Source organism: Camelus dromedarius, chromosome X (assembly GCF_036321535.1).
Source record: "Camelus dromedarius isolate mCamDro1 chromosome X, mCamDro1.pat, whole genome shotgun sequence".
Lineage (NCBI taxonomy): Eukaryota > Metazoa > Chordata > Mammalia > Artiodactyla > Camelidae > Camelus > Camelus dromedarius.
The window spans coordinates 24,792,377-24,864,465 of NC_087472.1; the positions used below are offsets into that span (position 1 = coordinate 24,792,377).

General features: G+C 35.8%; 1 protein-coding gene across 3 annotated transcripts; it reads left to right on the top strand.

The window, feature by feature from the left end:
• The first annotated feature begins 21,490 nt into the window (after nt 1-21,490).
• Nucleotides 21,491-52,047, top strand: CUL4B (cullin 4B). Of its 3 annotated transcripts, none has more exons than XM_064482792.1 (21): nt 21,491-21,592; nt 22,339-22,887; nt 25,019-25,134; nt 33,163-33,266; nt 33,795-33,864; nt 34,677-34,750; nt 35,561-35,723; nt 35,873-35,962; nt 36,245-36,327; nt 36,954-37,021; nt 38,011-38,129; nt 38,883-39,075; nt 40,155-40,259; nt 40,744-40,854; nt 41,289-41,380; nt 42,486-42,593; nt 43,460-43,573; nt 44,292-44,397; nt 45,501-45,673; nt 47,354-47,506; nt 49,394-52,047. In XM_064482792.1, the coding sequence occupies exons 1-21, from the start codon at nt 21,565-21,567 to the stop codon at nt 49,487-49,489; spliced, it is 2,715 nt and encodes a 904-aa protein (XP_064338862.1). In that variant the 5' UTR covers nt 21,491-21,564; the 3' UTR covers nt 49,490-52,047. The 3 variants fall into 3 exon arrangements, with proteins under 3 accessions (XP_064338862.1, XP_031301518.2, XP_064338863.1); XM_031445658.2 differs by having other exon boundaries at nt 21,493-21,592; nt 41,289-41,374; XM_064482793.1 differs by lacking the exon at nt 21,491-21,592 and adding an exon at nt 21,708-21,741.
• The last annotated feature ends 20,042 nt before the right edge of the window (nt 52,048-72,089 follow it).

The following is a 72,089-nucleotide window of genomic DNA, read 5'->3' on the forward strand; positions in this document are numbered from 1 at the left end:
CTACTACTACCAGACTAGGAATATATTCACAGCCATCCTTCTACTGTTAAAATGAGAAGAAGCCCTCTTCCAATCTAGGTCTAAGTCCTCCACCTGTGTTCCAGATCCCTTTCGTGTATGGGTCCTCAATAACCTTAATCTATCATTAACTCTCTCCTATATCTTCAACGTCTCCCTCTCCACTGGCTTCTTCCTCTCAGCTTTTTCAAAGGAAATACATGAATATGCCCACATCATATAACATTCAAGCGACATGGAAGTATAATGACAGTAATCATAGCCAGCGTCCACTGACTACATACTCTATGCCAGGCACTGTTGCAAGTGCTTTCATGTACTAAGTCATTTAATTCTCAGAGTGACTTTATGAAGCAGATATTTTTATTATTTCCATTTTGTAGATGAAGAAACTGAGGGAAAAGGAGGTGAAATAACTTGCCCAAGATTACCAAGCTATGAAGTACCAGACTTTGGATCTGAACGCAAGTATTCACAACTCTGCTCTCTAAATCACAGCACTTAAAAGCTCCCCTGTCCTTCCCTGCCCAGGCCTGCCCTGCTTTCCTCAGTGCCTCCCTTTCTTCCTTCCCTTCCGCCTCATAGGTAGTAACTGGTGATAATTTTTGTGTGAATTCTTACAGAAATTTTTTGGTATGTTTGCATATATATTGTATCTGACTCCAATTTTCCTTCACCCCAACTCGAACCTCCAATCTATTGATCTTACCAACTGCTCCCTGTCCCTCAGCCTCTGACTTTCCACCTTACCCAGCTTACAGTCCCTGGTCAATCATTATAAACCACTCCATTCCATATACCCTCAAGTCTCTTTCCTCCTCTCACCTTGATATACCTATTTGGCAAAAACTGACCCAGGTTAAATCTAACTCTGTCCCTAGATCCAGACAGTTGAATGTGGCTGGAGAAAAACATGCAACCACACGCTACTGGCTTCGTTTTAAATTCATGATCACTAATCTTAAGTGGGCCCTTAATGCTGCCTGACAATCATATTATATATTCCTAGACCAGTGCTGTCCAACAGAACTTTCTGCAATGATGGAAATAGTCTATAATCTGTGCTGTCCAAAACAGCAGCCATTAGCACATATGGATACTTATATTCACCATCCTGGTTCAAGCTATCATTATCCACACTGGTAGAAATAGACTCATGGACATAAGAAACAAACTGTGGTTACTAGCTGGGGGAAGGCAGAGGGAGGAATAGATTAAGACTTTGAGATTAATAGATACACTTTACTGTATATAAAATAGATAACAAGGACCTACTGTATAGCACAGGGAACTATATTCAATTTCTTGTAATGAGCTGGAATGGAAAAGAATCTGAAAAATATATATGTATGTATGTATATGTATAACTGAATTGCTTTGCTGTACACCTGAAACTAACATTGTAAATCGACTACACCTCAATAAAAATAAGAATTAATTAAATCGAAACAAAATTCTTGATTTCAGCCCCTTCCTCAACATGCAGTCTTCCTCATCTCACTAAATGGAAATTCCATCCACCTATTTTCTTGGATCGAATATCCTTGAAGCCCTCTCTTCCTCTCTCTTCTTCTCACATCCTTTGTCTAGTCCATCAGCAAATACTATCACCTTTACTTTCAAAATACATCCAAATCTGATCACTTCTCACAACACCTCCAGCAGTATGACTCTAGTTAAATTCACTATCATCTCTCACCTTGACTACCAAGCTCTCCTCTTACTTAATTGCCTTCTTGCTTTCACTCTCATGCCTGCCCCCTTACAGTCTATTTTTTACACAGCAGGTAGGATGAACCTTTTAAAACATAAGTCAGATCATGTAACTCCCCTGCTCAAAACCCCCAGTGGTTTCCCATCTCAGTTATAATAAGATACAAGGTCCTCACCCTGTCCTAAAGGCCCTACACGGTCTGGCCCCCATCCACCCCTCCACCTCATCTCCTATTACTGTCCTTTTCCCTCACTGTCCTCCAGCCACATTGGCCTTCCTACTATTCCACAAGCATGCCAAGCATTGCTTCTCAGAGTCTTTTTTTTTTTATTAGTCCTGGATGAATAGAATTAAATTAATCATAATCTTTGACTCATGGCAGACTAATAAATGAGTCATTTTTAAAATGTTCTATGGGTATTTGCAAAGAAAATACATTCTATGTTCATACAGAGTGATCTCATATATATATACAACCTTAAGTAGTGTTATGAACTTCTCTATATCCTTACTTATCCACATGATCTGTTGATTTCTGAGAGTAATATTTTACTTCAAATATGCCGGAAAGTAGGTGCAGCAATCCCAATACTTATCTCTTGTCAAGTTATTCTGAACTATTTCAAACTTTCTCCACTTTTTTCAAATTTTTGCCACCCCTCCCCCAACCATAACATCCTACTTTACACATGAAATGGAAAGGAAGGTGGGATTGCCTTTATCTGCCTGGTACCAAACCTATATCTTCCAACTGTCTACCCCCATCCCATTCCATTTAACTTTTCTCATTCCTATAGCAATAGAAGAGCTATCCCACCTTCCGAGACTCATCTCTCCACCTGCGCTTGGAATTTCAGACCTTTCAATTTTCTCAGAAACCTTGCCTTATCAATTATTCCTTTCCTTTCTTGATTTTTCAGCACCCCTCCTCTCTCTCTGGAGTTTAATTCTCCTCTCCTTGAATCTGGGCTGGTCTTCATGACTTCCTTAACCAAAAGAATGCAGCAGAAATGATGTAGTGATGGGCTTCACAAGGCTAAGACATAAGAAGCCTCGCAGATTCCACCTGGGCCTCTTGGAACACTTACTTCTGGACCATTGAGGCACCATGTAACGTCTGCCTACCCTGAGTCTGTCTCTGGGAGAAGACCCAAGCTAGCCATGTGGAGAGGCTGTCTGAAGAAAAGGATGCCCAGCCCACCCCCAAATATTCTAGATTTTAGCCATTCAAGTCATCCCAGGTGAGGCCCCAAACATCCTGAAGTCAAAATGAGCCAACCCTGATGTGTCTTGTCTGAACTCCTGATCCAAATAATCATGAGATATAATTATTATTATTATTATTATTATTATTATTATTATTATTATTATTATTATTATTATTATACATTTCTGTTTTAAGCCACTGAATTTTGGGATTGTGTGCTGTGCAGAAATGGATAACTGGAACGTTCAAAACTGACCTTCATGTTGCAAAATGTAATAACCATGTTTTCATTCTCAGTTATTTGACCTTTCAGCAGCAATTCTTGCAGGTGACCGTTCCCTCTTTTTTAAATATTCTCTTCCCTTGATTTATCTGATACACTCTCTTGACTTTCCTCATACCTCTCTAGTTTCTCCTTACCCTCCTTTACTCCACCACTAAATGTTAGTATTTGACTCAGTTATAGCCCCGCTTCTCACTTTATGTCTCTTTAAGTGATCACATTCATACCTGGGGCTTTCATTACCCCCTGTTCATATACCTCACTAATTCATGTCTCCAGTTTTCTTCTCTACTCCAAACATTTTTATGCCTACTACACATCTCCTCTTACATGTCTCAAAAGCACCTCAAATTCAACTTATTCAACACCAAAACCGAAAGCAATTACCTGGTCCTCTTGCAGTGTTCCCTATCTCTGTGAGTGGTACCATCATCTATCCACTTGCCTTTTGCAAAGTCAGAAACCAGGAGTCATCCCTGCTTTGTCCTCCCTCTCATCTTCATGTGCGACTCACCCTGAAGCTCCATCAGTTTTGCCTGTAAAATATCTCTTAAAGCTCTCTTCTTCTCTCTCGATGTTCTCTACTTTCACCACCTCTAAGACGTCTTCTTTTCTCACCAGGCATGTAGTTGGAGCCTTCTAACTGATCTCTCTGTTTTGACTTTTGCCCCTCATCCAATACCTTTTCCAGTCAGAATGATCTTTTTCACTTTGAATCTTTTCAATGATTCCTATTGTGCTTAGAATAAGGGCACAAATCATTAATACAGTGCCTGAGGCCCTGAATGGCCTAGTCAATATTTACTTCTTCAGCCTCATCTTATAAAATTCCCCACTCGCTGACTGAGCTACAACCGCACCAGCTCTCTTTCGTCCCTCATACACACTGGGCTTTCTCCTGTCACAGGGCCTTTGCACATGTGTTCCCTTCTGCTTGGAATGCTTTTTGCCCCTCTCACCCAGTTAACTCCAATGCACTCTTCAGATCTCTGAGGAGGTTTTGCTTGCTCAGAGAACTTTCCCTGACCTCTCATACCTCTGCGTACCTCTCCTCCAGAGCACTCATCGCTGTTGTAATTTCACATGTACTTGAATTAATATTTGAATAATGTCTGTCTCCCTGACTAGAGTGAAAGCTTTGTGTGGCAGGCACCAAAGCTGCTTTGCTTGCTACGACGCCCACAGTACACAATGCCTGGCACATGTCAGGTGCTAAATGTATATTTTTGGAGGAAAGTAGGGGAGAAAGCAGGAAAGGGATAAGAAAGGAAGGGGAAAAGAAGGAAAGGGAGAGCAAGAAAGGAGACTCTGCCCCCTGTGATTGGTTATTTGTAAATTTGTGTTCTGTTTGTATTTCTAACAGACTTTATATGTCTCTAATTCACGTTGTTATGTGCATGAAAGTCCATGATTGTCACATGTTCTTAGTGAAGGGTACCTTTTATCAATATTAAATATCCCTTTGTCTCTTTTGATGTTGGCTCTGAATTCTATGTTTGTCTGATTCAAATAGTTTTCTTTTTTTGCTAGCATTCAGACGACTCAAAGTTTTGCTGTTTCTTTGCTCACCGCTATTTCTTATATTCCATGTGATCCTCTTTTTGGGATTCAGTTTTTCATTTTTCTGTAATGCCTACCTGAGTAATTTATAGAGGCTCAGAATATGCCTGCAATGTGTTCTGAATATGTCAGAAAATTAAAATCTGAAAATTGGAGTTTTGTTGCTTGTATTATTTCATTATTTCACTCCTCCCCCTTCCCCATCAGGGCCAGTTGTTCTATTTACAGTCCTCCCTTGGTCTCCTCTACCTCCATATACCCTACAACGTGCTCACCACTAAAAATTTAGTTTCCATCCCCATCACTTTACAGTTGATCCCCTTTACCCATTTCGCCCTCCCTGCCCCCCTCTGGTAACCACTACCCTGTTCTCTGTATCTACCAGTTAGTTTTTGTTTGGTTTGGTTTGTTCACTCATTTTGTTACAATGGAATACTTCTCAGCCATAAAAAGAGATGAAATCTTGTCATTTGTGACAACATGGATGGAACTTGAAGGCATTATGCTAAGTGAAATTACTCAGAGAAAGACAAATACCGTATACATTTTACTCATATGTAGAATATAAAAAAGAGTAAACAAAAATCAAAACAAAACAAGATAAATGAACTCTCATATAGTTTAAATCATCTCTAGATTATTCATAATACCTAATACATGTCAATGTTATGTAAATAGTGTAAATACAGTGTAAATGCTATGTAAATAGTTGCCAGAGCTCTGCAAATTTTAAGTTTTGCTTTTTTGAGCTTTCTGCAATTTTTTTAAAAAAATATTTTTGAACTACAGTTGGCTGAATCTGCAAATGTGGAACCCTTGGCTATGGGAGCTGACTCCATTCATTTTGGTTTTTCTCTTTTATGTTGCAGGTTTTGTCCAATTATTTCTGGCACTCCTTTGTTGTCTATGTTAGTGAATAAGGGACAAATTGATTAGCAATGATAGCTTGCCTGGGTTCCCTTTGCAGTTACGTGTCTGCTGAGCAGGACTTTGTGTAAGTGGCTGTGTGTGTTGACCTGTCAGGCTTCACTTTAAGGTAGGTGGGTGTGGAGGCAGGAAGGCCATTCTCCCCTACTCCCTGCAAACTGCCACAACAGTTTTATTCTGGCAGTGGAGAACTTTAGTGTATTTCTCTCCTATCCAAAGCTGCTTTTCTTTTTTTGATTTTCCATATGTTTTGTGGAAGTCCAGATTACACCAAGATCTGCTCTGTTTTTTTCTAGGATCCTACACTCACACTAGCAAACTTTTGGAAGCAAATAGCTCATTTTCTTTAGCGCGGAATTTCAGGCTTTAACCTTGGAATGAGTTGGGGGAAGGAGGAGCGGGGCTGATCACAGAGGGGCCTGACTGATCCTTCTTTCCTGAATACCATTCTTTAATTGACCAGAGAGCCTCTTCTGCTCTTTGCATGTGTTCATTCTGAGATTTGATTTCCTCTGGATTTGCTCCAGTAATTTTCTCTTGCAGGCTTTAGATTGGGCTTCTGCTCCTCTCTTATCAATCTGATCATATCTGGTTTCTATTCTAAAAGGATTCTTCACAATTTCTGAATTGCTGATGGTACATATTCCTTTAATTATACCACTATTGGTCCTTTTGCTATTCTCATGTTTTAAGAGATATGGGGAGGGGGGAGGGGGACAAAGTTACAAGCGCTTAGGCCGCCATCTTGATCTAATCTGACCAAAGTCATTTTCTTATGTCAATTTGACTGAGGCAAGGAGAGTGGCCAGGGCTCACTCTGAGAAGTCAGGGGAAAGAGCCTCTTCCAGCATTGGCTTCTGATTACTCAGGACTTTTAATAAAGGTCCATTAGGATTGAGAAATCTAGTATCTGCATATCAGTGCTTCTGAGAGAGCCAAGACGACAACTAGCAGGCACAACCATCAAAGCAGGAAGATTGTACACACAAAAGTGCCCCCTCGGGGTGAATTGATTAGAAAAAGGCTCTCCTTTGGGTAGGTCAATTATTAAAATGCTTGCCTTTTTCTGCTGACAGAGGCATCCCTGCATTAGGGCACAAGGCTTGTTGACCAGCAGAGTGTGGGCTAGATTTCATCCTCCTCCACCCCCAACACACATACCCTTCAGTACACCCTTGTGCAGTGCATATCCTGCAGAACCACAGATAGGTAAACAAGAACCTCTGTCAGTGCCATTTACACTACCCAGAGACAAGGCCTTCACCCTCTGGGGCTCCTCCCAAATCCACGCATAGGGCTGAGAGGTCAGGTTCAAGTTCAGGGAGACTTCACTCAAGTGGGCCTCCTCTGACAGCAGATTTTACTTCACACAATCCACTGTCTCAAGAGACAGGCCTCTGACCTTCCTGAGCCCTTGCAGAGGCAACATTTCAGAGCAGCCCAGAGATCCTGCCTCCAGCAATCAGGAAGCTCTGGTTTTAAAGTCTAGGCCCTCCTCCCTAAAGATAAAGCCACCCTCAGCACCAAGAGGAAGGTCTTTAATGCAAATGCCAGCAACAGCTCTCAGAGACCATCAAGCACAACTAGACCTCTCCAGGAGGTTCCTCAGGAACTAGGGACAAGGCGTCTACTGACCATGCTAGAGTGCCCCTCCCCACAACCTACCCCACCCATCCAACCTGGGCCACCCACTCACCTACCAGAAGTAATTCACTTGGCAACCCTGAGGAGATAGATAGATATATATATATATATATATATATATATATATATATATATATATGACTCATATGTATATATGACAGTGCCCTTCTGCCTTTCTAATATCATCTCTCAGAAATTAACTTATCAACAGCTTGCTGTATTATCTTCTTGACTTGTTACTATGCTTATACAAATATATAAGGCAAATATATCTATTTATGTTTTTTAAACAAAAGTGGTATCCATCAATACACAGTGGGCTACAACTTATTTTATTTCCCACTTAAATCATCATAGATACTTTTCAGATGGGTACATCCAGTACCATAACTTCCTTTTAAAGGCTGCATAGTGTTCCTTTGCACAGATGTACCATAATTTATTTATCTCTCCCATCCAAGTACTAACTAGCCTCCACCCCACTTAGCTTCATGAGATCAGGTGCATTCAGGGTGGTATGGCCATAGACTATTTAGCTCTCTTTCCCACTATTCTCTCCTCTTCATCTTCTCAATAGAGTTACAGCAAATTTTGGATAAACTATTATGTTTAATCATTATGATTATATACAAAGAATTAACTAATGAGTCTGATAGTATATTATGATTCCATTCCCTTTCTTAAACAACTTTTTCTTTTCCTGGATTTCATAATTGCTTAGTTTTCTATGGTGCTCCATGGTGTTGTGCAGTGCATGGCCCATGCAGTTATGTATGGCAGCCCTGCTTGTACCTATGACAAAGTCTTCCCAGACTATCAAACTTGCAATATAATTTTCAATGTAGTTAAATTAATAGATAAGCTATCCGTTCCAATTTTTTTCTTGCATCCCTCTCTTGAGACTTCAATTTCCTGTGTCAAGTCTTCTGTTTCCTGGATGTCATGTCTTTTTCCTTGGCTTACACTCTAGGTATAGTGAAGCATGTCTTCCAGTTGCTTCTTGAGAGAGCATGGATAGGAGGAAACTTTTTTGAGTACTGCATGTCTGAAAATGTATTTATTCTACTCGAACACTCGATTGGTATTTTGGTTGAATATAGAATTCTATGTTGGAAATTTCACTTACTAAGAATATTGAAGACTTTGTCTATTTCTGTTGAGAAGCCCAAAGTCCTTCTTACTCCTAATCTTTTGTAGGAGGCCTTTACTTTTTTCTATTTCTGGAAGCTCTTAAGGTCTGCTCTTTAACTCTGGTATTTTGGAATTTCACAATGGTATGTCTGTATGTGGGCCTTTTTTTCATTCACTCCTGTTTCATGTTTTATGATTATAACATTGTCTTTTATTTCTCTAAATATACTAAGTGGAATAGAAGCATACTGGTTGTTTTATGTTTTCCTCTGCTCAGTAGTCCTTTCTCTGGAGTGATTTCCTACTTGGGACATAAGCCTGGCTGCCTGTATTCTGGAAACTGGATGTGGAATGTACAATCTCTGACTTTCTCCTGTTTTCCCTATTCTTAGTCTAGCACACTCCATTACCCCGATTTGTCTTCAAGTCTATAATCTCTCTGTTTCATGTCCATTTCATTTGTTTTTTAATCTATTTTTTAACTTTTAACTGATAAATTACATACAGAAATGCATAAATGGTAAGTTTATAGTTCAATGAATTTTCACAAGCTGAGCCAGCTGTATCATGAACATTCAGATCTCTCTCACTCACTTTCCTGTGCTAACATACATGAAGCACTTAGAACAGTCCAGGACATATTGTGAGTGCTTCTGTTAGGGCTAGCTATCATCATTCAGCCTCCTGTCCATTCACTTTCCATCTTCATAAGTTATACTTTCATGTAACATTTATCTCCTAGTTTCATAGAAGGTGAAATCTACATTCCAGTTTTTTCTTTTCCTTTTTTTTTTTTTTTTTTTGGTGATTTCTGTACCTCTCTCTGCTCCTTAAAATTTTAAATTTTTATGTCATCTTATCTGTCAATGGATGGCCAAAAGGCACTGCATAAAAATCAGCAGCTATTCCTTATAAAAACTCTAAGTACAATGAAGTAGAAGAGAACTTTTTCAACATAGTAAAAAGTATCAAAAAGCCACGAGCAGACATCATACTTAAGTCATTTCCCTTATTCCTTATTCAGGAATAAGGTATGGATGTCCAATACAGTGTTTTGAAGGTTCTGAAATGTAATAAACCAAGAAAAATGATGTAAACTGTATAAAACTAAAAAGAAAATGGGAAAAAGAGAAAAAATTATAATTATTTGCAGATGATAAGATTATACGCATTGAGAATCCAAGAAATGCAATTTAAAAATGATTAAAAATAAGAAGTCTATGAAATGGACATCTGCTATTTTGGTTTGCCCAGCATTCCTTCTTCCCGGCTTCTGGTAATAGCAGTCTTCTTCCTTTGGAGATCTGCTCCTTCTTCACTGTCCTTTCAATTTAGTCCTGGTGGTACCAGCAACAATAGTACCTTGCCCCATCCCCCCCCCAACACACACAGCTGGGCACCTAACCCAGGATGGCTAATCACAATATCAAATCTGCTGGACACAGTGGCAGCTCCAAGGGGTGGGCACATGACGCAGGCCAGAGATATAATACTTTCCTTGGAATATTCCCAATCAGAGGCAGAGAGGTAGCTTTCTCTTTTCTTTGGATCTTGAACTGTAAAGATGTGGCCCCAGAGTAGTTGGTAGCTGTGTCTCTACCATGTGGACCAGTCTTAGAGAATGAGCCAATACAGAGAAGAAAGAGGCTGAGAAGAGAAATGAAGAGATGAGTGAGAACCTAGGCACTAGTTGAGTCTCTGGATCCAGGTTTGTCTGAGATCTGCCCTGTCCTTCCCAATTACATAAACCAATAAACTCCATTTTCCTCTTAAGCTTATTCAAGCTGGGTTTCTGTCACTTGGAAACAAGAGTCTGAACTAATACAAGCTGGATGTAAGATAAATGTACAGAGTCCCACAGCTTTCATTTTTTCCCCCACTTTTTTTGAAGTATTATAAAGTAGATTCCTTTTGTTTTATTTTCCAGCATTTATTATATAAAGTTTCAAAGTTTATAAAGAAAAGTTGAAAAAAATTCACAGTGAACATCAATATACCCACCACATAGATTTTAGAACTAACAATCTATTCTTCTACTCCAATAGCGTTCTTTTATCCTAGCAATACTAGAAACAGAAACAGGAAAAAGCAGCACCCCATTCACAATATTGGGAAAAGATATGTGTGAAACGCCAACCGGCACAGACAAATAAGGACCCTCAAAATTCTTCTCTCTCTAGACAAAGGATCAGGAAAGGGGCAACCTAGCACTACAGAACATTTTATGTAAGTGATACAGTCTAGCCAAATGCCACGGAAAAACTGCGCCCCACCCCTCATCCACATCAGCCTGGGCAGGCTACGTGGAGGCTGCCATCCCGCTTCTCCCACCTGTCCCCGCTCACGTGGGGAGCCCGGCGCCCCCCACCCTCCGCACTGGGATGGTGTTGAGGAGACCCCCAGGGAGAGTCAGAACTTTCACTACCACCCAGTGGTGTTAGCGCAGGAACTGTGCCAGTCTTGGCACAAAACAACCTTGCCACTGTCCCATAGAGAATTACCCAAACTTTGGGAAATGTATTGATCACAGATCATTTCGCGTGTTCGGTTTTCACTTTTGGCGCCAACTAGGCCCCAGTTAGGCAAGTGGGGTTCCCCTGGTGGGATTGGTCAGACCCGCTGTCAATCATCCTTGAACACTGTTAAAGCCACAAGAAATCCAGCTTCGGTGGGCGGGACTTAGCTCGACTGTCAGGTGCTAGTTGCTATCGTGTTTACCGTTCTGTTGTCTTCCGAGTCCTCAGGATTTCAGATCAATCTAGATAGAACCACAAACAACAACCAGTCCTCCTGATCCTCTTGGGATGGTGAGTTAAGCGGTCCCTTTGAGACTGATGCGCGCGTGGTGGGTATTCTTGTAAGAACTTAACATGGACCTGTTTTCGGGCTGAGAGACGGGCTAAGCAAGGCCACATCTTTAGACAGTTTTAAGTTATTCTTCATGTTGTTCTTCTTTTCGTTATTCCTAAACGTTTAGAAGAGGTATGTTAGAAGTTACAGACTTTACCCACCTGCGATGCAGAGAATTTAGGGGAAAGTATGTTAGAGCCGCGTTTATCTGCGGAGAAAACTGCCCTGAGCTAAGTGGTGACACCATAGGAGGACCCTCAACAACCAAAGCACTGTAGCCGGCTGAAGAGGCCCAAATAGAAGATAATTAGAGACCTGGTTCAGATCCCTTGTGAAATCTTACTTTGGCGAAGCCTCCGAAATAGCTACATGCCGGTTGGAGGGGAGTCTATTTCTTGGCATTCTAGCCAGCAGGGGCTCAAGCAGTCGTGATTTAAAAGGGTATGTCAGACTTCCAGTTTATGATGTTATCTGAACAAATGTGTTTTTCCTCCCACAAATCAGCTTTAAATGAAAGAACTAAAATAAATATGAGAATAGAGCGACAACCCGAAGAAATAACAGGGACCGGTATGATTATCAGCCCGAAATTGTGAGGATTTTCTTGAAAATATGAAACAAATAGGATAAAATTGGTTGGGAAACTCGAGTCAATGAATCCATACAGCATACAGATATGGGAGAGGGCAGCTGTAAAAATGAATTCTTCATTTTCTAATACAGCCCCCAAAGATACACCATGTCACAGTCATCTGGATCAGGGGGTGGGAGTGACGATGGAGCCATCTCAGAAGACACTGGTGAGTAAATGAACTCGTAAAACTTAGAGTTAAGTCCAAATAATTGTTAAGGACATGTCTAGGAAGCTTGAATAAATTATTAAATTATTCCTAAGAAGATCAAGCATATTGAAACCATTAATGAAAAATTAATAGCAAGGTGCAAATCAACTTTCTGAGGGATCAGGGGATCGTGGTCAAGTGGGCACTTCTACTTTTGCTTTGTTGTGGTTGTTTTACAGTGAGAATGAACTCATGCAATATTTTGGCTAAAACTTTATGTTTGATAATATTTGGTGTTGCTAATAATGTGGGTAGTCAGTGGTCATTCTGAAGATGGGTGTGTATGCACATTTCTTAAGGGTAATATGGCAATCTATTGAAATTTAAATATACCTTCCCCTTGACCCAATTCTATTTCTAATATATCCTCAGAAATACTTTTTTTAAATATATATTTTTATTGACGTATAGTCAGTTTACAATGTTGTGTCAATTTCTAGTGTACAGCACAATGCTTCAGTCATACATGAACATACATATATTCATTTTCATATTTTTTCACCATAAGTTACTACAAGATATTGAATATAGTTCCCTGCACTATACAGTATGAACTTGTTATTAGAAATACTTTTATACGTGCACAAAGATCTAAGTTACAGGATGTTCACTGCTGCATGTTTGTAGTAGCAAAAATTGGAAGTAACCAAGTGTCCCAAAATAGGAGAATGGTTAAATAAATGTGGTATGTCTTTATTATGAAATAGCATGCAGCCCTTAAAAAGAATTAGATAGATCTCTATGTACTGTCATGAAAAGATCTCCAATGCATATTACATTTAAAGAGCAAATTGTAGATCTACATGTACAGTAATGATACCTCCTATATATATAAATATGTATATATACATATATATGTATACATACACACACACACATAAACGCTGAAGAAGGCTATGCACCAAACTTAACAGGGAAGGTACACTTCCACTTTTTATCCCATATTCTTCTATATTGGTTTTTTTTTCAAAAATGTATTTGTGTGTCATTTGTATAAGTGAACAAAACTGAAAGATAATTATTAATAGAACATAAATAGTTCATATAACTTCCAAACCACTAATAGTTGAAAAAAGGAAATCCAGTCAGCCCAGCAAAAATAAGGAAAGAGAAAAAAGAAGCAACAATAAAGTGTGATAATTAGAATATTTTTTTAAGTGACAGGAATATGAACATCCATATGCAGTCATCCCTCTGTATCCTTGGGTGACTGATTCTGCCCCCTGCCCCACTCCCCCGCTCCTCCACTCCCCCTCCCCCAAATGCGTGAATATCAAGATCCCTGGATGTTCAAGTCCCTTACATAAAATGGTGGAGTACAGCCGTATCCATTGATGTGGAGGACTAAGCATATAGTATACTATGCTGCCCTTAAAAATGGTGAGGTAAATCTATGGATACTGACACGGAAAGATGTCCATGATATAATAATAAGTGAAACAAATAAAATAAAAGTCACAGAATAATTCATACAGCATGATCTTTTCTTTGTATAAGCAAAAACTGTAGGTTGCTAAATATATAGAAAAATATCTTTAATTAGCAAACCATTAACTGAGGTTCCCTTTGGGGATTGGGGGGAGGTGTCACCTTATTTTATAGTCAAAGTTTGTTGAGCCCTGGACATCTCTAATTGCAGAGCTGATCGTTTTACTCCCTTCTTTCATACTGGAAGCCCTTAGTGGATTACCCATGATCTAATGGATCCAATCCCAACTCTGGAGCATGCATACAATGTTCGCCATGATCTGAATCCTGCCTGTCTCTTGTCTTAATTTCCCACCCTCCGCCCTGCAGGCTTATTGCACGACAGTCACACAACATGGTAATGCCTGCATTTGCTTAAATGAGCCATCATTTTCCTCATACTTCCGTGTCTTTATACACACTGTTCCGCTTTTTCAGGTAACCCGTAAGTTTCCAGATCTCACCATTCTGACACTACAAATAAAGTTCAGATTTGTATAATTAATATTACAGATAACTATTCTGAGCCCCCATTTTGTGGACCATGGGCAATCTATTTCACCAGGTTGGAGGGTGATTCCCCCAGCCCCCGAGTAATTTCAGGGAATCCACAAGAAATGTTTCAAAATCGGTCCCAGTTGTCATTTGCTATTTCTGCCAGCTATTCATTCTTCAAATTGCTATGCTCTAGCATTCAATACATCGCCACTTGCTGTCTTTATACTTTCAAAAACTTTTTATTATATAGTTTCGATACACGCAAAAGCATATGTGTGACATGTACTTTATGGAGCATAATAATAAAACAGACATCTAAAAACCCATCATCAGCTAAAGAATTAGAACATTACCAATGCTTTTGAATCTACCTAAAGTCCTCTCCTTTCTTCCCCCAAAGCAATTCTCTATCCTGGATTTTGTGTTTATCATTTCCCTTCTACATTTAATAAATTTTATCACATTACATACCCATAAGTTTTCCTTAGTTTTGAGCTCTACAAAAAAATTATCAAACTGTATGTATTCTTCTGTGACCTTCTTTTTCATATAACATTATTTCTATGATTTATGCATGTAGCTGTAATTTATTTTTCAATGCTGTGTGGTATTTTCTCATGTGAATATCCACAATTTGTTTAGCCATTCTGTCAAAGAATATTCTCTTGACATTCTTTGAAGTCTGTGTCAAAGGTGATGCAGACTAGGAACAGAAAATCCTTAGCATGTTTTGAATTACTTCCTCCTTTGTGCCACCACTAAACATTCTCCATGTATCTCTTTTTAGCACTCAGTATATTCAAGGGCAAGGGTCAGCAATTTTTTTTCCTGTAAAGGACTAGATAGGAAATATTTTAGGTTCTATGGGCATGTGGTCCATTGTAACTACTGAACTCTGTTGTTTGGCACAAAAGCATCTACAGAAAATATGTAGATGAATGAGTAAGGCGGTGTGCCAATAAAACATTCTTTATAAAGACAAGCAGCCTGCTAGGTTTGGTCCACTGGCCATCATTTCCCAAACCCTGCTCTCATTCATCTGAATTCCTAGAGCATTGTTCAGTATTGTGGTCATACATACATTTGTATTATCTCATTTCTTTCTCAGTATCTTACTTCTCATGCCTCATCACCCCTTCCTCCTGCAACTTTGTGATTCTGAGCTCCTATATCTAAGGATGAGCCCAACTTTTAAGTCCAATTCCTGAACCAGTGTGACTCAGAGCAAGAATTATTATCACTAGCCACAGCTCCAACAGCAAGTAGGGTATAGGAGTAAGGCCTGGTGCTAAGAGGCCTAGGAATTGTTGTACCATATTTGAGACTGGGCTGCTGCCTTAATCTCTCTACTGCACTCCAGGGTTTCTGATTAGAGCTGAAACTATTCCTTGAGAACTAGTCTCCTTGCAATTTCTTGAATATGCCTTATTCTCTCTCACCTTTAGAATTTAAATGTGCTCCCTGTTTTCTTTGTACCCTCTGCTCTCTCCAGCTCCCCTTGCCTGGCTAATTCCCACTTATCCTCAGGGATTTAAATTTAATTACTTTCTTTGGAAGCTGTTCTTAACTCCTCACCCCTATCCTTTCTCCACCCCACCACCTTACCTTCCTAGGCTGTGCAAGTGTCTCTGTGTTCCTATAGCAGCCTTTATCCATTCTGTCTTCTAATTGTATGCCTCATCCACTAGGCCAATAGAGAACTGCTCAAGGGCAAGTGTTGTCTTTGTATACTTAGTGACTGGCTCGTAACAGGTCCTCGGGCAAGGCTTGTTCAGTGTTTGCCTGGATTTGGCTGGGAGGAGCTGGTTTTAACTTCAGTTGAAGATCAAACAGTGGTAAGGGCCCAGCCAGGGAACGGACTGATTCTCTAGAACCAAATTGCCACCGTTCTTCTTGAATGTGCATTGCTTGCTGCTGTGTCCTGCCTGCTTGACGATAGCCTGAACTAATTCAACCTTGGTCTCCTTCTGGGCACTGTGATTTGGCTCATCTCAATAAAGGTGTTATTTTATTATTCCTCATTTTTTTCTCCTGGTGACTGGGGCTCTGAACGTCTTTTCCTAACTTGTCTATTACTTGAAACAATTTTATGGCATGACTCCTTAGTCAACTGTAAACTATGGGAATTACTGTATTTGGAGTTAGAGAAAAGCTAGGTTTGGTTTAAGTCTGTGCTTTGTGACTTTGGCAAGTCATTTTAACCTCCTTCCCTGAGCCTGTTTCTCATCTGTAAAATGGAGATGGCACTTGACCTATCTCACAATGTGGTTATGAGGCTAAAATAAGATTGTGTGTGAAAGTACTTTGAAAAACTGTAAAATCAACTGCAAATGGAATTTTGTATCAGTTCTGTATTCCCTTATGACATCTAGCACCATGTCTTGCTCACAGTAGTTTGCTCAATACATTTTTGTTGAATGACCAAATGAATTGGCAAGAGAGATAATGCTATCTGTGGGAATAAAGGACATTTAATAGAATCAGGAAAAACAGATCATTTGGCAATAGAAACATCCATATGGTGAATGATAATTCAGAAGTTGGGCATTTATGGATAGCTCCAAACCTACATTCCCAACGTCTACTCTTTGTTTTGCTTATTTAAAAATATTTAAATTTTCTCTAAACTTGATTTTGGCAGCTAAGATAAGCTGTCAGATTTGACTAGATCCTAAATATGCAGTCCTCTCAAAGCAGGGTTGGCCCCAGGCAACACTGTGAGGTCAGCAAAATGTACTTTCAGAAATCTTTCCTCCCTTATGATAACTAACCACCCCCCAACCCCGCCACCCCCCCCCCCCCCCAGATGCCGCAGCCAGTGCCTACTCCTAGTTCTGTTTACCTCCAGGCACTTAGGGCTTTTGTATTATCCTTTGTTCCTAAGAAACATTCACCTTAAAGGGTCAGGAACTAAGTCTCCCTGGCTAATTTGCATTTGAAAAAAGGATTCCTAGAGAAGGAGGTTATTTTTATCAAAAGGAATGAATAAATAATTGTGAATTTTCAGACATTAAAGGGAATACAAAGACTTATCAGCCTAATTCAAATCACAGTGGTACTTACTTCACCTATAGCTGTGGTCTCAAGCCTGGAGTTCTGTAGGATCACCCAGAGAGCTTCTTAAAAATACTGATAATTGAGATCCTACTCACCAGGATTCTAATTCAGTTGAGCTAGATTCAGACCTGGGCAAAGGTGTTTTTAAAAAAACTCCCCAGGCAATTCTGTTGTGCAGCCAGAGTTGGGAACCTCTGATTTAAACCTAAATTGGCCTGCTGTTGAGTAAAAGAAAAGCTGAATGCCATTGGAAGATCAAACCTTAAAGTGGAGTCGGGGTGGAGGGATGAGAGTCATTGATAAAGTGAACAGAAGTCTAAAAATAGGCCCAGCAACTCCATAAAAAGTAAGTGCTTGGCAGCACCAAAGGAAGAAGTAGTCTGTGGTTGATCCAGTCCCCAACTCCCAAATCCCCAGGGCCTGGCCCTGTTAGTCCTTAAATCTATTTTCCAGTTGGTTCACAGGTATGATAGCAGATAAAATCTCTGAGATAAGGGAATATGTACTCAAATGGTTGAAATACTCAAGTAGTAAATGTTCAGTTGACATAACTTGACATAGAAGATAAATGATTCTGTTAAAAATATGAAATCTGTGTTATTTATTTACATTTTATTGAACACTGTAGGTTCAGCATTTGTTATTAAGTTCCTTGCTTTATAAAGCAACTCCAGGGTGGGCAAAGGGTCAATTCACATTTTGTAGTTGGATCATCTTTGTTTAAGCTTTGGCCTCCTCAGTCATCCCCTAGCAGCCCCTTGCTGCTGATGGCATAACAAAGCCCTCATTATGACAAAGTTTATCGTGTCACCACCGCTTGGTTTGACTCCTCTGTATGCCACCCGCCACTCCCACTTCAAAGATGGTCCTTCAGAAAAGTGGATAGAGAACATGGACCACCATTTACCCAGTAGTTGTCTTTTCTGAACACATTCTTAAGCAATGCTTGCTGCAGAAACATTTTCCCGAGCAAGCAGTATCTCCTATTTTTAAGGAAAATCTCACTCATGGATAACAAGGCTTCCAGGAGTGACTAGTCACTGACAAGCTCCTCCTCCGAGATGTCTGGAGAAGACCCCAAACCAAGCACCCTGGGAAATCCCCGTGATCAAAAAATGGAAACAGGTTACACTCTGTCTTTTTAGAGAGATGCCTACAGAAATAGGGGAATGGACATAAGATAGTCCTCTGTCTTTGTTTGTATTTCTTTCTTTATGCATATATTTACCTTTATAAATAGCTACAGATTTATTTATTTACTTGATTAAAATAAGGCCAATAATAACTATACCTGATCTGGCAGCATTGTAAAGTTTAATTAATATTTCTAAGGTATGAGTTGAACTCACAAGATGAAAGATTCTGTATATAGAATATGTGTTAAGTACCCAATCTGGTTTAGTCTGATAATGGCCATAATTGTATGGTGTCCTACGTGTCATGACTTAATTATTGTCGTTTCATTGAGTTAACCTTGAAAAATGTATTTTATTGTTGAGAGTGTCTTTAATTTTGGATGGCAAACATTTAGGTATATAGTATATAATGCTTATGTTTTAGCTAGCTCCAGTTAGTTGACTCTTGATGTAAAAGATGTTTTACAAAGTCGTATGGGTTTTTCTTCTTTTTAAATTGGTCCAAGTTTCCAAAAAGACACAAAGTTCTCGTCCTCATACATCATATATAGTAATACCTAAGTTGGTTTGTGCCACAAAATGTAAAAGTTAAATTTAAAACAATTCTTTAAATTACATATCCATATTAAGGTGTGCTAAACATGTGAGGATTGACCTGGCTCAAAATAAAATAAGGTTGTAAAATGTGAAGAGGAAAATTATTATTAATCACTAAGAAAAAAAAAGAAAAATATTTTCCCACAAAACTCACGTAAGGGTATTTCATGGAGAACTGAAATAGTAGGTTAGACTACTGGATCATTCAAAGTGAGCTAGAGTTCAAGAGCCAAGGATCTGTGCTTTTAGAACTAACATGTAATGCGGAAGACTAAAGGGCTTAGATAATCATGTCAGATTGGGAGCTATTATTACTAGTACGTAGTTGAATATTAACAGGACTCAGCTATCCTGTATGTTAGTATAAAAGTCTATCTTTGTATGGCACTAATATTTGTAATTTTTTAAATAGTTAGCACTTCCATACACCCTTCTAAGGAATAGAATTACATGAGTGAGAACAAGGCCCACTTTTTTTTTTCTTGGTCTTGAAAAGTCCTTGATTAAAATGCAGATCGTCCTTGAAAAATAACTCTTTGGGCCATTATCACCTGGCCCTTCCAAACATCCTTCTAAAGAATATAACCACAAGAATTAAAACAACCTTTATTATTAAATCCTGAAAAGTAGCCAGTTAATCCTCATTTATGAAGACATGCATTATTTTATTCTCATTCAATGAAATACTCAATTCACTAAGTATTTACTCTGCATTTACAAAGTTGTTCAGCACGGTGTGAAATGTGAGACACAATTAAGGAGGGTTTAGTATTTTAGGACACCTTCCCTGGCCTTAAGAGTCTACAGTATTATTTTGGGCAGGAAGAACAATATGGTACATTCAAAACAGACAGGAGCCCATCTTCCCCCTTTCAGGCCTCTATCTCTCTTCTCTGTGGCCCTGGGGCTTAAATTCCATTAGAACCTTGCTCTCAGCCTGTTGACATCAAACACCACAAAGCTGATAGTGGCCCAAGGTGGTAACTTTTCCAGGAGGATTTGCTTGAAAAACCAAGGACTTTTCAAGACGAAAAAAAAATTAAAAGTGTAAACAAAATTAGAAAACTGATTTATTCTTAGGGTTCTGATTTGTCTCTCTCAGACTATACAATTCAAACTGCTTTTACTCCACCCATAATCCTGCCACTACCCTGCCTTTAAAAACCCGGTTTGGTTTCCATACTGTCTACCCTAGCCTACAGGGTAGACTCCAAAATTTTTGGCTTCATGTGCCAGGCACCTTAGATCCTCATCTTTCTTACTTCCAACCAGACATATTAATTTCCAGCCTCACTGCACTTGCCATATCTCCATAAACAGCCCAGGCCCTTTCACAACTCCCTGCTTTCCCAGTTTCTACTGCCCAGAATGCCTTTCACCCTCTCCCCTCTTGTCTTTTTGGCACCTCCCTCTTTGAGACCCAGCATAAACGTCAATTCCTCTATGAAGCTCTTTCTATTCAAGTATTCCCCCAAATTCTTGTTTCCCCTGTTCCTACAGCACTTTGTACACTGGTCATAGTACTGTTATAGAAGTTAATTTTGAAATTCTTCCCCCACTGGCTTCTCAAATGCAGGAACTTCGTATAGTGTCAGGAATACAAACATTTTCAGTACATGCTCATTGAAATGTTTCTGCAGTTAGAAAGAGCAACAGGTTGGCATATGTTATTTACATTGTGTCCTCCTACCCCTCCCCCTATACCCTCGGATTAAATACTCTCAACAGGGAATTTACACGGTTTATTGTTGCTAATTTAACCAAATTTAGAGGTTTGTTCTTATGAGTAATGCATTTTAAAATTTGGGTTCATGGACTGTATTGGTAGAAAACATTGACTTCTGCCAGTACTGTTCTCCTAAAACGTCTTCTTTAAGGCAAAGTGTATGAACCGAGATTTAGGAAAAGAAGTGGCTTTGTTTAGTCTGTAAACTACCGGGTTAATCACTGATAGGGGTCGGGGTTGGGGTTGGTCCTGCGAATTGTGTTGGGGAGGGGGTGTTAGTTACCTTCCTGTTTCTTGGCTTTAGAATGCACCCTTAACTCTGGCAAGCCATCTTAGAAAATACTCCTGGTAGGAAGGTAAAAGGATTTGCAACTACATTACTGAGAAAGGTATCAAAACCCAGTATTGGGTCAGCGGTGGTTCTTGACATAAAAGAGAAAATTTATAGCTCAACCGAATCATAAACTCCTTTTTCTAAGCTCATTTTCTTTTCCTTTCCTATCTTAACATCACTACATTCCTCCCTAGCAGCAGGCATAATGGCATGATTATGTTTTCCTCCATTTCGGGTTACTCCTCTCGCCTTGCAACCCCTCCTTATTCCTTTATCTCTTTCAAAGTTTCCATTCTCCTTACTTTTTACTCCCTCCCTCCTCCTCTTTTTTCCCAGCCGGCTCACCCCGCCCCTCACCGTCACCATCTTCCCTCCCCTTCAGGCTCCTTCCCGCTCCTTCTCCCGGCACCACCCCCTCCCTGCCCGCCTCGCATTCAGGAAACGCCAATCAGGAGCTCCGAAGGTGTCTCGAAGGCCCGCCCCCTCCTCCCTTTCCACTTCTTCCCCCCCCTTCCCTTTTCTCCCCCCCCACCTCAAGTCCTGCGGACCTGGGGGCTTCGGGATCTGGGCGCTATGAAAAGTGTCTGCCCAGTCACTTCCGGTAAGGGCGTTGCGGCGCGGAGATTCCCGCGGGACTGTTCAGGAGGGGGTGGGAGTTACCGGTGCGCCGGGGGAGGGGAGTGCTGCTACGGAAGGGGAGCAGGAGAGGGAGGGAGAGCGAGTGCCAGCGAAGGAGCACGGACGTTTCGGGTACCACAGCCGCCCCTTTCCTGCCGCCTCCCCACAAGCCCGCACCCCCGCCCCTCGAGCGCCTGCAGTGCTTCTCTCCACCCCCCACTCCCGGGGACAGACACCGCCCCTCCCTTGCCTCCGCGTGACCGGAAGTGTCGCCATCTTTAGCCTCTTGTGCTATTGACAATAACAAGCTCCGGTCCTCCCCCCTCCCCCTCCCCCCAACCACGGCATCTCCCCTCCCAGAGAGAGGGAGAAAAGGAGGAGGAGCTGCAGCCTCACAGACTCTCTGAGTCGCTCCTGCAGAAAAGGGGGAGAGAGACCAAAAAGAAGGGGAGGGGGACGGCAAGGCCGTTTACCTGTCTGCCTCCTCATTCGCTCTCTCCCCTTGTTCTGCTCACTCCTGGTGTCAGCCTATCCGCCTTCCCAAACCCTCCCATTCCCCCGGTGGAGCCCCCCCCTTCACTTTCCTTCTCGTCCTCTGTGTTTCTCCTCTCTTTCTTCCCTTCCCCCTCTAGCATTGCCACCTTCTCTCCTACACGCACGCAGGCATATAAACGTAGGTTTTTGATGCTCGTCTGCCTGTTGACCCCGCTATTTTCATGTTTCCAACAGGTTTTTCTTCCCCCAATCCCTCAGCTGCTGCTGCTGCTCAGGAGGTCAGATCTGCCACTGATGGTAATACCAGCACCACTCCGCCCACCTCTGCCAAGAAGAGAAAGTTAAACAGCAGCAGCAGCAGTAGCGGCAGTAACAGTAGTAACGAGAGAGAAGACTTTGATTCCACCTCTTCCTCCTCTTCCACTCCTCCTTTACAACCCAGGGATTCGGCATCCCCTTCAACTTCGTCCTTCTCCTGCCTGGGGGTTTCAGTGGCTGCTCCCAGCTACGTACCGATACAGAAGAAGCTGCGTTTTGAAGACACCCTGGAGTTTGTAGGGTTTGATGCGAAGATGGCTGAGGAATCCTCCTCCTCCTCCTCCTCATCTTCACCAACTGCTGCAACATCTCAGCAGCAGCAACTTAAAAATAAGAGTATATTAATCTCTTCTGTGGCTTCGGTGCATCACGCAAACGGCCTAGCCAAATCTTCTACCACCGTCTCTAGCTTTGCTAACAGCAAGCCTGGCTCTGCTAAGAAGTTAGTGATCAAGAACTTTAAAGGTAACCAAGGCCAAAATCCATAATCACCTAAGGATTTGACACTTGAGTGGTCACGTGCTCTATTTATGTTAATATATTAAACAGTATCGAGGTGGCCTAATGTTTTATGCATAATCAGTGAGGTGGAGGGAGGTCCTTTTTGGGTGGAGGGTTCATTTTCCGAGGGTGGTTAGTATCCTTGTGCTGAAGCATACACTGGGTGTTTCTGTGCAGTATTTGGAGGTCTGTCTCAGCGTATTGTATCTAATCTGTTATTCCTTATAACATTCACAATCAATATGATTGACCCGGATTTTACAGGTGAGAAATTTGTATTCTAAAAAGATTTATTTCAGGTACATAGTGAGCCTTGGCACTATTGGGATTTTTATTTTTATGCTTCAATAGGCCACATTATCTAGTCCGTAGAAATGCAGATAGCAGTAGTGATCTTTTCATGTTCAAACATGATTTGTAGTTAGATTTATAATGTTGAATACTACATTCCTGAAATTCATTGTGGAAGCAGTTGCTGGAGAAAAATATTTATGATCTTTGCATTTCTTTCCAAAGGTAGAGGTTGGAAGTGAAAAATACTGTGTATACACAGAAGTAGTAACTCTGTGTACCACTAGTCTAAAGATAGGAACAATTACTACATCTTTTTTTTTTAATCACTGAAAATGGGTTTAAAAGTACTGACCTGGTGCTTTTAGGAAAATTTGTTCATTTTGTGTTTGAGATATGTGATTGGGAGTATTATAAATGCATTGATGCAAATATAAAATCAGCGATTTTTAAAAATGTAATTGAGCTGAATTACTTTTTAATCTGTTGGCTGTGTTTCTGTTTTTCTGACTTTTTCAACACCCTTAACTGGCAAGTAATAGATGCTAAAATGTTTATTAAATGGAGAAGTGAAATGAATGAACTAAAGTAATATTTACCAGAGCAGTGCCTTCTGACTAAATATTAGTATTGGGAAAATTAGGTTCTCCATGCTTGTATTTTCAACATTAGTGTAGAAATCAGGAATATTCTCTACTTTGTCTCAAGCCAGAGGGTTGTAGTGTTGTTTATTTTTAACCTTTTCTTTTTTCTATCCCTCTTATCCCACCCTCAGGCTCTCAAGAGTGTTGTAATCTTTCTGACTTAATAGTAGACCTTTCTCAAGTAAATATGATTTGTAATTAACTAATATGTTCACTGTTTAACTTAAAATATATCAATTTAATATCCAAGGATTTTTTTTTAAAGAGATGACCTATGACCTTAATTGTATTTGCATACTGGTTTCAGAGATTCTGTTTGGGTTTTTTTTTTCTCTCCCCCCTAAAATTAAAAACACATTATTAAGGTATTTGGATGTTTTAATTAAAAAAAATACTCACTGCTGGTCAATAAAGTTTAAATTAAAGCCTGGATTAAGATGTTCTTTTCCATTCTGAAAGTGTTACATAGGTTCTGGAGTCGTTTGGATGTTTTAATTTTTTTAAATTTCACTCTGCTCATAAATGTAGTTTAAATTAAAACTTGAGTTAAGATGTTTCTCTTCATTTCTGTAGGTGCTTCATAAATGTGGAGGGGGGAGTCAGACCTGGATTAGAATCCCAGTCTTGCCATTGACTAGCTATGGTGACCTTGGGCAAGCCTTATTAATAATGAGTCTTTCAGCCTCAGTTTCCTCAGTTGCAAAATAGGGATAATAATACCTTCCTTAGGGCGTTATTAGGAAGATTAAGATGTTTATGAAGTGTCTTGTACATAGTAGGCACTCAGTATTTTAAATCTCAGGTATAAAATTCATATTGACTTAGGTTTTACACATGATGGAATAGGGTCGAGATTGTTATTTTTTATCTGTCGTTCTTGAATGTTAATTTTTTGAAGCAATATAGTCAATAGGAGGAGAAAACCCTCACCTTCAATTTTAGTGGGTGAGTCAAAATGATTTACACGGTATTCTGGCACTTCAAATTTTATTCCTTAAACTAAGCCTAAATACAGTAGTTACTTTAATATTTAGGTGTAATCATTATAAAGATCACAATTTACCCTTAAAGAGCAATAATACTGTTGTTGTGTTTTATGGATCCTTTTCTTACTATAACCTACATATCATTCTAATAACAGCTTTTTACATATCATCTAGATAAGCCTAAATTGCCAGAAAACTACACAGATGAAACATGGCAGAAACTGAAAGAAGCGGTTGAAGCTATCCAGAATAGCACTTCGATTAAGTACAATTTAGAAGAACTCTATCAGGTATGTATTAATGTGGATTATCAGATTTGGTTAGTGTTAATTGAGGTTCAGTGTAAATGGGTTTTACTGTCTGAAATGAGTGCTTATGTAGACTTTTGGTTGCCTTCTAATTATAATTTCTCAATTAATATATACATTGTTTTATAGTTAGACCATGTATTCTGACATAAACTATGAGTACAGTCTTATTGGTATAAATTGGGCTTATCTTGGATCCTTCTTACTAGAATTTACAGTTAGGAGTACCTTGGTATAATAGAGGTTTTACCTATAATAGAATCCTATAACCTGGATCCCAAAGATGATTTCTGGTGATATGTCATTCGATTGTGATACTTCTTGCTAAGTGGTGTTACCTACAGGAAAGGCCTCAAGAAATGTAGAGAGTCTCAGTATACTTTATTCTACCTCTTCCTATTAGAATGCTTTTGCCATCTCATTTTCTTGCTCTTTATGTTTGTCTTATCTCCTGACCTACAAGATACACTTTAGCCCAAAAATGAGCAGCAGGTTGAAGTATAGCAACTTGGTCTGAGGTTCAGGATTGTCTCTTTTGCTTAACAAACGAATCTGTACTTGACGTTTTTAACTTAAATATATAAATATGGACAATTACTTATTTAGACTTCTTACTACCAAGATACTTTGCCCTACTCTGTTTTTGCCACAACCAATTTAAGAAGTTTACTTTCCATTATAATGCCATCAGTTTTGTATTTAAAAAAATGATTCAGAGCCCAATAGCTTGAGTTTCTGTATTGATGAATACCTTGTAAGAAATTATGTTAGTCCAGTTTATCAGAATTTGTAGTTTTCATCTATTCATTTTAGTTGTCCATGGTAATGGACAAACCTTGGATTAGGAGTCAGAAGGCAAAGAATTGGAGTCTGGTTTTGACTGCTTTCACCCTTGTGATCTCTGACAAGGTACTAAACTTCTAGCTTCTGTTTCCTCCTCTGTAAGTAAGGGGAAGAACACCTGCTCTGTCTACCTCACAGGGTTGCTTATAAGAATTAAATAAGATGTTTGTGAAAACAACCTTGAAGCACTATGATATAGAAAGATAAGTTGGTGTTATCACTAGTTTAACTTTTTCACTAGCCACAGTATGATTTTTTTTACTTGTAATATGTAAATTGGGATCACCAGTTTCTATTGCTGTTTACATTAAATGAATCAATGTATGCCAAACACTCAGAATGGTGCCCAATACATGTTAATAATGCTATGTAATATTATAAGCATTATAATACTATGTAAGTGTTAGATAGTAGTAGTACTAAAGTATTATTTAAGGTTAAGCCCACCTCATTTGGCTATGTTGGTTTATTACATACGTGGCTCCTGAGTTGTACAATAATAAAAGAATTAAAGAATTAGAGTTGAAAAGGCCTTAAGAAACCACGTGGTCCCGTATCTTTTCTTCGTAAAGGGTATGTGACAGCCTACAAAGTATGATTATCTCATTGAAGCAATATAGAAACCCTTTGTGAAGTAGGTAAGGTAGTAGTTATTTATCCTCACTCTACTGATGAGGAAACAGAAGTCTCAGGGAATAACAATATGCCCAAAGTGACATATTGGCAGAGCAAGGGACTTAAACCAAGATGCTCAAGTTTCTAGTCCAGTGCCCTTTCACTGATACACTATAGCACTTCGCATACCTCTGTAGTGCTGTGTTTGAAGCATATAAATGGTTTTACTTTAGGGAAAAAGTCTTTGTCATCAAAGAAGGTAATTTTTTTCATTCATGCATGTATATGGTGTTTATTTGGATATGTTGGCATATAGCATGTTTAATTTCAATAACGTGTTACTTTATATATTTCGTATTTATAACATTGATTGACTTTATATATTTTATATTTATAACATTGATTTATTTGTTAATGAACCCTTATTTTACCTTGAATATTTTTCTAGAGCTTTTGAGTTCACAAGCTATTTTTCCTGATAAATTAAGTTAAATTTCTTTGTTTCAAGAGCTTGTAGCTTACGTTTTGTGTTTTTCCTTCCTTGTGCTCCAGAATTTTACCTGCTATTGTTCAGTTTCATTTCTTTAGCCTAACATCAGTGTTATAACTTTTCACTCTTAGGGGTTTTCATAATGCTTTACTACTTCTGTTATAATAAAATCAAAAGCATTTGTTTCTAGTTCTTTTGTTGTTTTTGACGTTAACTTTAGAAATGCTTTTCCTTTGGATTGTTCTCAGAAAGATTATTTTGAGATGTTCAAGTTCAAAAAAGAGAATAAAAGTAAAATTATTTCATACCATCTGGATTTCAGGTGCTTGTTTGATTTTGACTGGTTGAAATGTAATTTAAAAATACTCTCCTAAAATTGAAACAGTATAGAAGTATGTAGTATACCAAACAAATGTAGTATACCTCATTCCCCCATCCCACTCTCTATCCCTAAAGTAAACACTTGGCATATATCTATGAATGCAAAGCCATTTTGCTTTAAAGCTTAAGCATGGAAGTCCCTAGTGTGGATTGCATATATTTCCTCCTCTAAGTTTTTAATTTCTAGAAAAGAACATGGTGTCTAAGTGTATTTGCAATAAGCAAACATTGTCTTTTAAAAGTGATTTTAAGTGAGGATTGTACCTGAGTTTAAAAATTGTCTTTCCTCCACAACCTTAAAATCTTGTAAGAGTGAAGCAGTGGTTCATGTTATTTTGGTTTGGGTTTTTTTGTTTGTTTGCTTGTTTTGTTTTTGATTGACTACAGATAGGAGTCTGGTTACATGCACTGACATTTGAGTTGATCAGCCTGCCTCAGATTAGACATCTGCCACTCACGATAACTTTGGGAGAGTTAGTTCTCTAAGCCTTGGCTTCCTCATTTGCAAAATAGGGAGAATAGCACTACCTATATGGCAGGTTTGTTCAGTTGTAAATAAAATACTGCAAAAAGTACTTACACACTGCCTGCTGTATGTCCATGTCACTGATGATGATGATAGGTATTTTAGTCTTTAAAAAAGATATCTGTAAGATTACATTTTATTATACAGCTCTAAAGCCACATATTTTAAAATTCTAAATCCACACTGGGCCAGAACAGCTGGCTGATAAATAGATTAAGTTCCAAATACGCATCAGAAAACACCACTAGCCAAATTGAAAAAATAATAGAAAAAGAGAATAACTCTCTAGGAACAGTGTTCCTATGTACCTCTCAAGAATGTGTCTTGTTTTTACGTGTGGTACCTTTATAGTTGGAATTTTGGAATAATGGGATTATTTTCCTCATGTTGACAGCCTTGTATGAGTAGCTGTGTAGTGTTTTAAAAATCAGCTACCTTTTTTGGAGCTGGCTGTTTTATATATGAAAGTGTAACATTTCTTTTTAGTATAAATTTCTAGCCATTATCTTTGAAGGCAAGCTTAGTCCATGTTTCAGTTCTGACGGAAATAATCTTATCTATCATTAAATAAATAAATAATGGGCGCTCTCGTTTGATTCGCTTTTTGTGAAATAAATCTTAAATAATGATCCTTTCAATTAAAGATTCATTCATTGAGACTGAATGCAAATAGTGCATCCATCTCAGTATAGGTTATTTTCCATTGTAAACTCTGGGTTCTTAAGCAGTCAGTAACTAGAGGAGAGCAGTTAACATTCCTTGCAGAGGTGACTAGCTATTGTATTCTGTGTTGATGACTAGCTGTTGTGTTCTGCAAGTTTAACTGTTGTCATTCTGTTGATGTTTTTAAATTTTTAAACCTGGTCACATTACTGTTGCTCTTCTTTTTACTAAATTAACACTGTCCCTGCAATTTAAGAAAATGTGCAACTACAAATTCTTAGTCCTTGATAATTTCAGTCTTGCTTAAGCTCTTTTTGGTAGCTGTAATAAGAAAAATAATTTAGGTTTCATTGTCTGGCTTTCTTTCTGTAAATTCTTAGTTTTTGATACATTTTGAGTATCTTATTTTAGCCATCTTTACTAGATTTAAAAAGACAGATAATTTGAGTTTTATTACTATATCAGTTGTTGAAAAGTTTTGTGGTGTGCTTTCTTTTCTTTAAACATATAGTTTGAAAAATAAGTGCCAACCCATTAGGCCACTGACCAGAGTTCAGCACCCTGGTGAGAAGTTAATATTTTTCTTAAGTGTCTGTTGTTGTTAAATCAAAAAAATTTCTATATTTCCTCCCTTACCATTAATTTTCACATTTTGTATTTTTTAATCCTTATTTTAATCCTCTTCATGTTTTTATTCTAGTCTTATTTCTCACCCTCATTTCTGCTTGTCCCAAATGCAACTTTATGTACCTTTGCTGTTTCTTAAATCTTGTATCCTGCAAAGCATCAGATTTCAGGAACTGTAGTTTTGCATTTCATTTGTGACACATACATATTTTCTTGTGAGTTTTTTTTGTTCTTCAGACATGTTTTTGATGTGACATGTATGGATTTTGGAAGGAAGGGGCTGGGATTTGGAGGATTAAAGTTTAAAACCTTATTAGAATGTTTTTATTTTACACCCAGCTACCTTCAAAACAGATTTAAGGCAGCATATTTAACAAGTAATGATTGGGAGCTTAAGTGAAAAGATAATTTTATTTAAGAGACTTGTAGAGTTATCTAATCTGTTTAATACAAATAGTTGCCTGTGAAACAGGATTATATTAGTAATAATTATACCAGATCAAACTTTCAGGAATTTCCAAAGTGTTTAGTGAAGTGTAAAATAATTAATACATTTCTAAAAGTGCATTTTAAAGGTCTGGAATAAAATAGGGTTTTTGTCAAACGCCTAAGTACTCATTTAACACTTTCTTATCCGTGTTTCTATCCCAACAGCTAACATATATAGAGTACTTAGTAAACATCCCATTCTTGCTGAATCAGTGGTTGCTCACTCTGCAAAGCTGGGCAGATGCCATAGGCATATAGAGATCACTTAGTCCTTGCCCCTGAGATGGTTTATAGTCTGGTAGGCTCATGAAATTGGTAGTTTGTGACCAACATTTTATTTTTAAGAAATAAAATAGAAAATGTCAGAATACATCACACATAGTAACGGTGAGTGTAGTTTCATGAAAATTTTGTTTAAATTACATAAATTTATGTACAATGGATTGTGACATAAAATGTATTTCTTACTGTCTTGTCAAAAAATTTTGGAAGCCACTGCTTTAGGAACACGTGACTGCTCCATACAGGCCTTGCTTGAAAGTGAGGAAAGCAGTGTTTAGATCACAGGGTGTATGGAAAGATTATAAACAGACATGAGATTAAAATGGTAATATTGAGCCTTGAATGCCATGCAAAAAAGTGTGGTGGTGAGGAAGATAGGGTTTTAGTGGGGAAGGCAAGTACTTAAGTTTTTTGAATACTTAATGTATTTATCTGGTTCAGAGCCCAGAAAGTATTGCAAAGCTTGTAGTAGAAAGTTTCACTTCCACTCCTACCTCCAACACCCCTCCCCCAGTTAATTCCCCGCTCGACAAACATTAGTTCGGTGAGTATAGTTCCAGAAATGTTTCATGTATGTACAAACAACTGTGTGGGTTTTTTAAAATTAATTTTCTCTACTTTTTTTCAAGTAAATGATGGTAGACCACACACAACACCATTCAGTCCTTTGTATTTTTTTATACCTATTATGAAATTTCTCCATACTAGTACCTGAAGAGCTTGATAGAAAAGTTCTTAAGGAAGGCAAGTCACTAAATCTGGTCTATATGTTAAGCAGTCAAGGCTAAATTAAGAGAAGCAAAGTGTTCTCTTCCAACTGGACCTTTAAAACTCACTTTAGATGCTCCTGCCTTTCTCTTTCCTTCTTTTCCTGCCTTTAACATCTTAAACCACCCTCCAACTAAACACAAGTATATACATAAAGCCCAGCTTAATTCTCTATTTCTCACTATTCCCATTAACTCTTACCTATTTTCCTTTGGGTCTTTGGGACTCCACCTCTTTATCTCTGCTCAGGAAGCCTTTCCTGACTTGCCCCTGCCCTAAAAATTGGGTTGGGCACCTTGCCTTTATGCTTATTCCCATCATAGCACCTAAGACAGTATATTGTAATTATATGTTTTCCAGCCAGCTTTCTCCTTAAACTCTAAGCCCCTTCTATGTTAGGGCACATTGCTAGTTGTAGGTACATTAGTTTTTTTATATTTATTCACCTGATTCAAAGCCCAAAAAGTATTAAGGAACATGTAGATACATGAGCATGTGGTCTCTTTCTGTTATTAAGGAGAGTTGGGGACAGGATATACACATAAAAAGATACAGTATTGACTCAGTGACAAGTCAGTGTGGTGTGATTGGTGATAGTGCCAAATGAGTCACTGGTAGCTGAGGCTATTAAGGAAAGCTCATTGGAAGAAATGGAACCTAGCTGAGTAGTAAGGGAATTACAGTATCTTGTTAGAGAAGATAAATAGACGCGATGAGAACTAACTATGGGAGAAAGAGGAACACAGCGGAAGGGAATGGTAGAAGTAGGACCTGGAAAAGTACTGAAAATGGGAAATGTGGAGAAAGTGAAATACAAAGACAGGACCTAAGCAGGGAAATTATAAAGGCTGAGAAAATGAGTCACTCAAAAAGAACACCAAGATACAATGAGAATACTAAAGGAGGAAGGGAAAGAATCTGCAGAGGACCAATGTGAACCAGTCAGGCACATGAAATAAATATAAATACACCCTTAGGCAAATACACCCTTAGACTCAGCCTTCTTATTCCTCTTTAGCTGCTGGATCAGTTGGCCAGCTGTTCCCTGGTAAGGTGTAGTGCCTTTTTTCCTTAGGCATAAGTGATTTCCTTTAAGCTTACTTTTCATTTGCTAGTTTATTTGCTGGACCTGCATACTGGGAATATGACTTCCAACTACATATTTATAAAATTCCACTCCAACCAGCAGAACTTGGATGCTCCCTTAGAGTCAATTTTAATGGAATTTTTGCCTTCTGTTGTGGTGAGAAAGAAATCTGGTGTTATACTTAAGTCAATTACTAGTTGGAATTGTAAATTGTATCAGAGTTCATCCAAAGAGTTTTACCATGCCTGTTGTATTAAGCTTGAAAGTATTTTGATACACATAACAAGAAGCACACTGAAATCTGAAGTTTATTCTTTTGGGATCTGAGTATGAAAGACCATTTCGATTATTAGAATGAAGTAAAAATACAGTATTTATCTAGTAATTAATGTTTATTCAGTTGTGCACATTTAAAAGCCTCTTTTTTTAAAATTGAAGTACAGTCAATTACAATGTATCTATCTCTGGTGTACAGCACAATATCCCAGTCATGCATATACATACATATATTCATTTTCATATTTTTTTCCATTAAAGGTTATTATAAGATATTGAACATAATTCCCTGTGCTATACAAAAGAAACTTTTCTAAAATTTATTTTTATATATAGTGGCAAACATTTGTAAATCTCAAACTCTCAAATTTATCCCTCCCTCTCCCTTTCCCCGGTAACCGTAAGATTGTTTACTAAGTCTTCGAGCCTGTTTCTTAAAAGCCTCTATTTAAATAAAGTAAAATGTTGGAGAAAAATCCTTGATGTATAATTGTATCACATTCATTGTAATACTGCTAGCAATAAACTCTGCATTGCTCTATTCAGGAAAACCAAAGAAAGTATAAAGAAATTTTAATTAAATATTGGTTGAATGGCCCAACCAACCCATCTAATAAACAAATTGGTGAAATTATTTTTCAAACTCAAAGTAGAATTCTGCTTATGAAAACAATTAACATTTTTAAAGAACAAGACAATTTATATGTAGCCGTTGTTATATGTTACAGGTACAGCCATAATAGATACATTAATTTGTGTGTGGGGGGGATTAGGATAGTACACTGGTTATGAAAAAAGTTCATTATCCACATTGATATTTTGTTGTTTTACCTTGTGTTTTAAATGGATGAATAAGCCTTTTTAATAAGCTGACATGGTAGAAATAACAAATGAGAATTTGTTGTAAATAATTGAGAAATCCACCCATTCTCTCCTTCAGAAAGTGTATGTTTAATTTTGCAGGCTGTGGAAAATCTCTGTTCCTACAAGATTTCTGCAAACTTGTACAAGCAGCTGAGACAGATTTGTGAAGATCACATCAAAGCACAAATTCATCAATTTAGAGAATATCCTTTTAAAAACAAAACATTTTGTATTTCCTCTTTTCTTCCCTCTCTATAACTCACTTTTTAATGTAGCTTGAAATGGAATCCCTGTGTTTTATAGGTTTGTTATTTTTGTTCATTTTGCTTCTAGAGAAGGAAGCAATTTGACTTTTCAGCTTTAATTAAGGTCCAAATCTACATTGTATTAGTAATTAGTATACACTAATCTATTAGTGTAAATAAGATAGGTGTCTTTACCCTTCTTTGTCCCAACAGATTTCCATTTGAGGAAAGATAATCTAAGGGAAATAATTGGCATTGTGTTTTCGGTTTATTATGTCAACAATGCGCAATTATATCTAAGACTTGTTTTTAAAGGTATTTTCAGTGGAATCTAACATGTTTTTACAGTTTAAGAAGTAGCATTTTGTTCTATATTTAGTTTCATTTAGTATGTAGGGCATTCCATATTTAAGACAAATTGTGCTCTTAGATTGCATATAATACTTGTACTAAGCACTTTTAAAATTTCCTTAACATATATCTCACGGATTCATTGGATAGTGTTCTTTTTCTAAAGAAGATCGATAGATGTTGGCAAAACCATTGCAGACAAATGGTAAGCTGGAAAAAGCATTACATTTCAGCTAAATATTGTAGTTTAAAAAAATAAGTTTCTTCAAATACCGAAGTGTTAGTTTTTAAAACTTTGCAATAGGGACACTGTCTCAATATCTATTCTTGTCCTGAACTGGAAACTAATTTTGGTTGAGTTTCCTATTTTAAAACTGCAAATTATAGGTATACCAGTACTTTAGAATGACTTGCACCTTAAGATCATTTTTATTTTTGTCTCACAACCAAAAAGTACTTGTCTCATTAAATAAGTGTTGTTTTATCTGTCAGACTTGATAGCTATCCATGCCCCGCTATTTGATTACTTATAAAGGTGCCTCATGGTCGTCCTGTATTTTAGCTTATTCAGATCATAACCTTTTCCTTTTTCCCTAATCTGGTATTATTTTGTACCTTATAGTCTGCAAATTAAAAATCTTAAAATCCATCCCCCCTGCCCAAAATCCCATGTGTATTTTTAATGCAGTGTTATCCTGAGGACTGTTGCTGAGGAAAAATTGTATGTGCGTCACCTTGATTCCATTTTTATTTTCAGTTATTTCTCAAGTTGTGAAGAAGTCATAGGACCATGTTAAGTTGTGTTTTTTTTCTGGGAACTACAGCAAGAATTAAGACAATAAAATAGTTTAACAAAAATTATATATAAGCGTATTCTCAGGTAGATGTGTTTATCTGTACATTTGATCCTAGTAGTCTAGAATATATACAAGTAAACCCTGCAGTCTTATTTTATCAAGAGCAAATATTTCAGCTTCACAAAATATAAAAATTGTTTTTCTTTTTTTTCTCTGGCAGATCATGATCAGGAGCATTTTTTTGTTTCTAGATAGGACTTACGTTCTTCAGAATTCAATGCTACCCTCCATTTGGTAAGGATGCCAGAAAAAAAATTATGAAAAGTTTTGTTACAAGTCATAGTCAAATCTTAATTATACTAATAGAAGAGAGTAAGTGATACTGTGAATATTTTCCTAAAAACTGACATTTGGTTTCTAGGCTTATATTTATAGCAATTTTACCTGCTTAATTATGAGTTGTTATGCTAATATTGGAGATAGCTAACATTCCCTGAGCTTATAGTAATTTATGAAGACTTTTTTTTGTTAGCTAAGGGGATTAAAGTTTGCTCCGAACTGTCTGAGTGTGCATCATTTTGTTGCTGATCAAGAGTTCACTCAATATCTTTTAACATTATTATGGAAAGTTCCATGTATACATGAAAATAGAAGAGTATAATGAGCTCTTACCCCTACCATGTGCTTAGCATCTACCTGTGGCAATTATCAGAGAGCTTACTCATTTTTGAGTACTGAAGCCAGTTGACAAATGAGCAATTAAGCCTTCATTACCAGTACAGTAAAGACCGTTTTATAGCTTTGAACTAATTTTGTCTCTTGATTTGACCAAGGAAGAAATCCACCAAAGGAAGTAATACAACAAAACTTAGTTATGGAGGAAGATGGGAATTTAGCCTCAGTTCTCATTAAAGACAAAATGAGTTTCCTGTATGCTTGAATCTGATAATGTTATTTAAAATTAAGTGTGTGGATTTTATCCTTTTACAATTGCTGCTTCAAAGCCTGGAGCCCTAATTAGCATGTGGTGAGAAGTTAAGCAAGCCTCTCCTGAAGTGGTATTGTTGTCAATTAATTTAGATTATATATTTTTTTTTATTTTAGGGACATGGGACTGGAGTTATTTAGGGCTCATATTATAAGTGATCAGAAAGTCCAGAATAAGACAATTGATGGCATTCTTCTTTTGATTGAGAGGGAAAGGAATGGTGAAGCAATTGATAGAAGTTTACTCCGAAGCCTTTTAAGCATGCTCTCTGATTTGCAAGTAAGTTAACTGCTTCACTTACTACAGAGCAAATTGCTATCCGTAGTTTGATGTTCAAAAACCAAATTCATAGTGCTGTTCACATAGAGGACATTCAATAAATACTTATTGAATAAATGAACTCCTTTATTTTGTTAACCTCCTCCCAGATTTATCAGGATTCTTTTGAACAACGATTTTTGGAAGAAACTAACCGACTCTACGCAGCCGAAGGCCAAAAATTAATGCAGGAAAGAGAGGTATGTAAAAATCATGATTAATAAATCCGCTGTGTCGCACAATAGACCCTACTTTATAGAACATAAGCCGCCCTTTGTGTTTATCTTCCCAACATCATGCTGCTTTTCTCTCACTTAGGTGTTCCTTTCTTTTCTCTCTTCTTAAAGGCCAGAATTCTGGATCATAAACTCTACCTATAATTTTACACATTTGACAGGGCTGCTCCCAGGATCTTTTGGACTTAATATTATCTGAATGATTTATGGGGAGGAAAACAATAATATAAAAAACTATCTTTGTAGGTTCCTGAATATCTTCATCACGTTAACAAACGTCTAGAAGAAGAAGCAGACAGACTTATTACTTACCTAGATCAGACCACCCAGTAAGTATTACATGCTAAGCCTAGTAGCTTTAACCTGTGTTATTGAGTCACCTAAGGCACTTTAGGCAACCCCAAACATGTTAGTAACTATTTTCAGGTGTGACTTGAGATTTTTTAACAATCGTTTTCATAGTGCAAGCTTTGAGTTGTTAGTTTCCCTAGTTAATTAGATTTAATCAAGGATTTGATTATTAGTATGTGTATGTGTTTAAGACATAATTAAAAATAGTATTACAAGCTGATGTGATCTTTGAAATCTTCGGGCCAATTAAAATTCAGTCAGTGTTCATAGGAGAAAGTATTTCTGTGCTTTCCTAAATACTACCAACCAAGGAGTTCATGTAAGCAGCATAGATACTTTCCTAATAAAAGCAGAGAAATTTGGGAATAGCCAGTCACGGCAAGATTGTGGAACTATTAATTTCATGTAAGAAAATTCTGAAATATACAATGTTTTCCTTCTTCTAGGTGTAAAGTAGAGAAACAATGAGCATCAATAAATTTATACATAGGATAGGAGTATTGAAATGAACATAAAATGAGCTATTTGATTTTTTTCCCCAGGAGAGGCTTTAAATTTTCAGAGAAGTCAAATGTCAGCAATTCTAAATTTTTTTTCCTTGTAGGAAGTCATTAATTGCTACTGTAGAAAAACAACTTCTAGGTGAACACTTAACAGCAATTCTTCAGAAAGGTAATTGACAATTTATAAATAAGAGATTGCTTTTAAAATGGTCTCAACAAACAAGTAGAAAATTTTTTGAAGATTACTCTTTTAAAAGTCTGATAACATGTGGCTGCATTTCTGAGGATGGACACAATCCTTTTTACCTGTTCATCACAGTAAACTTTCAGGAGGTGCCTCTTTCCTTAGCTTAAAGATACAGGAAGTGAGAGGAGAGGAGTCTAGCAACTCCAGTAAAGAAACAGAATTCTGGAGTTTTTATTTAATTTGTAAGACTACAGTAATAGAGAAGGGCATTCCGTTTTGTCTTTCCTTATTACTGTGTTTTTATTACTTAACACAGTCCTTATTTACTTACTGTGTTACTATTAAGGTGTTTTTGTTCCTAGCATATAAAACCAAGCATTTCTATTAATCCTAAGTGATCTATCAGTATACCCTGAATTTTACTTTGACAGCGCCACAAGTAGGCAAAAGTACTTCTCTCCAGCCATCTTTTCTTCTCTATAAAATGTTTTAGAACTTTAATGTAGTTACACTGTTACTTCATTCTGAAAATCAGATGCTTTAGAATTTCATTTAAACTTGGCCTATTGATTCATGGTTTTTGATACACCACAGGCCATATCTAATACTTTGAAATATAGCTGTATACACTAATGTAAATATAATACAGCTATTGCAGCACATATGAGGTATTTATAATTTAGTGTATTTATGTAAACCAGTTTATATAAATTGGTTTATACATGTGATCCACCATGCTAAATGATATAAACTGTTATCCAATTATTTTTATATAAACTGAAGTTTCCTGTATTTACTTTTTACTTGGAAAAGTGATTGTCTCTTGGGTTTAATTCAAAGCAAGTCTGTATTAAAATTCACAGACTAGTAGTCATAGTTCATACCAGTGTCAGTAATAATTTAACTTAATTTTAATTAAAATACCTGATTTTTTTGTTCACTTTTCTAATACCAAATGTTTCAAAATTCAGGTTTAAATAACCTCCTTGATGAAAACCGAATTCAAGATTTATCTCTCCTGTATCAGCTCTTCAGTAGAGTTCGAGGTGGTGTTCAGGTTCTCTTGCAACAGTGGATTGAGTACATTAAGGTATTAACAGTTAACCTGTTTTTTTTTTTCTCATAGCTAATAATCTGTATACCCACAGTATATATCAGCCAGCATTTTTTACTTATTAGATCCAATTTTTTTTTAAGTAATGGGAATTTTGAGAGCAGTCAACCTGAGAATGACAGCTGTATGGCAAATTAGCAATAAAATAGTTACCTTCTTGAAGTCTGATGTGATTTCCAACTCTAATACTTACAGCAGTGAATGTGGGAAAAGGAAGAGGGCTTTTTCTGGTTCCAGATTTCTTTCTTTCAACCTTACACTGAACCCAGATTGTCATTTTTAAAAAATTCAAAGCTGGGGGAGGTTATAGCTCAAGTAGTAGAGCACATACTTAGCATGCACAAGGTCCTGAGTTCAATCCCCAGTACCTCCTCCAAGAATGAATGAATGAATAAATAAATAAACCTAATTACCTCTCCCCTCCCAAAAATAAAGAAAAAAATTTCAAAGCTGACTTCTTTTAAAATAGGGAAAAGACCCAAGAGACTTTTATAATAATACCCTGTTTTGATATTGTGAACCCAGTGGCCATTCCTTATTTTGTGAATATAACTGAATGGTATCAGTCTGGATGTTTTATCACTTTATTTTTTTCTTGACTTCAAAATCAGCTTCATTTTTATTTTTTGAGATTTTAAAATATATGTACCTACCTAAAATATGATTTGGGGGTTGTTTTCATTGTAGATAATTCAATTCTAGTGAAAAGTGGTAATTTTTGTTTTTTAGGCATTTGGTAGCACTATTGTAATTAATCCTGAAAAGGATAAAACCATGGTTCAAGAATTGCTGGATTTTAAAGATAAGGTTGACCATATAATTGATATCTGTTTTCTGAAGAATGAAAAATTTATCAACGCCATGAAAGAAGCATTTGAGACATTCATTAACAAAAGACCAAACAAACCTGCTGAACTTATAGGTATTTTCCCAGTCCTTTTCCTGGTTATTTAATGTTCTTCTTTGATTCATAAAATTTCATTTAATCTGAAATTTTGACAGGGCTGTAGTATATTAACACCTCATTTATTTGGAGTTGCTTAGCTGGTGGTTTCTAAGAACCTGGAGGCAAGGAATAAGTCCTTCAAGCTAAAGTCTCAAAGCCCACATGTCAAACATAATTTCTTTTTCTTTGTAAGACAGTACACTGGAGCCTATTTACTTTTATTTATAATCTTGATAGCTATTTTACAAGCCTATAGTAATTTAGAGGTGGAGCAGGGTGCTATTTCTAGAGGCCCCACACATAGGGCTACAGGAGAAGATAGCACAAAATTACAGGTGCCAGTGGGAAAGGAATGTCCAGGATAAAAATAAACCTAATAATCTGGGCCAATTTAAAGTAAATAGTGTGGTACACTGCAGCGCTTGTCAGTTTTTCCCATCCAGGTACCCCTTAATGTCAGAGGAGAAGCTACCTGAGAAATACCTTTGCCAAAAGGATGATATTTTGTTTGTCTACTATTTAGCCTTTAAATTTTTGCAAATTTTGCCTCTTACTCTGTGACATATCTGGTTTGTTTTCATGTAAAAGTGATGTTTAAGATTGCTTTACCATCAGTGTAAAATGGACACCCCAGAAATGTGCCATGTCTTTCAGTGGCTTTGATGGCCCTAGCACAGGGCTGTATACACCACCCCGCAGGGTACTCATACCACATTTTAATAAGCATCAGTATGGTGGAAAGTACATTACATCTGGAGCCAGAAGACTTGGGTTTGAATTGAGGCTCTGGTATTTTTTTAAACATTTTTTTATTGAGTTATAGTCATTTTACAATGTTGTGTCAAATTCCAGTGTAGGGAGGCTCTGGTATTTATTATCTCTAACGTTGAACAAGATACTTGATCTCCCTAACTTTGGAGACTTAAAAAAAATGCATGTATACATGTGAAGCATTGAAAAACTCAGTATATCATTCTTCTGGTTGGGTGTGTATAGTGACCAGTACCTCATGGATACCCATGATCACTAAACAACAAACTTTCCCTCCATTTTAGCTAAGTATGTAGATTCAAAGCTTCGCGCAGGCAACAAAGAAGCTACAGATGAAGAACTTGAGAAAATGTTAGATAAGATTATGATCATATTTAGATTTATCTATGGTATGTATTCTTGTTTTAATATTTTTCTTTTAAAACAAAACACTCAACAGAGAAACTATCAAGTATAATCAATCTGGAAAGTATATTTATTTGGGATTTAGATATTTAAAATTCTATTGTATTCCTTGCATTTAATTTATTGGGGTACTTTAGGAATGTTACCTAATTGTTTTGTGCTTTAACTTTTCCACTCTTAAGAGCCTTGAATTTTGCTACTTGTTTTAATCTCTAGAATATTGACACTAAAGCTACCAGTCAACTAAAGCTTTTCTAAAGAAAAGTTAATGTGATCTTAATTCTTTACAGCAAAGAACTTTTGAAGTGTCTGGCACAAAAATCTACCTCTAATATTTTGTGCATTTAGTAAACTTGGATAAAATGTATGACTTGGAGTAATGGTACGATTTATCAAGCACTTTGAAGCAATTTTGTTAGAACCTTTTATTGGAATATTATGAGAGCTGTATTTTGTTATTTAACATAGGCAAGGATGTTTTTGAGGCCTTCTATAAGAAAGATTTAGCCAAGCGCCTGTTAGTTGGGAAGAGTGCATCTGTAGATGCTGAAAAATCAATGCTCTCCAAACTTAAACATGGTATGTTTGTTGTTCTTTCTGTTCCTTTTCTTTGATTTATAAGGGAAAATGTTAGCTTAATTTTACTCTTTCAGTCTTCGTAAGTTTGTATGATGGAAACGTAAATTGAGTAATAAGTTCATGAGGTTTCCAACCTATACATATCCAGAGCTGTTGCGATTTTTCTAAAAATAAAGCATTAAGTTCTTGTTTTTATTATTTGTGTAAAAATTTCCCATAAATCTTATGCCTAAATAGTAGATAAGGTTATTACAGGATTAAAGATTTGACTCTGAATTAGTAGGGTATACACTTTGGGGTAAGGATTTTTTTTCTTATATATAGTTACAGATCATATTTCATGCTAAAGTAAGTTTTAGGTTTCATGTTTTCAATCCTAAATTCTTTGTTTTTACCACTTTAAAATACTGTAAACGTACAAACATCTTTAATAGAATGTGGAGCTGCTTTCACCAGCAAACTTGAAGGAATGTTTAAAGACATGGAACTTTCTAAAGACATCATGATTCAATTCAAACAGGTAAAAGTGAGTTAAACTCTTACTTAATTCCTCAAACTTAAATGTATTTAGTTATCTCCTTGCTGTGGTTTGTACTGAAGAGGATAAATAGAAACATGTATTTGTTGTAAGTGCTTCATAGCAACTTAGATGATATTCACAGTAGAGAAAAAAAAATCACCAATGAAATGTAAGTATATTTGACCTACTTCAAAATTTGTTCTCAGTATACACCCAAGATAACACAAAAATAGAAATAAAATGTATTGAACAGAAGTCAGGACAAGAAAATCTGTAGCTAGTGAGAACAGGGCTTCCAGCATCTAATCAGTTGGTGAGTTGCATGTTCAAAACCGGTAATGGAGAGGGAGGAGAGGTGATACAGTGGTTGCATAAGGCCTTTGGGGACATTGGGAATTAAAAGCTAGATGCTTGGTTTTGCAGATGTGGGTAGAAGGTGGTTTTGAAATATTTAAGAGCATAGGTAGTAGTTGATAGCAAATTAGATTTTCCTTTCTCAGGGTTTTAGTAATGACTTTGTTACCACTGTATTGCTATGGTGGGAAATGAGAGTAGAAGACTCAAAAGAAATATCAGGGTCAGTAGGATCATGGATCCTGTAGTAGCTGCAGAATAGGGTTTATCTGCTTTGCCCTTTCCCCCTTTTCCCTTCCCCACTTCAGGTTGCCCCTTGCAAACAGGCAGTGGAGCAAGTGAAAAACTGGAGACTTGGGTTGGCTGGTGGGGTGAGGAATGGGGGTTGCTGCCAGGTGTTCCAGGCCACATAGTGGTCTCCAAAGGTGGGGACTGCAAGTGGTATGGGGGAAAGAATGGAAAAGAAATCTTGTAACAGCAGTCATATGTGAGAAATTATTTAAGTTATTAATACTTCTAACAAGGTCATGTGATCCTTGTGTGCCATTGTAGCAGAATATTAACTAGTGTACTTTTCTAGTGCATTTCATATAGGCTTCATTTATAGTCCTTTTAATAGTTGTCTTTTATCTTAAAGATGGTCAGAATTCGCATGTAATTCTGTAATAGGGAACTTCTTGAATGGTTCGTTATTATGGCGTGAAATGTATGCACTTCTATTTTTAAGATCTCAGTGAGTGTGTTGATCTTATTATAGTATATGCAGAACCAGAATGTACCTGGGAATATTGAATTAACTGTGAATATCCTGACAATGGGTTATTGGCCAACATATGTGCCTATGGAAGTCCACTTACCACCAGAGGTAAGAATTGCTGTTTAGGACTTGAGTTATAAGCATAGAAATACATGACACTTCTATTTTGCTTGTCATTGAAAAATATGTGCTTTTAAAAAGTTTGTGTCACTGAGCGCACCAGTACCAAATATCAACTGTTTTTAGTATTTTTTTCTTTTATTTATATTACTCTCGTACTCATATCATTAGAACATACTTAAGGATGCCAAGTTTCTGGGTTCAGGGCCAGTTTCCTTGATTCAGTTCTCCAGACTGTACCCATCACTGTGTCCAGCTCTCAGAAATTCTTGCCCATATATCACCTGGGGACGTTGGATTGCTGAGCAATGAGTTCTTGAGTAAATCCATCCTAACTCATGGGGAAATGTCTTAGCTCAGGACTGAAGCTTAGAAAAGGGGTTAAGGCTAGAGAGAGAGATTGAGAGTCCTCCATGAAAGTGATCATGGAAGCCGAGGGAGCAGATCTCCCTCATTAAGAGGGGGAATGTGGAAACAGGAAGAACAGGCTGAGGCAGAACTTTGGAAAAGGCTCACGTACGGAAGGTGGTAGAAAGAGGAACCTGTGAAGGAAACCAGTTAAGAAGCAGTAGTGAGATAAAGGAACCAGCATGGTGCAGAGGCCCAAAAGACATTGGAGGTGAATGTTTCAAAATAGGGGATGATTAATAGTTGGAGACAGATCAAAGAATATAAAGAGTGATTTATACCATTAGATTTGGTAGTTATTACCTTATATCAAAGTGTGATCAGCAGACTTGCTGGGTGTAGACTTAAAAACTTCCAGAAATTTTTACATACAAGGCAAATATAAAAAGTGGTGAATGTGATATTGGATACAGAGCTTAAATAAAGCTTTATTTTATTTACTGTAGATGGTAAAACTTCAGGAGATTTTCAAGACATTTTACCTAGGCAAACATAGTGGCAGAAAACTTCAGTGGCAGTCAACCCTAGGGCACTGTGTGCTAAAGGCAGAATTTAAAGAGGTAAGTGGATGTTCCCCAAACCTAGTTTTCACCTTCATCTTTGATATTGAGGTCATCCCCTTAACTTGAAGGTTTAAGCTGTTATATAAATTTATCCTAAGTGTCTGCATGGCATAGTGATAGCTTGTCACAGCTTTGTGTAAATTATAAGAATGGTCTTTTCCACAGTTGACTTGGCCTTCTTGCAAAACCAAAACCAGTAACCCTTTTCTCTCACCCTTTCCCCACCTGTGGATGCAGAATTTACTGCCACTTCTTCATAGGAAACTTCTTTTCTTGTTGTTGGGAGCTAGAGAATAGAGTGGATGTTAAGGGGAACAGTTCTCATATCTAATTTCAAAAAATTCCTGTAGCTTTTAATGACTAATCTGAATCAAACAAGTCAAAAATGCATTGAAATAGTGATTTTTTTTTGCTACTCATGATAAGTATCTGTAATGACACATAAGGCTGTTATTAATTTTATTACTTTGTTGTTCTGTTTTCATTTAAAGCTTAAAAAAAAGACCTGTAGAAAGGTCACCCAATCCTTCCTCCTGTTTTAGGTAGGATCACACCTAAACCCTACACTGAACATACTACCTTTTCTGGATAATGCTAATCTGTGTTTCTAAATCCACTAATTGAAAAATGCTTTTCCTGTAAGAGATTATTTGTTTGATTAATTTTCATGTGTTTCTAAAAAAAATGATGGCTAAACACTTTGTTTCTCCAACAGGGTAAAAAAGAACTCCAGGTCTCTCTTTTTCAAACACTGGTGCTGCTAATGTTTAATGAGGGAGAGGAATTCAGTTTAGAAGAGATCAAGCAGGCTACTGGAATAGGTTTGTTGAATCAGTTGATTAACAAGCACTATTCGGTGTCCACTGTGTGCACTCCACTACCTTAAGAGCTCTAGGGACTATAAAGGAATAATCTTTCTCCTCAGCACTCAATATAGCCATGGGGAAAGGGAGAAATGACACTTGAAATCATTTCACAACCAATAAGAACTAATCTGTGGTGCTGATGGAGTATGTTAGTTCAGTGAAGCAAGTGCACTGTGGACTGGCGCAGATGGGAAAACCTTCATGAAGGGAGGTGGGGCTTGAGCTGGGCCTTCAAATTTTAGTTAGGGAGAAGGCATATGTTGCCAGGGGAAATACTGTGAGAAAAGGCATGGAGGAAGGAATGAGCACAGCGTGGGCAAGAGTCATGAAAAGTTTAACTGCAGTGTAGAATAGTGAGATACAAAGTTAGATAGGGAAGATATGGAGAGCCTTACAAATCTAGCAAATGAAACCTACATTGTAGGGACCCAAGTGTGTGAGATAATAGAAGTGACTTATTTGGGCAACTTACCTAAAATCAGAAACTAGTAGGGCAGCTTGGAGGATGAAGAGATTCCAATCTAGAAGCCAGTGGGATAATTCAGGCATAAAGTGATAAGGGGCTTAGCCTAGAGTGAGGCCAATGAGAAGAGAGATGAGGCATCTCTAAGGAAGCAACTATTAGTTACAAGGAAGATGGAGAGGGAAGAGTTAAGAGATGATTCCAGGATTTCTCACCAGAGTAGGTTGGTAGCTTCATGACTAACCATTGGAAAGAAGACACAGTTTTATGGGGAAGATGATAAATAAAATGTTGGACATACTGGAGCTGATGACAGTAAAACAGCCAGGCAGGGGTATTCTTTAAATGTGGGACTGGGAAAATGTGAGCTGTCATTTCTGAAGATGTGGTGGTTATACACACGGAATAATTGAAGCCTTTAGAAGATGACCAGGAAAAAAGGCATTGGATAGGACAAAGAGGATTGTTCATGACCTTGGTGGGGAAAAGGAAGAAGTTTTAATAGAGGGATGGAGTGGAAGCTATGTTGAGGTTGAATGTAGCTGTTCCTGTTGATAAGCTAGTGACAAATAACAAGTCACTGTTTCTTTTTCAGAGGATGGAGAGTTAAGGAGAACACTGCAGTCATTGGCCTGTGGCAAAGCTAGAGTTCTGGCGAAAAATCCAAAGGGTAAAGATATCGAAGATGGTGATAAGTTCATTTGTAATGATGATTTCAAGCACAAACTTTTCAGGATAAAGATCAATCAAATCCAGATGAAAGAAACGGTATTTCTTTTGCATTCTTCTCATCCTAATATATTTGAATTATATGTGTTCATGATAAAAATTTGTAAAGAAGACTTTAGCCTATAATACTACCACTAACGTTAACATTATCTGTGCCTATATCTAGCTCAGTGTATTTCAGTATTTGATTTTGCAGGTTTTTGTGGGGAGTTACACACAGTTGGGCCTGATACTCAGCATAGCTTTATATTCTGCTTTTTTTTAACATTAAATCTTTAGAATTTTTCCATGCCATTAAACATCTTTATAAAATGGCAGATGGCCACATACTATTCCTTTACATGGCTATAATAATTTAGTGAACCAATGACCATTGTTGGGCAGTTAAATTCATAACTTTTTAGTATTGTAAATAAAACAGCAAGAAACATCTCTGTACCTGAATCTTAATCTCTCTGATCCTTCCCTTATGAATTTATCATGGAAGTAGATCTTTTGGTTTAAGGAGTATGAACACTTATTTAAGAGTCCTAATACAGTATGCCGTAGTGTGTTCCAGAGAGACTGGACCAATTTACACTGTCTAGCAGCATGAGTGCCTGTCTTACTGTGCCCTCACCAGCGCTAAAGACTGTATTTTCTTTTTTTCAATCTTTGCCAACTTGCTTGGTGAAAAGTTGGAATGATTTAGTTAGTATTTCTTCGATTAACAGTGAGTATTTTGTTTTTGCCATTTGAATTTGTAAGAGACTTTTATTAAGGAAACCAGCAACTGCAGCATTTCCTGAAACCAGTTGGTTTCAATTCCAACAAGATTTAATACAGTACTTGAGGTCAAGTTTTAATGTGGGATAGAGGTCAGGATCGCACTAAATTCCTGTCTTGTTCACATTCACATCAAAGGCGTGGCATTCCCTTAGAAGATTACTGTGTCCTTTCAAAACGTGTGCTGTCTCAGAAAGAAACTGACTGCAAAAAGCCCAAACTGTTCTTTTAATTTATGTGCTAGAGAGGAATATTCTTGCTTTACCATTAAAATGGGTTAACTGACTTCTAAACACCTAAATTTCTGTTAGTCTTGAACAAATATAAGCACTAACTGTGCATTTCTGATTTTATATATTAACAAAATTTTTAAAAAGATTTTAAGTTTAACTCTAGTTAGCTTACTAGTTAGTACCATACTTTGAGTCAGAGGTCAAGAGTCGATCACTTTTTTTTAAAAATTTTTTACTTTTTCCCCCTAACAGAAGCACTGGGGATTGAACCCAGGACCTCGTGCATGCCAAGCATGCATGCTACCACTGAGCTATACCCCTTAACCCCGCCCCCCACAAGTCGATTACTTTTAAAGATAAACTAATGTCACACAGAAATCTGGTCAGTAACCTCTTGTGGCACATTTAGATTATAAGAAATGAGTAAAAGAGAATGATAAATTCTGCATCAGCTGTCTATTTCTAGAAAAGCAACTCTCAGAGATATTTTTCTGTTAACTAATATTGGCGTTACTTCATTGGTACAGGGCAATATAATTAGGACAGAAAGGAGTTATGTTTGTAGGGTTTTTTTTTAAATCACTGTATTTATAAAGTAGGTTCCTTTTGATAGTTCATCATATTTAAAGCATTAACTGTCATGTCCCTAAAATGTACAGTTTGTGTAAGTAATCAAGTTTCACTTCAGGTACAGTTCCTAAGTTTAAAACTTTTTTGTTAGGTTGAAGAACAAGCAAGCACTACAGAAAGAGTGTTTCAAGACAGACAGTATCAAATTGATGCTGCAATTGTTCGAATTATGAAGATGAGAAAGACACTTAGCCACAATCTTCTTGTTTCGGAAGTGTACAACCAGTTGAAATTTCCAGTAAAGGTAGGTACTTCTGTATTTTCTTACTGAGCTTGTTATATATAAAAATTACATTGAACTTTTTATGTATAAAAATTAGATTTTTCAGACAGGAATCTTACAAACGTAGACTAAAGCCTCAAGACATTTGGAGGGACAGAAGTTTTCATTTCTCATGCTCATATATATGATTCTAAAAAAACCTTTGTTGGCATATGTGGGCAGCTGAGACAGAAGGGGAAAACAATTTATACAAGCTCTTATACCTGAAAGTTTAGCTGGAAAGCTTAGTTGCCCAGTGACTCTTTGAAATTTTCAAGTTCATTCACTTTAATTTTTTTTAGCATCTTTGTTATTTTTGTTATTTTTTTCTTCTTGAAATACCTTGCTATTTGACAAATTTGGTTATTTTAATTAAGTCAAATCTTCTGTTTAGTTAGCTTGTGTTAAGTGTCCATTAAAACCTCTATACAGATGACTAGTCATCATTAGGCATCTTTTTTAAAGCTTAGCAGTAGTTCTGGGAGACTGAAATTAGTCATCACATGGACACATTTCAATATAAATGCCCAGTAATAAAGAGGCTTAGATAATGTGGTGTTGTACTGAGCTGTATCTCATGTTTTAGAAGATTCCCAAACCCTTGTAATGATCAGCACTTGATAGAGTTTGTATAGACTCGACTGTTAGGATTCTCGTGAGCTTTGGGCCTAGGTAAGTCATTTCGCCTTTTTCAGCTTGCTTCCTCTTTTATAAAATGGAGATGATAATAGTACTTACCTCGTGGGATTACTGTCAAGCTTAAATGAGGTAATATATGTAAAAAGCTTAGCACTGAGCCTAACACAGCATTAGTTGCTAATGCTAGTCAGGTGGTAGGCTCTCTCCTGCAAACCTAGTACCGCTTCCTCATTACCGCACCCTCACCCTCGTGCTCTGCCTAGCAGTTATTTCGCCTCCAGCCACAGAGGTCACTGACGTTAGCTAGGGAAGTTAGAAGATCACTGTAATAAATATTGTGCTCATATTCTAGGTCTTTCACCACAGTTAAGAGAAAGTCATTTTGATTATCAAACCTTGGTTAAATTATGGCTGAAATTTTGGCTGCCCTATCAGACTGCTTTCCCTCTTTACCCTTCTTGATCAAGTAGCCACTTTACACAGTCCGAAAAACTATTAGCGAGCAAGATGATATTCTTTTTATAGACTAGGTACAAAAGACAGTGGAATTTTGTTACCCAGGAGCTAAGAATGCCATCATGAGAACAAGCTATAAGCTTTCTCAATGATTTTTCAACAAGTAGGATTCAAAAATTCAAATCATTTATAGCAGATAACAGTAAAATCTTACATTAAAGCTGAAATATGAAGATCTGAATTCTGAGGTGATATTTCACTTATCAAAACATTTGTTGTTGATTTCCATACTACATTTTTTGTTTAATTTACAAAAGTGCAACCTGACTTTGAGAACCAGCTTTTGTCAAAGTTTAGGGTCTACTTATCTTTTCAAGCTATCTTGGCAAAACTAAATAGCCTTCTGTTTCCCTAAACTATATTGTATTCCTCCTGTGAAGTTATGATAGTGTTAGTCTTTTGTATTTGTGCAGAGAATAGCTGGTGCTTAGAAGATCTCTTTAAACAGAAAAGTAATAGAAAATATTGTATAACAATATGACAAGGTGTGACAGTATATGTATAGTATAAAAACATTTGTTAACCTAGTTTATTTTCATTAAACTTTCCTTTTTAAAAAAACTGAGATTTTAAAAATAAAAATTAAAAAATATTAGGGAGATCAAATACATTAAATCAGTGAGCCAAAATTGTTGGGGTTTTTTTAGGGTGTTGTTAAATGGGTTTGAGCCAGCAGTTATGAGCTTTGCACTGAAAATTTGCCTTCCCTTACAGCCTGCTGATCTTAAGAAGAGAATAGAATCCTTAATTGACCGGGACTACATGGAAAGAGATAAAGAAAATCCAAACCAGTACAATTATATTGCATAAAATGTTGGCCTTGGAGCATTTGATGTCATATGCAGTAGCCAGTGAATTAACTAACCTGTTATTATTTGACTTCTTTTATACTACCAATGACCAAATGAAGCAGTGTAATGGAACTAGTTGAGTGACTTTTCAGTGGTTAACATGCCCATTTAAAGAGTACTTACCTTTAAAAAGAATGATGTTGAACTCTTTGCATGTTATTTAGTATGATGTGCAGAAAACTCTTAAGAAAGTACCTGGTCTTCATGATTCCTGTTTGGAAATGGGGAAGAGGTCCCTCTGGCTATTCAAAAAGGAGGAGGGGGGGTTCTTATACACCATTAATTATGAAGCAAAAGGTTTATTTGCTTAAAATGTCATTTAAAGATACTTAAACTGCATGCAGACTTTATTTACTGTACAGAGTTCTGGATGTATTTATCAAATAGAAAAACCACCCTGGACTTGGTTGTTCACCTGTTTTGTGATTTCTCTTGAAAAGAAAAATAAGTTGTCATAGCTATTGATATTTTACTAAGTAATGATCTGTTACACTGAAAGGGATGTTTTTTAAAAATTTATTTGGAAACAAGTTTTCAAGTAGAGGGACAGTTGCTTACATAATCTCTTGTATACACATATCCTAGAATGTTCCACTTATGACTGTGGGATATGTGTATATGGCTCAGCCCTGAGTTTACTGTGCTGATTAACAGGTACTTATAAAAATAGCTGAAAAAGAAAATTGCTGATCAGTTGTACTAGAAAAACATGGTAGGAGAGAAAAATCCAACTCTTTCTTCATGTTAAAAGTGAATACAATATGAACATCGCAAAAGAGACCAAAACCCACATGTTTCGTAACTTTTTACAAGAGCAAAAATTCATAAACTAGTTTTCAACTTCTTTAGACTCTAAGGTTGTTTGGACAGTTTCGTCTTTAACTTGGACCAATTGTCGATCGTTGCAGGCTTCCTGGGATTTAGCATTCCTATTTTCTCTACCAAAGTTTTTTTTGGAAGTGCCCCAACTCTCATTTTTGTTGGCAAATAAGCCTTTCCTATCATCCTTATTTTTACCTCCTAAAGCCCTGGATAGAACTAGATCCTCCCTCCTTTTCCCCACAGACCCCCTAGTTGGGAATTTCAAATTCTGTATTATGCTGATCGTATTCCTTTCAAAATTGCTTGAAGATAAGAGTTCTCATAGCTACTGGACATCTACTTTTCAAGGGAATGTCCTAGGACTGACTGTTCACATACATAGAAAATAGAAAAAGTACTGTTTTTCAAATTAATAATATGAGTAAAAGGCTTCTCTTTACCATCAGTGGGTTTTTTTGTGTGTTTTCGTTTCTGGGATTTTGTTTTGCTTCCTTGTTTTTTTTTTTTTTTTTCCCTTGAAGCTTTGAAGGAAATTGATCTTGAAGGAGAAGCAGAAAATTTTGTTTTGATTGTTTTTTTAAATCAGCTGCTTTAATGCTCTTTGCAACAGTGTATTTCCTTGACCATTTGGAGCCATTAGGAAGAATATCTAGGTCCTGACCCTCAACTGAGGAGACTTCTGGCTCTTCTGTTTGCTGTTGTTTTCTTGAGTTCTGAAAGACCCATGACCAGCTTTTTTTTTTAAGTTGCCTGTTTTCTCTCTAATTGCATCAACTTGCACACTGTTGTCTAACAATATGTGGTATTTAGAATGCCTTCCTAATTATTTTTGAGCAGCCATTGCCTAAATATTTTTTAGCTCCTCCCTGATTTCCTTACATGAACTTACTTGACAAGGAAATGCGGCTCTTTTGTTTGCCCTTTCTTCATGCTGGACCATCTATGTCAGTGTTTTAACTCATCCCTGATGGTCTCTGAGATGTAGACTGTTCCACCAGACTCAATAGTTACTCTTAAGGAATTTATAGGTAGAATTGGTCCTATTAGGAGATTCTTAATGTCATCTTCATTATCTTGAAAGCTGGTCCCTTCCCTGAGGCTCTTAATTTTTTGAAAACTTGATGCTATTTCAGCTGAAAAAATTGTCAAGACTTAAACAAGTTGAGGAGAGCTGTTTGAGCAATTGAAAAGTAATCGCAAACAGCATTGGATAATTGTGACTTTTAGTTCTGTATCAGTTGAATTTTTGTGCTCTTTTTCCCTGTGTATGTGGTGGTTCTATTTTTCTCCAATAAAACTTTTATTTAAAAAAAGTTTCTGGAGATCTTTAAAATTCAAATATTGTAAGAAAGTTATAAAGCTTACAGAATTTAAAATCTTCCTAATGATTTCTTTAATGAATTCACAGTTGTCAATTTTGTTATTTTTAAAATTTCTCTTTAATTTTTGTGGTGGTTTGATGATAATGCTATAGGAGTGTGGAGGGGAGGATATAGTAAAGGATGAGTAAAATTCCCAGGAATCCTCAAGGTGAGTATTCTTAAATGTCGTATTTTAGAAAAATCAAGCACAAGTATAAACACTGTTACATCGAAGTCCTCAAAGTCAAATAGTTTCATAAAGTCAGCATGAAATTTGTCTAGATTGAAGTTGCGGGGAGAATAAAAGATTAAATGAATACTCTTTGTTTTGTTATGACACTTGATCTGCCTTTTCTTTTAATGTGAGTTCTGGACCATATACTCTCATAGTCAAGATGTTCCCCATGAACCTTAACAAACAAGAAATCAAGAAGCTTTTTTGGACCTAGTTCTTGAGTCTGCTGTATGGTCTTAACGTGGTATCTAGCCATACTCTTGAAATTCTTACACATGTGCATACAATTCAGGAAATAAATTTGTTCTATTTAGTATCTGTGTCTCAAGATTTTCAGTTTGTTTTTAAATCTTAGTATCCATAAATCTTTTTACATTACCTATTTTTTGTTTTAATGACCATTCTGTTTAGTGCTGTGAGTAGCAGAAGTGTTACAAACATGTTGTGTTCTCTCATCTACATAAAATTGCCAAAACAAATTGTTCGTTAAAAAGCAGTTCTAATGGGAATTTGCATAGCTATGCTTTATATGGTATCCTTGCTAATGCTTCATTTATCAATATTTTTCAGTTTCCAACAAAAAAATTGCTTTACATTTGAATAGTGAAGAGATTTACTTACTTGGAAACACTTGGTTCAAATTTAACACTTTGTTCACTTATATTTTTCTTTTTTATTAAAAGTATTTCTTTTTTGAACAGACACATAATATACTTTAACAATCCTTAGAATATATGTCTAGCATAGTAAAAAAAAAATTAACCTTTTGTAGAACCTTTTTTATTTGATACAAGATGTGCTGCAGAGACACATTAGAACTTAATAATTTTGCAAGCTACAGATCTTCCACCTATCCTTTAATTCTTGTAATGAAATCTTTGAAGACTTTTTCTTTAAAACTTTGTTGTAAATTATACATAAAATTTACCATTGTAACTATTTTAAAGTGTACAATCCAGTGATGTTTAGTACGTTGGCCATTTTGTGCAACCATCACCATTCTCTATTCCAGAACATTTTCATCATCCTGAAAGGAAACCCTGACCCATTAAGTGGTCAATCCCCATTCCCCTCCACCGAGACTCTGGTAAACACCAATCTACCTTCTGTGTCTATGGATTTGCCTAGTCTGGATATTTCATATCAATGGAATCATACAATATATGTCCTTTTATGTCTGGTGTCTTTCACTTAGCATGATGTTTTCAAGTTTCATCCATGATGTAGCATGTATCAGTATTTCATTCCATTTTATAGCTGAATAGTGTGTGTGTGTGTGTGTGTGTGTGTGTGTGTGTGTGTACACACCACATTCTTTTTATTCATTCAGTTGTACGTTTGGTTCTTTCCTCCTTTTGGCAATTGTGTATGGTGCTGCTCCTAAGATTTGTGTACAAATGCCTGTTCAAGTCCCCATCTTCAGATCTTCTGAGTATGTATACTCAGGAATGAAATTGCTGGATTATATGGTAATTCTGTGCTTAACTTGCCGAGGAATCACCAAACTTTGCTATAGCAGCTGTATCGTTTTACATTCTCAGCAGTAGTATACAAGGGCTCCATTTCTCCAAACCCTCATTAACACTTGTTATTTTCTGGGGGTTTTTCTGTTGTTGTTGTTGTTTTTTGTTATAGCCACCCTAGTAGCTGTGAAGTGGTTTTTAAATTGCATTTCCTTAATGACTAATGATGTTGAGCATCTTTTTGTGTACTTATTGGCCGTTTGTACATTTTCTTTGGAGAATTATCCAAGTCGTTTGGCCATTTTAAAAAAATGAATTGTTTGTGTTTTAGTTATTGTAAGAGTTCTTTATATATAGGGATACTAGACCCCTATAAGATAAAATGGTTTACCAATGTTTTCTCCTATGAGTTGTCTTTTCACTCACTTGATAGTGTCTTTTGATGTACAGAAGCTTTTAATTTCAGTGGAGTTCAATTAATCTGTTTTTTCTTTTATTGCTTTGCCTTTATTGTCATAGCTGAGAAACCATTGCCAAATCCAAAGTTCATGATGATTAACCCTATGTTTTCTTGTAAAAGTTTATAGTTTTATTCCTTACATGTAGGTCTTTGGTCTCACCTGACTTTATTTTTGTATATGGTATTAGACAGGGGTCCGGCTTCACTCTTCCGCATGTGGATAGCCAGTTGTCCTAGCACCATTTGTTGACGTGACTGTTCTTTCCCTCACTGAATGGTCTTGTCACCCTTGTCGAAAATCAAATGACCATAGCTCTGTGGATTTATTTCTGGACTCTGGATTCTATTCTATTGATCTATATATTGATGGTTATTCCAGTACTACACTTTTTATTACTATAGCTTTTTAATAGGTTTTGAAATCAGGAAGTGTTAATCCTCCACTTCCTTTTCAAGACTGTTGTAGCTATTCAGATCCTTTGCTGTACCGTATAAATTTTAGGGTCAGCTTTTCTATTTCTGCAAAAAGGGCCATTGGGATTTTGATAGGGATTGCATTGAATATATAGATCTATTTAGGAGTATTATTACCATCTTAAAATACTATTCTCTAGTCATGAATACAAGATATCTTTCCTCTTTTTAAAAACTATTTGTTTTAGGTCTTTAAAAATGTTATTTCAGTAATATTTTGTACTTTTTACTGTGCAAGTCTTGAATCTCCCTGGTTAAATATATTCTTATGTATTTTGTTCTTTTTGATGCTATTTTCAGTTTTCTTAATTTACTTTTCATATTGTTCATTGCTAGCATATAGTTTTTGCACATTCATCTTGTACCTTGCAACTTTGCTGAATTTGTTAGCTCTAATATATTTTTATGAATTTTAAGGATTTTCTACATATAGCATCTTTGTTGTCTACAGAGATAGTTTCACTTCTTCCTTTCCAGTTTGGGTGTGTTTTTATATTCCTTTTTCTAGCCTAATTTTTCTGACTGAAGCTTCCAGTACAGTGTTGAATATAAGGGACTAAAGCAGGCATCCTTGTTTCATTTTCTCATCTTAGGAGGAGAGTTTTCAGTCTTTCACCATGAAGTGTGTTAGCTGTGGGTGTTTAATAAATGCTTTTTATCATGTTGAGGTAGTTTCCTTCTATGCGTAGTTTTATAAGTGTTTCTATCATTAAAGAATGTTGCACTTTATCAAATGCTTTTTCTGCATCAATTGAGATAACCATATGGGTTTTTTCCTTCATAAATTGGTGAATTACATTGATTGGTTTTCATATGTTGAACTACCCTTGCATTCCTGTCATTAATCTCACTTGGTCATGGTGTATAATCTTTTCATATGCTGTTGGATTTGGTTAGCTAGTATTTTATGGAGGATTTTGCATCTATATTCATAAGGGATATTGAGCTGTAGTATTCTTTTATCTTTTTTTGGCTTTTGGTATCAGGGTAATGTTGGCCACATAGAATGAATTATGAAGTGTTTCTTCATGTTCTGTTTTTTGGAAGACTTTGAGAAGGATTGGTTTTAATTCTAATTTAAATATTTAATAGAATTCACCAAGGAAGCTATTTGGTCCTGGGCTTTCTTTTATGGGGATGTTTTGTTTTGTTTTGTTTTGTTGAAGTATAGTCAGTTTACATTACAATGTTGTGTCAGTTTCTGGTGTACAGCGTAATAGTTCAATCATACATATATTTGTTTTCATGTTCTTTTTCATTATAGATTACTACAAGATATTGAATATAGTTCCCTGTGCTATACAGAAGAAACTTGTTTATCTATGGGGATGTTTTTGATTATTGATTCAATCTCTTCCAGTTTTTTTCAGATTTTCTATTTCTTGTTGAGTCAATTTTAGTATTTTGTTTGTTTCTAGGTATTTGTCATTTTCATCTTGGTTATCTAATTTGTTGGTGTACAATATGCTTATAGTTTTCTCTTATCGTTTTTATTTCTGTATTGTTGGTAGTAATGTCCTACTTTCATTTTTCATTTTAGTAACTTGAGTCTGCTCTTTAGCTAAATGCTTCTCAATCTTGTTGATCTTTTCAAAGAACCAACTTTTGAGTTTGTTGCTTTTCTCTTTTGTTTTTCTGTTCTCTTATTTCATTTATTTCTACTCTAATCTTCTTTACTCCCCTATGCTGGCTCTGGGTTTAGTTCTTTTTCTGGTTCCTTAAGGTGTAAAGTTAGCTTATTGATTTGAAATCTTTCTTTAATATAAGCATTTACAGCTATAAATTTCCCTCTGGGCACTGCTTTCACCACATCCCATAGGTTTTGGTATGTTTTTGTTTTCAATTTTGGTATGTTTTTGTTTTCATTCATCTCAAAGTATTTTCTAATTTCCACTGTGACTTCTTTGACCCGTTGGTCAAGAGTGTTTAATTTCCACATATTGTGAAATTTTCAATTTTCTTCTGTTACTGGTTTCTAGTTTCATCTCATTATGGTCAAAGATACTGTATATGATTTTAGTCTCTTTAATTTGTTGAGACTTGTGGTGTTACATATGATTTATCCTGGAGACTGTTCCAGGTAGACTTGAAGAATGTGTATTCTGGTGGTTGAGTAGACTGTTATCTCTATATATGTTTACTAAGACAAGTAGGCTTATAGTGTTAAGATCTCATGTTTCCTTATTGATCTTTTGTCTTGTTCTATCCATTATTGAAAGTGGGGGTATTGAAGTCTCAGACTGTTATTGTGTAACTATTTCTTCACTTCTGTCAATTTTTGCTTCATATATTTTGGGACTCTTGTTAAGTGTGTATAAATATGTGATTATTGTATCTTCTTGGTGGATTGGCCCTTAATACATATCCTTGTTCTTCGTCTCATTATAATAATAGTTTTCTACTTAAAATTCTATTTTGATAGTAGTAGAGCCATCCCAGCTCTCTCTTGGTTACTATTTGCATGCAATATCTTTGTCTGTTCTTTCTCTTTCAACCTATTTTTGTCTTGGGCTCTAAAGTTAGTCTCTTATAGACAACCTATAGTAGATAAAGGGTTTTTTTTAACCCATGCTTCCAATCTCTGCCTGTTTAAATTGGGCAGTGTAATCCATTTACATTTAAATTAATTACTGATAAGGAAGAACTTTCCATTTTGCTATTTGTTTTGCTATATATCTTTTTTGATTCTCAGCACCTTTATTACTGCTGCTTTTTCTGTTTGTTTTTGTAGTATACCATTTTGATTCCCTTCTCATTCTTTTTTTCTGTATATCATTTAGTTATTTTCTTAGTGATTACCCTGAGGATTGCAATTGACATCTTAAATTTACAACAAACTAGTATAAATTAATATCAATTTAGCTTCAGTAGTATACAAAAACTGCTCCTATATACCTCTGCCACTCCTTTATGTAGTTTTTGCCACAAATTACATGTTTATACATTGTGTGCTCATTAACACAGAGCTAAAATCTTTCCTGCTTTTTAATCAATCTTAAAATAGCCAGTGAGGCATTAAGTTGAAAGTAATTATCAGAGTGAGTTGTTTTTAGGTATTCAGCTGTTTTGTGTTGATTATAAGTCCCTGCTATGCATGAAAGTATTTTCTTGTTCATTACTGTATATCAGAAGTTATTTTTAGTGGGGAGGGGGTAATCAGAAGTTACTTTTGAAAACATTTTGCAGGCAGTAAGAAAGTTCATATTAAGTACAAAGACAGGTATTCTATTGCAGATTTATTTAAATCATTGGTGTGCTAATCTTGTGAAAACATTTAAAAAGATAATTAGTTGTCTGAAAATTCTTCACAATGATTAACATATCTAAAAAGACAGTATTGAATTTGCTAGATTTTTTAAAGACAGGTACACACACCAAAAAAAAAAAAAAAGCAAAGGGAAGTTATCTTAGACCTACTTGATGAATGAGGCTTCTGTCTTAAAATGCTTGTTGCAATACAAGCTGTGGAGTTGGCATCCTTCAGAGATTTGTTTCCAATTACTCTGAGTTAAGGAGCTCTGATTTTGAGGCAGAAAGTTACTGCACATTTTCCTCTTTGATCAGATTTTCAAAAATACTAAGTTCTTAAGGTACTTTATGATTTGTAAAATATTTAGGAATATCAAGTGTCCTGCTTAACATGTTTTTTTTTTGCATTTAATTAAGAGGAAATTAGATATAAGTAAAGTCAGATGTTTTAACCAAAGACAGTAGCATAAGACCCTCAGGGCTCTTTAAGTGCATGGTGCCTATTTTAGCTTTCTCATCCTACTCTTATGTAGGCAGTAAAAACCAGAGGGTCACCTTCTTCACAATTGAAGTGAACTAGAAAAGGTGATTGTTCCAGACTAGTATGAATAATTCCTACATACAACAGATCATTAGGTTCATCATCCAAGAATGTGTATTTTGGAGATACCAGATTCTATTATAATACTAGGATATTCTATTCATTTAATTTCTTTCTTTTTTTTAACTTTTTTTTATTGATTTATAATCATTTTACAATGTTGTGTCAAATTCTAATTTATCATTCCAAAGCAGACCGTTATTAAAATGCTTTCTAGAAGAAAGGAATGGGATGCAAGAAGCAATGGTGACCAAAAATTTGTTGCAACATTAATAGCTCTAAATTAGCATTGACTAAAAGTTTAAAATGGCTAATTTTGTTGGAGGAAGTATAAATATGATTGGCACTAAAATACTAAACAAGCTAACATGGAAGATGGAAAGAGTTTGTGATTTAAAAAAATATTAAGGTCTTTGGTTTTTTCAGGTTGAAGGTAGTAACTTTGGACTCTTAAGTATGCAATATTAAAATTTAAGAATACCTTAGAAATCCTACTTCTAATTTACCCAAGAGGAATGAAAACTATGTTCACAGAAAAGACTATCTGTAAATATTTGTAGTTTATTTATAGTTGCTTGAAACAACTTGAAAACTTGAAGGAACCAAAATGTTCTTCAACTGGTGAGTGGATAACCGATGATTGGTACGTTTATGCAGTGGAATTCTACTACTCAGCAATATAAAGGAATGAACTTACAACTTTTAACAACATGAATAAATCTCCAATGCATCATGCTAAGTAAAAGAAGCCACAATCAAAAGGCTAAATACAGTATAATTCCATTCACATTATGCAAAAGGCAAAACTAGGAATGGAAAACATTAATGATGAATTCGGGTTGATGTAGGGGGAGGATCTGTCTACCAAGGGATAATAAGAGAGAACTTTGGGGGATGATGGAACTACTATATCTTAATTGTAGTTACACTATGCATTGTCAAAACCAAAATATGAACTTTATGTAAATTAAAATTTTAGAAAATATCTTAAGGGTGACCCTTAAGGAGTAGAAATAGAATATATAACAGCCAAACCAGTAGAAGGGAGAAATGTAATCAATCAAGTAGGGAAATGGGGGTTGGGGAAAGTTTAGAAAAAGCAGTTAATGCAAAGCCCAGAATAATATGGTAGAGATAGTTCCAATATAACCAAAAGTCCATAAAAAATTCAGAAAGACAAACGAGAGTGAGAGAAGATATTCACAGTGCATTTAACCCCCACAAGATCAGCATTCAGAACATGTTTTCTAAGTCAAAAACAGACAATTCAAAAATAAGCAAAGAACATGAATAGGCATTTCACACAACAGGAGACACAAATGGCCAACAAATTTAGAAGATCAGTCTGTATAATCAGGGGAATGCAAAATAAAAAGTAAGGTATTATTTCACATCAGATTGACAAAAATGGAAAAGTCTCAGCACTAGATCCTGGTGGTATCGTGGAGCAATGTAAACTAATCTATGGTAGGGATACAACTACTTTGAAATGTTATATGGTGACATTTTATAAAGTCAAAGGTGCCCACATCTGATGACTGAGAAATTCTAATCTTACATATATATCCTAGAGAAATTCTCACACTATATACAAAGAAATTTACAAGAATGTTTATTTCTATATCATCTGTAATTGGAAAAAAAAATTGAACAGACTGTGTTTGACAGCACAATGGTTGATACATTAAAAAATATATAAAAGTTTATATTTAAACATTATAACAAATGTGTACAATAAATTTATAAGTTATATTTATAAATATGTTGTATAACAGTTAAAAATGAATTAGTACTATATCAACACAGATCTCTAAATGGCAAAAAATTCAAGGTGCAAGAGGATACACATCCAGTATGATACAATTTATATACAATTTTTACAATTAAAAGTAAATACTTAAAATTTCTTATTTAAAATTTTAAAATATAAACAATGCTTTGTAATGTTTAATGGCACATATATACACATACACACTTGAAGTAGTAAAATTTTAAAATTGTCTTAAAATCATAAACACCACACCAGGATAGTGATGATCTCTCAGGGAGGAGGGAAGAGAATAAGGTCAAGGGAGGGGTACGGGGAAATTGAACTCTATCTGTAGTATTTTATGAAAATGTGCAAACCCTATGCTCAAACAGTTACACCCCCACACTGGAGAAACTCATTCACTGTGCACTAGAAGACTTGTACATGGATATTCATAGCAGCAGTTTTCAACCAAGTTTGTTAACTAGGTTCTTTGAATGTTCTATATTGTTATTAATGTTTTGTCTGTTTAATTTTAACCTATCAATAACCGAGGACGGTGCATTACAATCTCCCATCTTTTATCATTATATAGTGACCCTCTAAATCCCTAAAAATATATTTTAAATTCTATTTTGTCTTACATTAATGTAATTAGTATATGTTTTTGTCTTTTGTCTAGTATTTGCTTGGTATATCTCTTCCTTGCTTAACTGTCAGCCTTTTCTTATATTTTTATATTTTAAGTGTGTCTCTTCCATATTAGGTGGATTTTCCCTCCCCCCCCCCCAGTCTGACAATTTCTGTCCATTTTTTTCCACAATATACTTTTTTATTGAGGTATAGATGAAGACAAGTTCTGTCCTTTAACTGTAAGATTATATCCATTTGCACGTACTATGGTCACATTTATTGGTATTTGTTTCTAACATCTTACTGGTTGCTCTCTATCTCTTCTAATTTTGTTTGCCTTTTCTCCTTTCTCAACTTTAAAAATATATATTGAGTTTTATTTTGTTTTTTATTCCATTTTCTTCACTACTTATTTGGAAATTATATATTCTATTTCTATTCTTTTACTGATTACCCTTGATATGTTACCATATATGCTTAACAAAGTCTAAAAATAATATCTAAATTCTCCTCCCAATTAATATAAAAACGTTATAGTACTTTAATACTGATCACCTCTTTGACACAACATTGTAAAATGACTAGAACTCAATAAAAAAAGTTAAATACTGATCACCTCTCTCCCAACTTACACAATATTGTCCAGTGTTTTAGTTTTGTCTTCTTTTTTAAAATGAACACCACAAATTAAAACATTAGGGTAGAGGGTGTAGCTCAGTGGTAGAGCCTATGATTAGCATGCACAAGTCCCTAGGTTCAATCCCCAGTGCCTCCATAAACAAACAAACAAACTTACTTTGAAAAAAAAATAAAACGTTAGTCTTTGCTCAAACACCACCTTCTCAATGAAGCTTACCATAGCCATTCTATTTAAAATTCAACTTGCCCACCAACCCCAACACACACATTATCGATTCCACACTCACCCTTTTTCCTTTTTAATGTATCATTTGTTACCTTTTACATACTATGCAATTTACTTGTTAGCTATACTTATGGCATATTGTCTGTTTACTCCACTAGTGTAGAATTTAAGCTCGATTATGGCAGAGACCTTTCTTTTGTTCATTGATGTATCTCAAACCTTTGATAAGTTTCTAGCCATAGTAAGTGCATTAGTTTCTTGTAGCTATTGTAACAAATTACCACAAATGTAGCAGCTTAAAACAGCAGAAATTAATTCTCTCACAGTTCCAGAGGCCGGAAGTCGGAAATCAGCTTCACTGGGCTGAAATCAAGGTGTTGGCAGTGCCATATTCCCTCTAGAGCTGCATTCCTTGGCTCGTGTCCCCTTCCTCCATTTTAAAAGCCAGTATAATAACACTTTTCTTCTCTGACTCTGTTTCTATCACATGGCTTTCTTCTGTCTATCTCCCTTTGACCCTCTCCTATAAGGACACTTGTTATGGCATTCTGGGACCACCCAGATAATCCCCAAATAACCAAATCTCAAAATCCTTAATCACACATGCAAAAACTCCTTTTACAAATAAGGTGAATTTTACAGGTTCTGGAGATTAAGACCTGGTATCTTTGGGTGAACATTATTCAGCCTACTATAGTAGGTGATAAATATATGCTGAATAAATGAATAATTTTATACCAAGTATACATTAATTTGCATATTTGCTAGTTTTTTTTCTTTCACCATTCCTTCTGACATTTCAGAACTTGTTTCTCAGTTAATTTTTTTTTCCTTCTTGAAGTACATCTTTTCAAAATGTATTGGGTGTAGGTCTATTGGTGGATATTTGTTTTTCCTTAACAAAGAATGTCTTTGTTTCAACTCTGTCTTGAAATATTCTTCTAGCCACACAATTCTTAGTTGCCTGTTATATTTTCCCAGCACTTGGAAGATATCATCATACTGTCTTGCAGCTTCCAGTATTGCACCAAAGTATCTGCTGTTAGCCTCATTTTTGTTCTTTACAGATGAGAATGACTTATCAGCCTGATTACATTCAAGACTGCCTCTTTATAGCAGGTGTTCTGCAGTTTCAGTATGGAGAAATGTGAAATTGTTTTTATTTTCCCTTCTTGGTATATAATAGTGCTTCATTTGCATGTGAATTCATGTGTTTCATTAGTTCTGGAAAATTCTCAACTATTATTTTGTTTTTCAAATATTGCCTCTCCATTCTTTCTCTTTTCTCCCCCTGGAACTAAATCAGACATGTAGAGATTCTCATTGTATCTTCTATGTCTCACTCTCTCATATTCTCCATCTCTAAGGTTGCATTCTTGGTAATTTCTTTAGAACCATTATCCAGTAAACTAATCCTGTCTTCAGTGCCCAATCTTTTTAATTCATTTCCTGAACTTTTAACATCAATAATTAATATTTTTTTATTTTTAAAAGTCCTATTTGCTTCTTATATAAATCTAGCAGGCCATTTTGATAGTCTGATGTTGCTTGCTCATTTTTGTGGTTCTTTCTTTTAATTAAATATTTTTCTTACACTAGTAACTTTACATCCTGTATCAGGTAATTATAATATCTTAAGGGTTTGGGGAATATAAGTTTGTTGTTTATTATTTCTGTTGACTCATTCACGGTGGTTTGTTTCCTTGTATATTTGTTAACTTTTGTCATCCCTATTGTGATTTTAATTTGCATTTTCTTGATTACTAATAAGGTTAAGCATCTTTTTCATATGTTAATTTAGACATTTGGATTTCCTCTTTTGCGGTGTTCCTGTTCAAATATTTTATCATTTTTTCTTATGGGTAGTCTGTCTTTTTCTTATTTTTTTACAGAAGTTCTTTATATATTTTAGATAACCACTTCCCAATAGAAATATGTGAGCCACATGTGTAATTTAAAATTTTCTAGTAGCCATTTTTAAAAAGCCAAAAACAGAGAGGTGAAGTTAATTTTAATATGTTTTATTTAACCCAATCTATTAGGGTTCTCCAGAGAAATAGAACAAGAATGTGTGTGTGTGTGTGTGTGTGTGTGTGTGTGTTTGTGTAGAGAGAGAGAGAGAAAGAGAGAGGTTTATTATAAAGAACTGGCTCACACAGTAATGAAAATTGAGAAGTCCCAAGATGTGCAGTCAGCAAACTGGGAGACCCAGTAGAGCCAATGGTGTAGTTCCAGTCGAAAAAAAAAAAAAAACAGCAGACTCAAGACTCAAGAAGAGCTGTTTCAGTTGGAGTTCAAAGGCAGAAAAAGACTGATGTCCTACCCTAGCAGTCAGGCAGGGGAAAATTCTCACTCACTTATGGAAGGGTTAGCCTTTTTGTTCTATTCAAGCCTTCAACTGATTGGATGAGGCCCACCCACATTAGGAAGGGCAGTCTTTACTCAGTCTACCAATTCAAATGTTATTCTCATCCCAAAACACCCTCACAGACATACCTGAAATAGTGTTTGACCAAATATCTGGTCACCCTATGACCCAGTCAAGTTGACACATTAAGTTAATCATCACAACCAATGTAGCCAAAATATTTTCACTTCAACATGAAATCAATATAAAATTATCAATGAGATAGTTTACATTTTATATGAAATCCTCAAAGCCCAGACTGTATTTTACACCTCCAGCCCATCTAAATTTGGATTAGTCGCATTTCATGTACTCAATAACTACATATGACTAGTGACAATTGTATTATACACTGTAGCTTGCCTTTTTACACTCTTAATGGTCTTTTGATGTACAGAAGTTCTTAATTTACTTTAGTCCAATTTATCAGTCTTTTCTTTGATATCTTCTTTAAAAAATATTTTTCTTCCACAAGATCTTAAGGATATTTTTTTCTTGGAAGCTTTATTATTTTTTATTGAAATAGAGTAGATTTACAATATTATATTAGTTTCGGGTGTACAACATAGTACTTCAGAATTTTTACAGATTGTACTCCATTAAAATTATTATAAGATAATGGCCATAATTCCCTATACTATACAATATATCCTTGTTGCTTATCTATTTTATACATGGTAGTTTTTTATCTCAATCCCATACCCCTACTGGGATTTCAAAATTGTAGAATAGATAAACAAGATTATACTGTATAGCACAGGGAAATATACACAAGATCTTATGGTAGCTCATAGAGAAAAAAATGTGACAATGAATATATGTATATTCATGTATAACTGAAAAATTGTGCTCTACACTGGAATTTGGCACAACAATGTAAAATGACTATAACTCAATAAAAAATGTTAAAAAAAATCCCATAGCCCTAACTTGCCTCTCCTGCCTTCCTTCTCCCCACTGGTAACCACTAGTTTGTTCTCTATATCTAAGTCTATTTCTCTTTTTCTATATACATTCTTTGTATTATTTTTTAGATTCCACATATAAGTGATATCATACAGTATTTGTCTTTCTCTGTGTCACTTATTGCACTAAGCGTAATATTCTCTAGATCCATCTACATTGCTGCAAATGGCAGAATTTCATTCTTTTTATGGCTAAGTAATATTCCATTGTCTCTATATACCACATTTTCTTTATCCATTTGTCTGTTGATGGACACTTGGGATGCTTCCATGTCTTAGCTATCGTGAATAGTGCTGCTATGAACATTGAGGAGCATGTATTTTTTAAATTAGTGTTTTCATTTTTCTGGATATATACCCAGGAGTGGAACTGCTGAATCATATGGTTGTTTTATTTTTAGTCTTTTGAAGAACATCCATAATGTTTTCCATAATGACTGCAGCAACTTACATTCCCACCAACAGTACACAAGGGTTCTGTTTTCTCCATATCCTCACCAACATTTGTTATTTGTAGACTTTTTGATGATAGCCATTGTGACAGGTGTGAGGTGATACCTTATTGTTTTAATTTGCATTTCTCTGATGATTAGCGATATTGAGCATCTTTTCATGTGCCTGTTTGCCATCTGTCTGTATTCTTTGAAAAAATGTCTATTCAGGTCCTCTGCCATTTTTTGATTATGTTTTTTTATATTGAGTTGTATGAGCTATTTATATATTTTAGATATTTATCCCTTTTCAGTCACATCAGTTGCAAATATTTTCTCCCATTCTGTAGGTTGTCATTTTGTTTTGTGAATGGTTCCTTTGCTGTGCAAAAGCTTTTAAGTTTCGTAGGTCCCATTAGTTTATATTTGCTTTTATTTATTTATTTATTTAGCCTTAGGAGAGACAGATCCAAAAAAAATGTTGCTATAATTTATGTCAAAGAGTGTTCTGCCTGTGTTCTCCTCTGGGAGTTTTATGGTTTCTAGTCTTACATTTAGGTCTTTAATCCATTTTGATTTAGTCCATTTTAATCCATTTAATCCATTTTAATCCATTTTGAGTTTTTTTTTTTGTATAGTATGAGGAAATGTTCTAATCTCATTGTTTTACATGTAGCTGTCTAATTTTCCCAGAACCACTTATTGAAGAGACTATCTTTTCTCCATTGTGTGTTCTTGCCTCCTTTGTTGTTGATTAATTGACCATAGGTGTGTGGGTTTATTTCTGGGCTCTCTATTCTGTCCCATTGATCTATATGTCTGTTTTTGTGCCAGCAGCATGTTGTTTTGATTACTATAGCTTTGTAGTATAGGCTGAAGTCTGGGAGGGTGATACCTCCAGCTTTGTTCTTTTTATCAAGATTGCTTTGGCAATTCAGGATTTTTGTGGTTCCATATGAATTTTAGGATTATTTGTTCTACTTCTGTGTCATGGGTATTTTGATAGGGATTGCATTAAATCTGTAGATTGCTTTGGGTAGTATGGTCATTTTAACAATATTGATTCTTCCAATCCAAGAGCATGGGATATCTTTCCATTTCTTTGTATCACCTTCAATTTCCTTCATCAATGTTTTATACTTTTCAGAGTCTAGGTCTTTCACCTCATTGGTTATGTTTATTTCTAGGTATTTTATTCTTTTTGATGCTATTTTAAATGGGATTGTTTTCTTGCTTTCTCTCTCTGGTAGTTCATTATTAGTGTTTAAAAAACAACAGATTTCTGTATATTAACCTTGTATCCTGCAACTTTACTGAATTCATTTGTTAGTTCTAATAGTTTTTTGGCAGAGACTTTAGGGTTTTCTGTATAAAGTATCATGTCATCTGCAAATAGTGACACTTTTATCTCTTCCTTCCAATTTGGATGCCTTTTATTTCTTCTTCTCTGATTGCTGTGGTTAGGACTTCCAACACTATGTTAAATAGAAGTGGCAAGAGTAGGCATCCTTGCCTTGTTCCTGAACTTAGAAGAAAACTTAAAGCCTTTCACCACTGAGTATGATGTTAGCAGTGAGTTTGTCATAAATGGGCCTTTATTATGTTAAAATTTGTTCCCTCTATGCCCACTTTGATGAGAGTTTTTATCATGAATGAATGTTGAATTTTATCTAATGCTTTTTCTGTGTCTATTGAGATGATCATGTGATTTTTATCCTTCCCTTTTTTAATATGGTGTATCACATTGATTGATTTGTGAATGTTGATCCTTCCTTGTGTCCCTAGAATAAATCCAACTTGACCATTTGATCATAATGTATTGGACTTGGTTTGGATTGTTAATACTTTCTTGAGGATATTGGCCTGTAATTTTCTCTTTTTGTAGTCTTAGTCTTGTTTTGGTATCAGGGTAATGGTGGTCTCATGGAATGAATTTGGAAGTGTTCTGTCCTCTTCAATTATTTGGAATAGTTTCAGAAGGATATGTATTAGTGCTTCTTTATATGTTTGGTAGAATTCCCCTGTGAAGCTGTCTGGTCCTAGACTTCTGTTTGCTGGGAGTTTTGCTACAAGTTCGGTTTCACTAATAGTAATCAGTCTGTTCAAATTGTTTCTTCTTGATTCAGTCATGGCATGTTGTATGTTTCTAGAAATTTGTTCATTTCTTTTAGATTGTCCAATTTGTTGGCATATAACTGTACTATTATGATTTCTTTGTATTATTTCTCCTCTTTCATTTTTTTTTTAATTTGGGTTCTCTCTCTTTTCTTCTTGGTGAACTTGGCTAAAGGTTTATCAATTTTGTTTATCTTCTTTTCAAAAAACCAGGTCCTGATTTCATTGATCTTTTCTCTTTTTTTATCTCTATTTTATTTATTTCCTCTCTGATTTATTATTTCCTTCCTTCTGCTGAGTTTGGGCTTTGTTCCTCTTTTTCTCATTCTTTTAGGTGGTAGGTTAGGTTGTTTATTTTAGATGTTTCTAGTTTCTTGAGGGAGGCCTATGTCATTATAAACTTCCCTCTTAGAACTGCTTTTGCTGCATCCAATAGATTTTGGAATGTTGTGTTTCCATTTTCATTTGGCTTAAGATATTTTCTGATTCCTTCTTTGGTTTCTTCATTGACCCATTGGATTTTTAGTAGCATGTTGTTTAGTCTCCATGTGTTTGCACTTTTCCCATTTTTTTCTTCCCATATTGATTTCTAGTTTCATACTGTCATGGTCAGAAAAAAATGCTTGATATAATTTCTGTTCTTGAATTTATTGAGACTTGTTTTTGTGCCCTAGCATGTGATCTATCCTGGAGAATATGTGCACTTGAGAAGGATGTGTATTCTGCTGTTCATGGATGGAATGTCTTGTAGATATCTATTAAGTCCACCTGGTCTATTGTATCATTTAAGACCACTGTTACCTTATTGATTTCTGTCTGGATGATCTATCTATTGATGTAAGTGGGGTGTTAAAGTCCCCTACTATTATTGTATTATTGTCAATTTCTCCTTTTATGTCTCTTAGTATTTGTTTTATATATTTAAGTGCTCCTGTATTGGGTGCATATATGTTAATGAGGGTAACATCCTCTTCTTGTATTGACCCCCTTTATCATTACATAATGCCATTCTTTATCTTTTATTATAGCCTTTACTGTAAAGTCTATTTTGTCTGATACGAATATTGCTGCCCTTGATTTCTTATTTCCATTTGCATAAAATATCTTTTTCCATCCTCTCATTTTCAGTCTCTGTGTTTCCTTAGCCCTGAAGTAAATCTTTTGTGGGCAGCGTATTGAAGTGTCTTTTTTTTTTGTTTTTTATTTTAATCCAATCAGCTACTCTATGTCTTTTGATTGGAGCATTTTGTCCATTGACATTTAAAGTAATTATTGATAGATATGTACTTATTTCCAGTTTATCACTTGTTTTCCAGTTATTTTTGTAGTTCTCTGTTAATTTCTTCTTCTTTTTGTTTCTTCCCTTGTGCTTTGATGATTTTCTTTAGTAGTATGCTTATGTTCATTTCTTTTTAGTTTTTGTGTATCTATTGTAGGGTTTTTGGGGGCATTTTTTATTGAAGTATAATCAATTTACAATGTTGTGTCAATTTCTGGTGTACAGCATAATGTTTCAATCATACATTTACATTCATATATTCATTGTCATATTTTTTCATTATAGGTTACTACAAGATATTGAGTATAGTTCCCTCTGCTATAAGTAGGACCTTGTTGTTTATATATTTTATATATAGTAGTTAGTATCTGCAAATTTCAAACTCCCAATTTATCACTTCCCACCCCCTTTACTCTTTGATAACCATAAGTTTATTCTCTAGGTCTGTGAGTCTGTTCCTGTTTTGTAAATAAGTTCATTTGTGTCCTTTTTTTGGATTCCACATGTAAGCAATATCATATGGTATTTTTCTTTCTCTTTCTGGCTTACTTCACTTAGAATGATGATCTCCAGGTCCAACCATGTTGCTGCAAATGGCATTATTTTATTCTTTTTTATGGCTGAGCCGTATTCCATTGTATATATACACCACAACTTTTTCATCCAGTCATTTGTCAGTGGACATTTAGGTTGTTTCCATGTCTTGGTTATTGTAGGTTTTTGATTTGTGGTTACCATGGGGTTCACATATGTTGACCTATAATTATATCAGCCAGTTTTAAACTGGTAGTCATTTAAGTTCAAACATATTTTAAAAGATCTACATTTTTTACTCCCCTCCCCCCATTTTGTGTTTTTGATGTTCTATTTTATATCTTCATGCTTATCCCTGAATTGTTCATTGCAGTTACAGTTGCTTTTACAGCTTTTTGTTTTTTTATCTTCATACTGGCTTATTTAAGTGGTTGATTCTCAGTCATTACTATATACTTGCCTTACTTATTGTGATTTTTCTTTTATTATAGATTCTTTATTTGGGAGAGTAATTAAATTTGTTTGTTTGTTTGTTTATTTTAATGGAAGTACTGGGGATTGAACCCAGGACCTCATGCATGCTAGGCATGCACTCTACCACTGAACTATACCCTCCCTCCAGTTTTCATAAAGTTTGTCAAGTTTTTTGCCATTGTTTTTTGACATATTTTTTCTGTCTCCTTCCTCTTCATGAACTCCAATTAGGCTGTTTGAAATTGTCTCACAGTTCATTAACGGTCCTTACATTTTTTGATATTCTTTTTCCCTCTATGTTTCCTTTTGGATAGTTTTGGGGTTTTGTTTGTTTAAGGTGATTTTTTATTATTACAACAATTTTCAATTTATACCTCAAAATGGGCCAAAAATAAACGAGTTGTTAAAGACTTGAGTTAAGCATCACTGCTATCATTTGCAAATTGATATGTATCTTAAGATTAATCAAAATAAAATTATTCAGTGATAATATACATCTGATATTCAACTGTTATTATAAACTATATTGTTCTATACAAGTATTCAAGGACAGAGAAAATATTTAACGGGATAAATAATTTATTTTTTTCCTTTAAAACATTAATGCAAGGGGGGAGGTATAGCTCAGTGGTAGAATGTGTACTTAGCATGCATGGGGTCCTGGGTTCAATCCCCAGTACCTCCAGTTAAAAAATTAAATAAATAAAACATTAATGCAAGTAGCATATATCTAGGTCACAAACTAAATGGGTGATAACAAGTAAATAATCTCCACAACTCAAGTTAAAAGAAGTCTCTTACTTAATGGCTATAATTTTTTTTATCTAATGGAGTCCTTGTTACTGAGAAGAATGTTTCTGATATATGAACAATTATAAAATAAGCCAATAAAATTAATTTTCTGGATACAATTTTATACTGTTAAATCTTGCAGTGAATAGTTTCAATACTCTAGGTAGCATATTATTAGCAAGAAATCAGGAGTTATAACTTAGGAACCATGAATAAATCGTTGTGTAAAATTTCTCAAGCTTTGGAACATGCAGTGTTTGTTGTTTTAATTTTTCTCTGCTTTTCTAAATCTCTTGTCTGTTTTCTAGGATAAATTTATCAATAATAAGGGGGAAGGGTACACTGCATTAAATAATTTTTGTTAAAAAAGGCAAACTATATTAATTATGAACCAGTTTGATGTGGTTCAAGCAAGAGATTAGTAACCAACATATTTATAAAGTAACATAAATCTTCAGTTTCCAGCATTACAGCAAACATATGATACCTAAAAATGCTAGATAAATGGAATATCTTGAACATACTTGGTGTTATGGCAACAAACTCTTGCAGTTCAGGTCAGTAAAAATGTAGCCATCTTTCTATCAGTCCTACAGAGAAAGTGTTTTTGCTTCCTAGACAAACCCTCCATCCTGTTGCCATAGCTCACTTCAGTTTTCAGGCAGATCTAAGGATGCTGAATTGCTGTAAACACGCTTCAAGCTTTCAAGTCATCTCAGTGGAAGTGACTACTCCAAGTAAGCTTGAGGTGAAGGAGTTACCAACTCATCCACTTCTCCCCTCCCTACCCCAACTCTCTCCCTTCATGATACATAGCATGGCCACATACATCCCAAAGAAATCTTCAGAAAAACACTCACCTTTTTTTGCCTTGTGTATTTTATATTACAAATAGAGCATGAGATTTTGAAAGTTGTACAATCAGTCTTGAAATCTTTGTTCATTCACTACATGAGTCGATCTCTTTCACATTCAGATTGGTCCTCAGTTAAAATGAAAGCAGACATATTCTCAAATGACACCCTCTTAAAATAATAACTAAGTCTTTAAAAAATTTCAGCTTTACTGAAGTATCATTGATATATAAAATTATAAGATATTTAAAGTGTACACAGTGATGATTTGACATACGTATACATTGTGAAGGGATTACCATCATCTAATTATCACATTCATCACCTCATTTATTTATTTATTGAGAACATTTAAGTCCCACTCTCAGCAAATTTTAATTCTACAATACAGTGTTAACTTTAGAAACCATGTTTTACATTAGATCCTCAGAACTTATTCATCTTATAGCTGAAAGTTTGTATCCTTTTACCAACCTCCCACTATTTTCCCACCCCCAGCCTCTTGCAACCATGTCTCTACTTTGATTCTATGAGTTAGACTTTTTTTTTTTTGATTCCGCATATTAGTGATACCATGCAGTATTTGTCTTTCTCTGTTTGGCTTTTTTCATTTAGCATAATGCCTTCAAGCTCCATCCATGCTGTCACAAATGACCTGATTTCCTTCTTAATAATAATTGAATAATATTCCATTATATATATATGTGTGTGTGTGTGTGTATATATACATATATATATATATATATATATATATATATATATATGTATATATACCACATCTTTTTTTTAACCCAA

What these genes read in the sequence shown, in the direction of transcription:
- CUL4B (XM_064482792.1), top strand. Translation starts at nt 21,565, where the DNA reads ATGAAAAGTGTCTGCCCAGTCACTTCCG. An exon ending in AGTGATCAAGAACTTTAAAG is followed by an intron (nt 22,888 to 25,018) that starts GTAACCAAGGCC and finishes CATATCATCTAG; the next exon opens with ATAAGCCTAAATTGCCAGAA. An exon ending in TCAATGCTACCCTCCATTTG is followed by an intron (nt 34,751 to 35,560) that starts GTAAGGATGCCA and finishes TTTTTATTTTAG; the next exon opens with GGACATGGGACTGGAGTTAT.